The 72,089-nt window shown below is 41.4% G+C and overlaps 2 protein-coding genes and 1 long non-coding RNA gene across 3 annotated transcripts; 1 reads left to right on the top strand and 2 right to left on the bottom strand.

The window, feature by feature from the left end:
- Positions 1-3,294: 3,294 nt before the first annotated feature.
- Positions 3,295-5,106, bottom strand: hoxb13a (homeobox B13a). The gene is made up of 2 exons (XM_010874653.4): positions 4,425-5,106; positions 3,295-3,953 (listed from the first exon to the last, which is right to left on the bottom strand). The coding sequence occupies exons 1-2, from the start codon at positions 5,089-5,091 to the stop codon at positions 3,706-3,708; spliced, it is 915 nt and encodes a 304-aa protein (XP_010872955.1). The 5' UTR covers positions 5,092-5,106; the 3' UTR covers positions 3,295-3,705.
- A 20,945-nt stretch (positions 5,107-26,051) lies between these two features.
- On the top strand, positions 26,052-28,313 carry eve1 (even-skipped-like1). Its single transcript, XM_010874732.3, has 3 exons — positions 26,052-26,152; positions 26,466-26,698; positions 27,870-28,313. Exons 1-3 carry the CDS (start codon positions 26,149-26,151, stop codon positions 28,311-28,313), a joined length of 681 nt encoding a protein of 226 aa, XP_010873034.1. The 5' UTR covers positions 26,052-26,148.
- A 3,487-nt stretch (positions 28,314-31,800) lies between these two features.
- LOC114840418 lies at positions 31,801-37,607 on the bottom strand. Its single transcript, XR_003782620.2, has 4 exons — positions 37,469-37,607; positions 37,019-37,224; positions 35,771-35,938; positions 31,801-33,048 (listed from the first exon to the last, which is right to left on the bottom strand). It is a non-coding gene; the product is annotated as an uncharacterized LOC114840418 (long non-coding RNA).
- Between the last annotated feature and the right edge of the window lie 34,482 nt (positions 37,608-72,089).

Below are 72,089 nucleotides of genomic sequence, written 5' to 3' on the forward strand. Positions count from 1 at the left end.
GGGAAAGAGGATAGTAAAAGGGGGTGGGTGAGTGTGGGTATGGGGGCGCTGGACGTGAACTTGAGAGAGACAAGTCTGGCATTCTTGTAATGAGGCATAGTTTTGAAAAGGCCAGCTGGAAGGATATCGACATGGATGTCGTCGTGTGACACTAAAGCCTCGCCTCTCCTGGTCTTGAATTAACCTACATTTTAATATTTTAACAGGCGTCATCGAAAGATGCAATAATTAACTGCCATTCCAATGAACTTAATAGAAATGTAGTTGTTCACACTCAGATGAAAATATCAGACTGAGCAGCAGAATGTCTCAAATATTAAGTAACTATAAATAACTACTGAGAATCTTTTAGTAAAGAAACCTTGTTTCAATGGACTAATAATTGTCACATTTAACGTTGGTTTACTTTCTAATCACAGTAAATCATTTTATTTTCAGTGACAATGCCGAAACTAAAACATATACCAAATACAGATGTTAGTTCTTACACGAACTGTTAACTTCCACAGTATACAAATAATCCTTGTCAAATCAATAAAATAAAATACAATAAAGAAGACCTAGCTATGATATTAAAAAATATAGGTCTCCCTCACAGGCTACATATGACCTGTTGGGCAGTATCTGTGAAATATCCCTAATCATATCAACACAAAACAATGTTTGCGCCATGTTTTAAATCGCCAATTTATTCAGATTTTGAATGACTGGCAGTTCCGGGGGAAAACAACGTTCTGACTGGTCTGGAGACTGAGTAGAGGATTGGGAACCACTGTGACAATAGCGATGTTACGTGTATAGGCCTACTTTAAGATTTGAGAATGTCACAAAGAAGACTTTCCACAGAAGCCAAAATGTTGTCACTAATCCGGAACTACAGACGATAAGGTAGGCTTTAAACGTGAACCTCGTCGAATGGAGTCTATAAAGGCCATATTAAATAGCTATGTGTGTGTTTGTGTGTGTATATATATATATATATAGGCTATATATAGGATATATATAGGCTATATATAGGATATATATATATATATATATATATATATATATATATATATATATATATATATATATATAGATGGATAGATAAATAGATAAATAGATAAATAGATAAATAGATAGATAGATAGATAGATAGATAGATAGATAGATAGATAGATAGATAGATAGATAGATAGATAGATAGGCTATGTATATGACAAATTGTACTGCTAAATGTTGAGCCTCTGGTATTTCAACTAAAGTAAAATGGCAGCGTTATTTTATAGGCCTTTTGCTGGTGGACAGCTACTTCCGTGCTTGATGCTCATATTGTACGTTTTCTAAAGGAGAAGCAACTACCATCACACCGCAATGTAAACACAGGGCAGACGGGCCGTTTGTTAGAATGCCTTTGTCAAGTTCAATGTTAACCAGTGGTGGAAGGAAAGCCATTCTATGTTTATGGCTTTGCACAGTTGGGCGAAAGACACGTCTAGCCTACACTTGGACTGAAAAGCAACACCGGGCACACCGTGGAAAACTTGACGGTGAAATTAGTACTTTCAAAATCACAATACATTGGCAACAAGACATGTTTATTCTGTAATAATAAAGTCTATTCACCAAATGTAATCAATACGATTTTTTTTCCATTTAAAAAAATGGATCTGAGATATTACTAATTTGGTGATTGTTGAGGTTTAGATTAACATAAATACTATATGTTACCTGGTGCTAAATGCGCCCCATACATTTGAGCATGTTATCCTGGTGTGTTGAGGCCAAACTAAAGTTTATCATGTAATTATTTAGTTATTTTTTGTAGTTTTTGTATGAATCCACGGTAAATGCAAATAGTCTGAAAATGAACACTGTTCGTTACATGCCAGTATTAGTGTTTCTTAGTGTTTTCTTAAATGTGTTTCATAAATGTCGCCCGGAATAATTTGTCCAACCGCAACACTGCGCAAAGGAATTGATATTTTCATATAAAAGCGTTTATGTTTCACTAACAAGATAAAAGCATGGCTGACTTCAAAACAGTGTGAGGCAGAAAGAAAGCAACAGGACTACGCAAAGGTGGTGATGTAAGCCTTTGAATAACGACGCACCTTTTACACCCTGACTAATCTAGACCGGCGTTAAGTGCATTATGCAGCCGGAGCGCTCCGTAGCTCTGCTCACTGTCCAACAATAAACGGTTAGGAACCGGACAGATACGTAAATCACGTCCCAAAAGACTATAAAACAGATTACAGCGCGTAAATCTGCTTAGCCGAACCCGCGAACATTCGGAGAATAATATTTCAGATGGTTAAGCATGGGTGAGGACCTCTTGTCGTGGAGACTGATTTCCAATTTCATGACGAGAGTCACACACGTAGTGTTGGCTTTGTTAGAAATTAATAACTGAGTGTAATTAGACGTAGGCCTACCTAACGCTTTACAACAACTCCTGAGTATGAATGATTGAGCATGAGATTTTTTTTGTTACTGATCTGGTGAGCCCAAGGTCAAGGTCAGGGATTGATTTAAGAAATCTCTCGTCGCGTTCTTCTTCTTGAACATCAAAACATTCACATATATACGAAATAAAACCTAAAAACCAACTCGGAGAATATGCAGTCTAACTAATTTATTGACCCTTTAAGTACATTTTACTTGTTTTATTTACATATATATGCTTACATCAATAACGCAAAATTACATAAATTTGCGTTATTTCGACTTGCATTTATTTATATCAGTGAATAATGAATAACAAAATCTAATAACAATTATTACTATTTTACTTAAACTTCTAAGAGTTTCCAGAGTATTAGCAATGAGAAAATCAATCGAATGATAACAAGGCTGACCAATTTCTATTTAATAATGCATATTCCTCATTGAAAGTATGGCCAATTTGTAAATGCATAATTCAGTTAAAATGAATAGTTAATTAATGAACATAGTTCATACCTGTATTTCAAACGGTTTTAATGTTACCAGAGCTCGCAAACCATATCCAAAGAGTTAAAGATCTAACGTATAGGGTTATCACTCCCAACTATTTAATCTCATAATCCCTTGATCTACTTCAGTCGATTCTATTGATAACAATAATGAGGTAAATTATAACTGGGATTTGAGTAAAAATATACAGGAGGGCAACTCTCCACCAACAGTGTACCAGGGACCTGGTCTCAGCTATCCCTTTTTAATATATTTTCAATCAAGGGATTCTGGAAGAAAACACATAGGCTCAGTATATAATACATATATTCCATACATTAAAATAAAATGTATACAATTTACGGGGATTAAACAATTTATTAAGCATTGCGCTATATTTTTATAAGTACTGTTTTACAAGCATTATAAACAGTATAGATTGGGAATATGATTGCATAATACGTTTCCTATTCTACTGCAGTAACAACATTGACATACCTAACAGGTAAATATATTGTAAAATACGTGTATAGCACGAGTTAAACAGACAGACTTTTGTGTTACGAATAAAGCAGGCAACTGTATGTACAGAACCCTAAAACATTGTCTTTAGAGAGCTTGGTTTTTAAGTTCTTATTTAACCAGATGAATTCACGATGAAATTGCGCAGGCAAAATAGCATACAGAATCCCAATCCAAAAATGACCACGTGGATGTTTTCTGTCCTCTTTCGTTCACACGCCAAAAAAAATCAATGTCCCTTGTCCAAATCGTCCAGCGCCGAGCGGGCTACGGCGCACTAGTCTTGACTTTAGCTACAAACTTCTTCTCTTTAACTCTCCTGTTTTGAAACCAGATCGTGATCTGCCTTTCCGACAAGTTGGTCACTGCTGAAATCTTTCTTCTCTTGTCTTTCGTGATGAATTTGTTGGCAGCGTACTCTTTTTCCAGTTCCTTTAGTTGCACCTTGGTGTACGGTATCCTTTTCTTTCTACCGCGACGAAAGGAGTTGCCGTCGTGTTGGTGGGCCACTACATCTGTAACGGACAACAAAGAGAAACTGAATTCTGGAGAACGTGTATTTAATCCGAATATAACTCAGTCCTTCTCAGCACAAGGAAAACCTCACGCTGTTTTATGAGAAACGACAGTGACTATCTGACTACACGTTGACGCATTAACACTATGATGATGTAGGCCTATTTATAATCTCCGAGAACGATTAATATGACAACAACCAAAATGGTCGCTGTAATATGAACTTGTGTGCCTATACCAAGATGCATATTCAAATACTATAATCTAAAGAAAAGCCGATTCAAGATCGTGGTGTTGCGTTGTGAATGGCTTGTGTGTAATGGCTTGTGGTGAATGCACCAAACCAAGGGTACTTACATTCCGCATTAAAGCATTAAAACAATAACGGATTTCAATTAACTAATATATCCAACCCAACCAATGTTTCCAATTACAAATGCGATGAGGCCGCGTAAGACAAGCGTTTTTACCTGCCAACGCAGATTTCCAAAGTTGTCCAGCTTGACTCTGGTCCTTGGAGCAGTACATCTGGCCGCCCCAGCCATTCGTAAGCGCCCACGGCTGATAGCTGTCCATCGGTAGCAGCGTATCATGACGGGGCTCTCCTGCCCCGAGAGTCTGCACGACCGACACATCCAAGTAGCTCGCCATGGACTGATAGGGGCTCGGGTAACCGTGGTAAAAAGCAAATTCTTTTGCCCGGCTCGGGTACTCTTCAGACGTGACCGGGGTGTCCATGTATTTTTCCGCAGAGTAGCTGAGTGCGCTGGGCTGTGTGCATGACTTCAGCGAACCCCGCCCCATTCTGCAGGGATAATAACCGTTGCCAAAATACCCGTAGGGTAAAGGAGCTGTGGAGGAGCCCTGAGGGACCGCGGGGCATGGTGTGCACTGTTTGCCTAGTTCTCCGGAGCTTGAGCCCGATACATCCACAGAGGAGTAGCCGGAGCTGTGCACCAAGCTAGATGGGTGACCCCCGAGAGCGGAATGGGCCATTAGATTCCTGCACTGGTTGGCTGCGAAATTGCCACTACCAACCAGACCCTCCATGTTCTTATTCAGCTCATCCAAGTTGTTTTCATACACAAACATAACCGTGTCCGCCCAGCGAGGATTCAGGACTAAGGAGGTGGTCATATCACGCTCACCATTCGGACGGAAAATTCTGTTACAAAGACCCAAGTCCACTGTAGGACACCCGGTTACATTCACTGCTGCATTGACGCAAGACATGGAATGGCACGTCTCCATTGGATGCAACGCTTACCACGTGATAAATTAAACGAACCCTTATCCGGAATGTCAGTCAAAGATATCTTTTTTATTGCTTTGGAAAAATGACACGAGATGCGTTTCAGCTTTTTTTGTGCAATTTTCGATTAAACATATGTTATGTTTCCTGCAGTTTCCTTAGACAGATTTCCGTAAAATAGCATTACGTTTCAATCTTAATGTAATTTACTTTAAAACATGATAAGGATCAACGCATTTGGGACATTAACTGTATTATAGACGTGAAGACTGGATAAACCTCGCCAAATATGCTTACGCTTTTCCAAAGGATCCAAAATAACAGTTATAGCCCCCTAAAAAAATAAAATAAAAAAAAGTATCTTAAAAATCAATAACTCTTAAAGTTAAATTAATGCAGAAGTTAGATTAAGTCCAACAAAAACGGCAAAGGGACCATTTAACTAACATGACATCTACTTAAATCGCAGCCAAATCAGGAAATTATGCACCTTCAAAATACGTAAAGTAAAAGTAAAAGCCTAGTTTTAATATAAGCTACTTAATAAAATAAAATAAAATATTGTTGACGACTGAATACAATCCGTTAAGCGTAACGTCGGGAAATAGTGATTTAAAATAAACATTCACTACAAAATAACTAATTTATCTTTTACCACACAACCGAACATATTATGTTACGACTTTTTCCTTTTTTGGTTCAGCTTTAATTAGACAATGTAAAATACTAAATATTTCCCAATGGTTATGGTCACATTTAAAGACTTGTAATAGTCCTTGCCAAATGCATGAAAAAAGTTTATCGTTGTCATAAAAGTATTAAAAATCATAACATGCAGGCCAATATAACACATTTTCAAAAAGTTTATTTATAAAATAACTGTGCTTTGGACATTTAAGAGTAATTTATGTGCGCTTTCAGAATATAATGTTCAACGTTCATGGCTAAAAATATTAGCAAAGAAAGTTAGAAATACATTTATAGATGTTATTTGTGGTTAAGACTTCTCAAATACGTCTGTAGTTCAAAGGCAATTTGTTGGGGTTTGAGGCACTTCAGGGTCATATTTAACGTGTAATTACAATTTCTGGGTTTAGCTGTAAAGGTATTCTACTAAAATGCGTATTTTCATTACTCAACAGTAAGCAAAAAGTAAACAGATAATGCAAAGGCGCATTATATAACAAACGAGTCAAACTTGCATGGTAAGATTTTGTTTTATATTTGGAGAAACAAAAGACAATGAACAAGAACATGTGAGGTCTTTCTCAAAGTTATCCCATGTTTACAAATTATGCGTTGAATGACTGATCGAATACCTATGTAAGTGATGTTTTATCTGAAATATAGCCGTGTATACTTCTTTCCCGCTCTAACTCAGCCATTTTGAACTAGGCCTGGTTTTATTGTTTCACGAAACCCAATGACAATCCTTGTTTCACTAAACCCAATTTCAATCTGCTTCGTGAATTGCTATCTCAGGTCGATGGGCATAATGAAATCTAAATTGTTTCTAAACTGTGCAGTTACACATCTGATATTCCAATTGATTACACATGTAACAGACTCATAGTGCCACAGATATGGACGATGTTGAAATCAATGGATGGAAAAGTTGAGACAATATAACTACGCTATATTAATATCCTCTAACAACGTTCATTATTTCTACTTCACGTTGAAATTATATTGGCATACTCTCCAACTTTCCAGCAAAAACAGCCTCCTCCTCCCCTTACTCAGTAGAGACAAACACACAAATACACACCACACAACCCCCAGACAGTCGTCTTTACATAGGGGTCAGTCTAGACCCTGAAGGTCAAGGCCAAGTTTAAAGTGAAGTCTGGCCCTCCCTGAAGGCTGTTCTGAATGCCTGCAGACCAGACAAGCCTTGTCACTCCCTTAGCAAATGCTCAAGTTCAAGGCTGCCTCTTTCACAAACAAACAAACACACCCACAAGGCGCACAGACAACACTTTTAATGAGCACCTTCTATTTCACAAATAAATACAGTCGACAGGGAATGTGACCGCTGTGTTTTAATGTAAAATATGCATACCAAATATAAAACGTTAATGTTAAACTTATGGAGAGAGTATTGCCTTCTATAAACGCGTAATAGTGCTTATGTATACCAGGACAAGATTCTCAATATGGTTAGTCTGTCTGCTCGTGCAAACGGCGTCCTGGCCACGCGCGGTTGCCCCCGGAGGTGCAAAGCCTCAGCCTGGTGGCACATGCTGTAGTTGCGCACTGGAGCTACTGTACCTTAAGCCTTACTGTCAAACTTGCAGCTCACTTTTGGTGTCTCATAACGCACGTTACGGTTCTCTATAAGAAAAGGAACGGCTTTCTCTTGCCCGAATTTAGGATAACTGAATGGTAAGTTTGGGCACAGATCTTTTAAGGGCAATGATTTTAACGATGCGTAACTGCAATCTGTAAGAGTTGTTTGCTGGATAGGCAATGCGTGTTGTGGTTGGGTGGATAATGTGCAGTGGTGCTGGGAAAAAAAATCGATATATCCAAATGACTTCATAACACCTATTCAAACGAAAAACTGGTATAGACAAAGCCACTAATATCTGGTGTATGATGCATTGGAATGCATTTCGAGGAAAATAATGAAGTCTACGTAATACGTTTTTCGCGTGGACCTATATAGACTATAGAGACAAACATATTTATAATCCTTCACCAAAAATGAATAAGATTCACCAGGTATTTAAAGTTAATGTATGGTAAAAACAAGGTAACATATCTGAGTGGATGTTAAGACCATTAGACTATCTACTTCAACCGTTCACACAACGTGAGAATGATAAGGCATTAAGTGCAAAGAAAGTCCGAGACATGCGTGTTTCCTTGCACTCTTCAGTTTTGCTACAATACATTAGGCCTATTCACAATAAATGTTCCATCCAAGATTGTTCAAACTACTGAATGTATTGATAAAACACAAATATGCCAATTAATCAACCTCAAATCTTTGCAAAGTTCTTGTCATTTCTCATTGTGCCTGTGAGCTCTTGGCAAAGATGAGTGCAGACATTGATGTTAATATAGGCTTTACATTTTGGCTCCAGAGCCATTTGGCTTGACTCCAATATATTTCCTAAAATCTAGTGTATGAAGATAACCTTTCCTCATTATGAATGTTTCCTAAAAACTTACAAACGCAACCCTTGCAATATATGTAAAATATATACATCCCGACATCAATTGGAAAACACGCCTCATTCGTTCCAAAAACGTTTTTTTTCTTCTCCAAATTGCTTGCTAACTAGACGTCAAAGCATCTTTTTGCAGTATCGGCTACCTCTAAAGCACCACTATATCCTGCAGGGAAAGGGTCTGATATATTTCCCTTGTTAAAAATAAAATGCAATTATCAAATATTTGTATATGTGTTACTGTCAATCGTTATATATACTATTGAATGAGGTGACTGCAGGCGATACAACCTGTGCACGTTACGGTCACCATATTCAGCTACCGCACAAGAACAAACCAAAACCATCCAAACACTACTCTGAACCTCCTATTGTTCATTGACAATATTGTGCTCCATTTCTAAATTCTGTCCATTCCTTTCAAACACTCAGTAAGTGATTTTGACAGCTGAGTAGAAAACAGAGACAAGGTGTAGCTGAAGACAGTCACCTTGCATGCTGAAAAAGCAGGCAGACAAAAAATGTAACCGTAACATATCTGCCAGTGACGTACAAAAATAAGGTTCATCACCATACCTGAATAATTGATTGATTATAAAAATAAATTATATTTTTATGCTTTTAGGCTAAAGACAAACTTGCACGCATCCTCAATAACTACGGCGAAAATACGTTGGGCTTAATTTTAAGTCTCAAAGAACTGTGCAAGAAGTTGGTCTTATTGGTCTTATTTAAAATACGGTATACTTAGACTACAGCTATGCACTCGGTTATAAAAAATATTATCATAGGCTACTTAATGATTGCTTTTAATAGGAATAAACACAACTTAAACCAGTTTTGCAATACCCTCAGAAACAATGTTAAGGAACATGTGATTCATTTATACATCATTTTCATAACTTCCGGCTACATTTGTTGCTCAGAATAATGCAATCTCAAATATTATCACCTCCTCTTGTGGCAATACATTTATCATTAGGTAGTATATTTAACCATTAAAACCACGTCGACAACCACCGCAAACTATTATCAGAGGAAACACCTCCAGCATCAACAGTATTGTCCACTAAGTTTAGCGACTGTTACACGTGTGGGAACAGTGTAAGGAACAAACTTCAATAAATAAACTGTTAGTCCTGTCGACAAGCAGCTTAACTAGTAGTCAATGATCTTCATCGCAATCATCGACAAGAAACCAATAAACAACAACTTACAGTGTCATCATCGCCACAATGTGTTAAAAAGAAGACTCAATCTAAGGTACATAATTACTGCTATTGAGCTTGTTAATTTGCGTGAGCAAACTTTGGCGGTCTGTGACCGCTAGTCGTGAAATATTAATGTAGTCCGATGGCCGGTTCATTCCAAATGTACTTTATGTCCTCCAGAATGCATTTAAAAAAAAAAAATAGTGTTAAACCATTTTAGTATGCGAGGTTGGCAATTGCGCGGTTTCATAAATGCCTCTAACTGCTTTCAAAGGCACTGCCATTAAATGACTGATATAACAGTAAACAAGTGCATGTTCTCTTTAGGCTGGGATTAATTAAAACCTGCCATAGCAACGGTTACGAACTTTATTTACAATACTCCCGTGCCCGCACACTTCTTATTCTGTAAAGTGAAAACAGAACTACAACCTATAGTCACCTTTAAAACGATTGGCACTTGATACCGATGAACACCACAGCCTGTTCAAACAACACAGGTACTGAGCGATACAGACACTATCCTACTAGTGACATATAGTAGGCCTACATTGAAGCAATGCAATCAACCAAAATAAAAATTTCTCAACTCGGAAATGCAGTGTCGAAATTATTGGCGTCCATTTCAATTAGGCCTACTTTGTGCGCCATCCCATTGCGAGGATAACGGCACTGAAACATTTCCAACATTTTTCGGTGAGACCGGAAAAAACGTACACCATTTCACAGAGAGTCTTTCCAATTCTTGAAAAACGTAAAAAAACAGACTGCTCTTTTCAATTCAAACAATAGGTTTTCAACAGTATTCAGAGACACGTTTTCGATTTGGCATCAAAGTGAGAACGCTGGAGCAGGAAAGAGCCTCATGATCTACTGTAGCATATGGTTGTGGATCTGATGTCATATGTCTGGCTGGTCGCACGACCCATTTTATGGTCAACCCATTATGAAAGTTTCTCAGTAGCTGGTTATTTTGGACAAAAAACAGGTTGCCTCTGCTAGGAAGCTGAAACTTGTTCGAAAGGGTATCTAACTACAGAATCAATGACCCCAAACACATGTTGATTTCGCACACTTTAATTTTGGTAGATTTCCTTGAACTATGAATAAGGTATAATTTATTCAGTGTGATGGAAAACGTAAAAATATAGTGCCTTCAGAAAGTATTTAGACCCCTTTACTTCCTCCAATTGTTTTTTGTTTTATGGACTACATTTCTAAATGACAAAATGGTATATTTTTCTCATCAAGCTACACATCCCATAATGACAAATGAAAAAAAATCTTACGTGTATACACTACCGTTCCAAAGTTTGGGGTCACTTAGAAATTTGTCTATTAAAATATCATCAAACTGATCAGAAATACAGTGTAGACGTTGTTGTAAGTGACTATTGTAGCTGGAAACGGATGATTTGTATTGAAATATCTACCAAGGCGTACAGAGGCCTATAATCAGCAACAATCCAATGGCATGTTATGTTTGCTTATCCAAGTTTATCATGTTAAAAAGCTAATTGATCATTATAAATCCCTTTTGAAATAATGTTAGCACAGCTGAAAGCTATTGTGCTGATTAAAGAAGCAATAAAATTGGACTTCTTTAGACTAGTTTAGTATCTGGAGCCTCAGCAATTGTGCTTTTGATTACAGGCTCAAAAAGGCCAGAAACAAAGTTTCTTCCATTTGTCAGTCTATTATTGTTGTGAGAAATGAAGGCAAGAAATTGCCAAGAAACTGGTGTGTACTACTCCCTTCAAGGAACAGCACAAACTGACTCTAACCAGAATATAAAGAGGAATTTGAGGCCCTAGTGCACAACTGAGCAAGAGGACAAACACATTAGTTTGTAGTTTGAGAAACAGATGCCTCACAGGTCCTCAACTGGCAGCTTCATTAAATCATACCCTCAAAAAACAGTCTCAATGTCAACAGAGAAGAGGCGACTCCGGGATGAGTTACAAAGGAAATGCCATAGCTCAAACTGGCTAATAAAAAGAAAGGATTAAAACAGGTAAATGATCACGGACACTGGACAGAGAAAGATTGGAAAAAAGTGTCATGGACAGATTAATCTAAGTTTGAGGTGTTCAAATCACAAAGAAGAACATTTGTGGAATTCAGACAAAATGAAAAGATGCTGGAAGAGTCCTTGATGCCACCTATCAAGCATGGTAGAGGTACTGTGATGGTCTGGGGGTGCTTTGGTGGTGGTGAAATCAGAGATTTGTACAGGGGAAAAAAGACATCTTGAGGAAAGCTATCCATTCTGCAACACCACACCATACCCTGTGGGTGATGCTTGATTGGAGCCAATGTCTTCCTACAACAGGATAATGACCCAAAGCCCACCTCCAAACTATGCAACTATTTAGGGAAGAAGTAGTCAGCAGGCCAGCACAGTCACCACATTTCAACCCTATTGGGGGAGCAGCTTGACCATACTGTATAGTGTGTAAGAAGTGTACATCAAGCCAATCCAAAGTATTGGAGGTGCTTCAAGAAGCATTGGGTGAAATCTCAAAAACATATTGACAACTTGATTGCCAAAGGTCTGCAAGGCTGTAATTGTTGCAAATGGAAGAATAAATTATGAAAGCAAAGTTAGAAGAATACAATGTATATTTCAATTAAAAAAAATAATTTCTAACCTTGTCAATGACTATATTTAATGTATGTTTTCATGGATAACAAGAACATTTCTAAGTGACCCCAAACTTTTGAAAGGTAGTGTACAGTGGGGAGAACAAGTATTTGATACACTGCCGATTTTACAGGTTTTCCTACTTACAAAGCATGTAGAGGTCTGTAATTGTTATCATATGTACACTTCAACTGTGAGAGACGGAAAATAAAACAAAAATCCAGAATATCACATTGTATGATTTTTAAATAATTAATTTGCATTTTATTGCATGACATAAGTATTTGATCACCTACCAACCTGTAAGAATTCCGGCTCTCACAGACCTGTTAGTTTTTCTTTAAGAAGCCCTCCTGTTCTCCACTCATTACCTGTATTAACTGCACCTGTTTGAACTCGTTACCAGTATAAAAGACACCTGTCCACACACTCAATCAAACAGACTCCAACCTCTCCACAATGGCCAAGACCAGAGAGCTGTGTAAGGACATCAGGGATAAAATTGTAGACCTGCACAAGGCTGGGATGGGCTACAGGACAATAGGCAAGCAGCTTGGTGAGAAGGCAACAACTGTTGGCGCAATTATTAGAAAATGGAAAAAAGTTCAAGATGACGGTCAATCTCCCTCGGTCTGGGGCTCCATGCAAGATCTCACCTCGTGGGGCATCAATGATCATGAGGAAGGTGAGGGATCAGCCCAGAACTACACAGCAGGACCTGGTCAATGACCTGAAGAGAGCTGGAACCACATTCTCAAAGAAAACCATTAGTAACACACTACGCCGTCATGGATTAAAATCCTGCAGCGCACGCAAGGTCCCCCTGCTCAAGCCAGTGCATGTCCAGGCCCGTCTGAAGTTTGCCAATGACCATCTGGATGATCCAGAGGAGGAATGGGAGAAGGTCATGTGGTCTGATGAGACAAAAATAGAGCTTTTTGGTCTAAACTCCACTCCCCATGTTTGGAGGAAGAAGAAGGATGAGTACAACCCCAAGAACACCATCCCAACTGTGAAGCATGGAGGTGGAAACATAATTCTTTGGGGATGCTTTTCTGCAAAGGGGACAGGACGACTGCACCGTATTGCGGGGAGGATGGATGGGGCCATATATCCCGAGGTCTTGGCCAACAACATCCTTCTCTCAGTAAAAGCATTGAAGATGGGTGGTGGCTGGGTCTGCGAGCATGACTACAACCCAAAACACACAGCCAGGGCAACTAAGGAGTGGCTCCGTAAGAAGCATCTCAAGGTCCTGGAGTGGCCTAGCCAGTCACCAGACCTGAACCCAATAGAAAATCTTTGGAGGGAGCTGAATTTCCGTATTGCCCAGCGACAACGCCGAAACTTAAAGGATCTGGAGAAGGTCTGTATGGAGGAGTGGGCCAAAATCCCTGCTGCAGTGTGTGCAAACCTGGTGAAGAACTACAGGAAACATATGATCTCTGTAATTGCAAACAAAGGTTTCTGTACCAAATATTAAATATCAAATACTTATGTCATGCAATAAAATTAGTTACTTAAAAATCATACAATGTGAATTTCTGGATTTATTTTTTAGATTCCGTCATTCACAGTTGAAGAGTACATATGATACAAATTAAAGACTTTTACATGCTTTGTAAGTGGGAAAACCTGCAATATCGGCAGTGTATCAAATACTTGTTCTCCCCACTGTATGTCTATATAATTTCCCACACTTTACAGTGCAAGTCAGAGCGAAAAACAAGCTATGAAGTCCAAGGAAATCTCTACAGACCTCAGATAAATAATTGTGTTGAGACATAGATCTAGATAAGGTTATAAAAATATGTATAACACATTGAAAGTTCCCGGGAGCATAGTGAGCTCCATCATTGGGCCACTCTAACAGAGCTTCAGTTTTCTCAGCAGTGATCAGAGAACATGCCGAAAGGACAAAAATCTCTGCAGGACATTATGGTAAAATGTCTAGATGGAATCCCTTCCTGAATACAAAGCGTATTAGGAAAAAGACTCTCTGACAACAACCCAAAAGCACACAGCAAAGACAATGCTGGAGTGGCTTTAGGTCAAGACTGTGAATGTTCTTGAGTGGCCCAAGATCGAAGTTAACCAATGCTCCCCATACAATCTGATAGATCTTGATGCTATATATTTCTATAGCTTCAAAAACACAGTCCGTGAGTAAATCTTACCAATGGAAAATGAATAACATGAAGACTGAAATCTGTGTTCGATTCAATTGACCCCTAGCTCCTATTCAAATTTAAATAACTCTCAAATTCCTTATAAAATGTTGTGTAACTATTTGAAGAACTTTCAAATTTCTTACATCCTAAATGTAATTAAAATCAAGTTTTCGTTGGGGTATACAGCTCCATAAAAATTAAGAGACCACTAATCAATAATTATCCAAAAGAATAGTGCGTGTGACATTTTACAGACGGTCACTGAATTTACATAAAGCTGTCATGACAATCACCATACTAATTTGAAAGTAGTCAAAACAGATCCTTGGAACCAACATAACCAGAGGTGTAAGTACGAATTAAAAGTACTCAGCTGTGTTCACCAGTTTTAGGAAGTTCCAAATTAAGACCTAAATTATCAGGTAAAGTGGTAAATGTCCCCAAACTGAAGAACACAGCAAAACCTAGCCAGGTACTTCTCCTGTGATTATAACTCAGAAGAATATCATAAAGCCTTTAATACATGTACATCATTTGAACGTCTACTTGTCAGTGCTGGAAATAAATATATGTTACGGTGGTTGTAATCTCCATTTCACATAATTGTGAAAAATATTATTGCCTTCTTGCTATTTGTAAAAGAACAGTGTAAATAGACAGCAACACTATTAGTATAACATCCTGTAAGAACAGAATGCTAGACAATAAACCAACCACTGGAAAAGGTTCACCCATTTTGAAAGTCGCTAGGGCACAACATGGAGTAAAAGTTATTTTCAGAGACCATTGATCAGACAAAGAAGAAGCATACCCAGAACAGGACACTACCCTAAAAGCACATGTTTAGAGTTAAGACAAGGCTTAGGCACGTCATGAATGTCTTTTACTTTGTCAGGGAATTGCAACCCAAAACAAGGCTATGTTGTTGGTTTAGCATGTCATACTGGGGCAGCAGTCAGCCCAGCGGTTAGCGCAGTTGACTGGCAACTGAAAGATTCCCTGAGCATGACAATTAACCCTAATAGCTGCCAGTATGTTCCTGTAAATGAGAATGTGTTCTGAGGCAAGTTACCTGACATTTTAAAAGTCTGTGGGAGAGTTACGTTAAGTTAGAACTTTGCCCTTGTGTTTCTGTGTATGTGTGTTGTCACACATGTACAGTATAACCCTGTTTCCAAAAAAGTTGGGATGCTGAGTAAAATGTAAATAAAAAGAGAATGCAATGATGTGCGAATCATTTAAACCCTATATTCAATAGAAAATAGTAGAACCACAACATATCAAATGTTGAAACTGAGACATTTTATTGATTCCTGAAAAATATATGCCCACTTTGAAGTAATGTTAAAAAGCTAAACCTGTTGGAAGAAGAAACCAGATATGAACAAGATCCAGAACCGCCGCCGCGTTCTCTGGGCCCAATCTTGTTTATGATGGAATGAGGCGAAGTGGAAAACTATCATGTGGTCTGACAAATTAAAATGTGAAATAATTTTTGGGAATCATGGATGCCACTGTCCGCTGGACTAAAGACGAGAGGGACCATCCGGCTCCTTATCAGTGCACAGTTCAAAAGCCAGCATCCGTGATGGTATGGGGGTGCATTAGTGCAAATAGCATTGGTGACTTGCACATCTGTGAAGGCACCATTAATGCTGAACAATCCTTGCTTATCTCAGCAAGACAATACCAAACTACATTCTGCACTTAATACGACTGCATGGCTCCATAGTAAAAGAGTATGGGTGCTAAACTGGCCTGCATGCATTCCAGACCTGTCACCCATTGAAAACATTTGGTGCATTATGAAACAAAAAATATGACAAAAGAGACCCCGAACTGTTAAGCAGCTGAAATCCTATAATAAGCAAGAATGGTAATACATTCCACTTTCTCCTCAGTCTCCTCTGTCTACTCAGTTCCCAAACGCTTACAGAGAATTGTTAAAAGAAGAGGCGATGCAACACAATGATTAAAATGCCCCTGTCCCAACTTATTTTGAAATTAGTTACTGGCATCAAATTTAAAAAGTACATGTATTTTCCAAAAACAACACAATTTCTAAATTTTAGCATTTGATATGTTGTCTTTGTACGTTTTTCAATTAAATACAGGGATAAATGATTTGCACATCATTACATTCTGTTTTTATTTGCATTCCCAACTTATTTGGAAACAGGGTTGTATTTGTAAGAATCATGTGGTGGTGTAAGGTGTAGCCCAATCTTGGAAAATAGATCTGGCAATCTGGCACTATATGTCTTTCAGAAAACTCAGGATCAATCTTTAGCTGTGCTGTTGCTCTTTACCTTTAGCATAGCCTTCCACATGAAGTAAGTAATATGTTACTACAAAAGGTAAATATATTTAACCTCAAACCCAGGTTGCCATTTGATTCATAATTTGAATCCAGTTGAGTCTCATGGAGACTTTTGTGTTAATGGGGCACAGTGTAGAATCCTACCAAGAATGTAACATTTAAAAGACTGAATTTAAATTACAACCTGACCTATCACGTCCTCCTCTTCCCTCACCAAATGAGACTGGAATAGTATTAAGTTCTGGACATGCTTTGTCGTTATGTGGATTACCACACCATTTCCTGGTAAATTGGGTCATTTCTTCTTTTAAACTCTTCCCGTTACTGTTTGTTGAAGCAAATCGAAGTCTAGGGACCGAAGTCTATGACCTTTTATCAGTAATTGGTCAACTTTGGTAATGACTTGATTTCCTGTATTGTTGTTACTTGTTTAGCGCGATTTGGTGTGTCAATTTCCTGTTTGGTTCCTACTAGCTCTTCTTCTTTGGGAGTGGGTTGGTATATCACATCACAGGTCATCACCCTCTACTGTCCCCTAGTAATATTGCTGTTTTATTCCCTTTTTTTGACTGAAAGCAATGTGAGGAGGGGTGAACTCAAACACATTTGTTTTCACACGTTCTAAACAAATTCAGTAACGAAAACGGCTAAACTAGACCAGGGTGGTTTAGGGTGTGTGTGTGTGGGGGGGGTTAGTACTGTCAAAAGAGAGTATGAGATCACCGCAAGTAGATGCAAACTAACAGATGGAACGGTAGGAAGATTGGGATGCATGCATTGGTCTTATTCAGCACATTCATTGCCATGGTTAAACTTCATAAAGACATACCTGTTGAGGATACAAGACATGGTTTCAAAAGATAGTGATGCACTGCCCATTAAATCTTTATGTTACCGTCAATTACCGGACACTTATACAGATACACTTAGAGTAGTTAGAGAGTAGACGGGGAGTAGTTAGAACATATAGTTTCAGACGTGCTCCACAAGGGAATCGAACTCTCAACTCCTGGCGTTGCAAGTAGCATACTTGGTCAAGGACTTGGCAGAGAAGTGAAAGGGACAACTTCAGACTGGTAAGGCTTGACACTGACAGGGGCTGGTAGTCCAGTGGTTAAAGCAGCACACCAGTAACCAAAATATTTGCAGGTTAAATCTCTGAGGTGGCAAGGTGAAAAATCAGTTGTTCTTATCCATAGTCTATGCGTGTGAGAGTGAGAGAGTTGCTGTCTTATCAAATGTGACATTTAGCTGGACAAAGGCATGAGTGCCGGTTTTGTGGTCAGAAGGAACATCTGCTACAGTAGATATTGACGTGTAGATACAGAGCACTCTACAATGTTTGGCCCTTGTGACAAAGATGACAAAAGCCTATAAAAATTCAACTTGAGCTTACATTTAAAATATCAGATAAATGTAACTTTTATTTCAGGTAAAACTGTTTTAAGGAAAACTCAGTGTTAATCCAAATAATAGTTATTCATCAAAAACGTGTGTTACAATTCTTGACAACCCTCAGAGGTGAACCGTCCATGAGTGTGATGAATATTTGGCAGCCATGACATCCAATGTGAGGGACCCACGTAGATATTCTTCACATCATTGAAAAATAAAAAAAATCATAGGTAGGTTATAAATAGATTGAAATCTATTATAATTTTATTGGATTACATAGTGCATTTTTAAACCAATTCTGTGTTCACATGGATGTAATTTCAAACTAAGGAGTATCTTCTCATTGAGTTTTTTCCAAATTCCTCTGCATCATTAGGAACTCTTTACTGGTCATGCAGGATTTCCTGTTTCATTGGGGCTTGAATATAAGACGACTCCCAAACCAACCAGACAGCTTTACACCCTCAGCTAATTAATTAATTTTTGCATTGTCACACTCGAAGGTACTTGCAATTGCACTTGCCCATGACAGGGATGGTAATGATCGGAGTGAGCTAACGCATTACAGAGAACAAGTTATGCACCTCACAAGGAGGCTGAGGAATTAGGTTTGTGTCTGACACAAGAATGTAGGCTTGTTGAATACATTTGTGAATTTCCTGCCACTGGTGTGATACACGGACAGAAAGAGGTGACGGCAAATGCTTAAGGGCTGTCTACTCTGTGATCATAGTCTGGTTCCTTTGTTATTAATCTACATGAGGAAGGTCACAGAATACAAAGGAAATTAGAATAACAGTTGTTAACCTTCATAAATTAGGCAATGGATATAGATGATTAGACAACTAAAATTACCCTTCTCCACTAATAGGGTGATAATTAAGAAGTTTAAGTCAACGGAAGTTATGATAAACCTGCCTTGAAGATGACCTAAGTGTGATCTATTAATTACTGTACCACATGCACAATAATTAATGGATCACAGTTGGAAAATTGCACAGGTTGATTGAATTTTAGGGTGACGAAATCTCCGAAACTACAATTAGACTTCAAAACTACAATTAAAATCCATGCCAACAGGCTATTTAGAAGACTTGCTAGAAAGAAACTTTGACTTTTATCAAGACAGAGATATCAGTACCTGGAGTAAGCTAAATGTCAGTAGAACTTTGATTAAAAGCAGATTCTATGATCAGATGAGAAAAATACATGAAAAAACGGGTGAGCTGAAGAGAAGAGTCCACAAACGAGAACCAAGGACTCTGAATAAAACTTTAAAGATTTTGCAGATTCTGTCAACAAGAGGGTGCATGAAGACGTGCAGCTGTGTCCATAATCCTGACATGTTTTTTTAGAAAATTATTAAAAACTTTATTAAAAACTAAGAGTTTTTTCTTTAACCTCCTGAGACCCTGGGTCTGAATATGAGGACATGTTTCAACCTTCCATCACCATGTACTTCATTCTGCTTAATTTAAACCTATTGTCCTTATTACAGGACAGTTGTCTGTGCCATGCTTAGATATTATACTTATCAGGTCCTACTAAACCCAGATAGCTAAGAGAAATAAAAAATGCATACATTATCAAAGCTCATGTCTTTAACCATTTAAAACATATTTTGAACCATTTTACCTGAATAAAAGGTTATATTTCTCTAAAATGTTTTGTATAATATCAAGCTGATTAAACAACAGTTAAATTTTTATGATATCTTTAACAAGGGGCCTAGTTGCAACTAAGAAAAATCGAAATTACTGAAAGCCATTAACTTTTCTATAAATTGATCAAACATATTTGCGCAGATATGGGTCATTTTAGATACCATGTAGTACTAATTCGCCTTTATATATATATATATATAAATATTCCAGACAGAAAGTATAGCAACTGAGCCAATGTATTTGATATAGTCAGCGGGCTGTTCTTATGCTGTTCGAACGCAATCCAGTGCAATTAGAACACTAAAAATATATATTTTTGTCATACCAGTGGTGTAAGGTCAGGTCCAGTCATATCTCAGGTTTCAAACCAACCATTATTTTTATGGAATATAAATCCCCGATCCGATATAACAATACGGTCACCATATCACGCCACCGCCAAACTAAATAGCTGCAATTATGCAGCGCTCTACACAGCGAGTCTCCACGCTTCAGGATGGCACTTACGCTGAAAATAATATCCAACTGAAAATCCTCTAAAGGCCTACAATATGTTGGCCGTTCATAGCCAATTATCTTGTATGCTTACCACCGCAATGAATATAATTATACGTCAACTATGTAGATTCTGTGTACTGCTGTCTACTACAATTTTGAATATTGTTGTCAGGCCTTGATCTGGGGGGCGGGGGAATAAATGGAATAAAGCAACCATTTTGATTAGCCCAGTCGAGAATGCTCTATATGTACACGTATGCTGTTTATGCTCTTATATGTACACGTTTACAGACTGAACTCGTGTACAAAACATCCTTCAAATTATATATTTTGGTTTTGGTATCAGCATCATAAAACCTGCAACAGAATGGACAATTTCCATTTCCATTAATGACACTGGAACCCGACACATATGAGCCAGGGGCCCATGGAATTTTATTTTTGCTAGTGTTAACTATTTTATGTAGGCCTAATTGAAAATGACATTAGCAAACAACATTACGGCCAATTGGACTCAGTGGTCCCAGCGCTAATGCTACTTGTGAAAAAAATATTTTATGCCATTGAGGAAATCAATTAGTACTGAGGTGCACCTTTCCTTTCCATAGCCTAGATCGGATTTTAAAAAGTTTACAATACATTATAATAGATTTAACATGAGAGTACAAAACACTATTTAAGCTATGTTCAAGTTTTGATTTGAATGACGAACAGACTTGTATCTGTATAATGACCATTGCCCATAATGACCGGGAAGCAAAAGACACTAACGTCCTTGTCAGATAATTATGACTGGCGTTTAGATTTTAGTCGGACAAACAGGACGTTGGGGAATAAATTAGTTTATGATGGAGAATTCGCCATCGCCTGCCTCTCAGTGTTTCAGCTTGGGCACTATAAATATCCAGCTCGAATCATTACACACGTTCATCTTCGTTTTATAATGTCAGCATGGATTAAGTCTTTCTATAACTTTCGGCACCACAAAATATGCAGTCGTTCAACCAACCTGGAGTAGGTGAAGAGACCCTTACCTGTACAGACCTTCGTGGGAGACTTCACATTTTACACCAAGCCGTTCTCTAGAGCTGAATTGATCATATACAGTAGGCCTACTGGAGGACTAAAATTTTGTTTCCCGAAGCTCCTGTCAATATTGTAACGAAAGTGCCTACCTACACCAAAACTAAATAAAATATGAAATATTAACTACCTGAACAGGTCATAATAGATTTCCAGGTAATTGTAATAGTTTGCAAGACATTTAAGAATTTCAAATATGAAAACAAATACATGCTGTGTTAATCACGTTTAAATTGTAATAATGTATATTCTGTTTTGAATAATAAAGGGGTATGCTTTCGTTTAAATGACACATAAGCCTACAAGTAATTATTTCGATTGAACTCTGATGGTTTAACAATAGCTGTAGGCCACTAAATATCGAATGGTCAAATCCGATGCAGTATAGCCTATAACCTCTCTATATGAGCGACAGTATGTAGCCTATATTACAATTTCAGTAAACAATTTCATGAAAAATATTATTTGACATTTTTATACAATTCAGAGGTAAATTATAAACTATCCATCGGAATCAACATACATTAATAATTTAGGCAAGGTCATTTTCGCTCCTCAAAAGAAAATAAGCGGCTGTTCAAAACTGATCGATTGAAGCGTAATAATAACGAAATAAATTGTTCCAACTCATAATAAAATGAAATATGACTAAATGCAAAAAATGACCCTACCCCAATATCAACTGCACTAAAATAGTAAAAGTGAATGCCCAAAACATGGTGGGTGACACCTTATCGAATATTTAGACTAGAAGGCTATTCGTTCTTGACTCGATTTAGCCGAGGATCTCTACTTCACAAGGTATGATTTACGCGCAGATTTGGACACATGCAAAAACGAGGAAAAGTCGCCAATTTCACGTTTACATATAGCCTGGCCTACGTGCTCCAATGAATAGAAAGGCCGAAGCAATATGCTACCTTAACGTTATTCGACGTTTCATTAACTGAGGAAGTACGCACGACCCTTGAAAGAGGAATGCGGGTGACATTGCGATTGTCATTTTAAAAGAAGAGCAGTAATTGAGGCTTCAAATGTCGTTGATGAAATGCATTTCCTTATCATGAGTAACAGTGAGGGTTGACACGACTCTTGATATTACCGACCCCACAAGACACTAAGATGGGCAGAGCAGTAGCAGACACCAATAGAACGACTAACTACTACTTTATGTGCGTGCCAAGGACATTTTGTGCGCCTACCAAAGAAGTGTCAGGTTAGGTCCGTCCCTTCTGTTATACACAGATACAGCTGTTCCAGTATGAAAGAGATTGAATGTGGCCTGGCCAAAAGTTGTTAAATTAACAAACTCCGGTTTCAGTCAAGGGAGCAGAATTGGCACGGACTCAAGAATTTTGTTCGACTCACACCGACAGTGGTGGTTGGTTTATTTTGGTCTCGTCACGCTGAGGCACAATGAAACGCAAAGAACCGACTCGAATAGCTTGGTGGTTCATTCTGTACATTCAATATGGCAAACCAAATGTTAACAACACTGCAATAGAAGAAACATGACATCATCAATACCGTCACGGGGTTGCTTAACATGCATGAATGAGTATATATATATATATATTTTAGGTATACTTTATGCTTTATTAGACTGCAAATTGGTAACAGATAGAGGAAAGTCCCCCCCCTCGAAAGATCCGTTGGCTGGATTCAAACGCATGCCTCAGCATTGCAGGTGCACCAGAAGCAGTGGATTACAGAACTGGACCACTTGATCTGATGGTACGATTTTCACTGGATGATGACTTACTGGTAACCATCGCTTGATAAATTGGAATTGATAAAAACCCGTTGACTGGTATTTTCTGAAACTGGCAATGAACACGAAAGGCCACTAAAAATAATGTTTTAAAAAAATGTAAGAATAATACACAACCCGATTGAAAGTAAAGTTATTTTAAGTCGCGAAAACCTAAATACCTTTAAACTCTTTCTAAATGAGAGATCTAGTTTAGTTGCTGAAACGAAAATAACTGTGAATAGTTTTTCAGAAGAAAATAATAAAAAAATAGCAAATGATAAATAATTGTCAATTCCACACGTTCCTCTGATTGCATAAACTGACAATAGGCCAAGACATTATTTGAAAATATACATTTTATGGGCTACGTTTTATTCTTAGGAGAAATGAACAGGCCTCATGTCACTTGTTTTAATTGATAACGGGACATCTAAGGAAACATCAAAGCAAAATACTCATTCTTAATGCTTCTATGATCCTCCGTTCTAATGGTCATCCTTAACTCGGTGATCCACCATGCAAGGCAGGTAGGAAACACTACATCCTCCTTCAGTGACAACGCTTAGAACGTTGCCAGTGGTGCTCGGGACCCATGCCCTCAATCGGCCCCTAAAAAGGGAGGGTCCATATGGTCAGCTCTGAGGGTAGGATATATTTAAGCAATAAGGCACGGGGGTGTGGTACAAAGCCAATAACATAGCCAAGAACGATTCAGTCATGACATAGCGGAGTCCCCTGACACAGAGCTTAGAAATGCTATACTGACAACATACAACAAAACCCAGAGATGACTAATTGCTTTTATTAACGCAATTACAACAGTTAAAAGGTACGTGGTGTCATACCTGTGGTAGAAATAATTGTATAAACCGATGGTTAAATCCTGAATGCAGATTGGCTGATAGCGGTGGGATATAAGACCGTGTGGGGCATGGAATCAGATCACCTTTCACTGTTCTAATTGCACTGGTAACTGGTTTATAAGAACAACAAAAAGTCTCGTGACAAATTGGCTTTGTGACATTTTGGCATGATGCATCGCGCCTAAGAACAGCTCTTAGTTAGAGGGCCTATAATAGCCCTCTAACTTTCCAAGGCTGGTAATCCAGGATAAATGGTAGGTTAATATGCAAAAGAAAGCTTGCTGACAACAAACTTCTACTTTATTTAGATTAGTCCTTTTAAAAACAATGAATGTGTAGCTCCTTTTAAAAGCATGACGATTGGAACGCCAGCTTTTACTCCCACTGCGAAAACATTTACTCACTACAGTAAATCTCTCTTAACAGGAGCGTCTGTTCAATTACTTAAATATTCTACATAATTAAAAAAAATAAACCAAAAAATACAATTAAGTCCTTTAATATTCTAGCCATCTATACTGCAAGGCCAATTGACTTGGTTTGCCCTCAGGTGGAATGCAGTCAGCCAACGTGGAGCCTCTCAGCCATTTGTGATCAAAGCGTCATCATGTATAACAATACAAACATCAGCTAGAGTGATAGCGGTAGTCCGAGCCATGCGTCAGACTGTTCCCTCTAACCAACCACTGACCGCGCACCCGCGCTGCGACCGTCTCCCCCTGTTGGTCCGGTTTCTATTATCACTTCGCTGGGGCAATACAGAGTTTATTGGGGCAAGGCTACGTTTATACGTAGGTAAGCGAGATAAAACGAACAGTGACCCATACAGAAATCTTATACCCTGCCCAGAGGCTTAACCAACACTTTGGTTAAAAACACATTTGCCGAGCTGTGACACTGCTTCTTCATGTTGCCAATTTAAACGAAAATTACGTTCCCATTCCTTTCCTTGTTGGAGATGCATCGATACACAAATATCCACACAAACGTTTTTCCCTACATCGGAGACAAGAACAGCCATGTGCGATCAAGACGATGAAACCGATATGAACTTTAAGCATTTAGCAATTCCTGCGATTTACCTTTCAAATACATAATTACAAATGAATTAATAAAGGATTAGGCTGTGTCAGTGTATGTTTAATTGTTTTATATAAAAAAATCTGCTTAACAGAATAAATAATTGATCCTCTCAATGAAAAAACAGTGGTAAGTGTGAAACATTCATTTGGGGATCAGGAGGATAAAGCATTGTAATAGTGTTCTGATTAAACAAAATCCAAGTGAACATTCTAGCACCCCATTTACACACTCCCTGAGCACGCCTTTATTGACACATATCAGATATTTCTTGATTTTATTCATCACATAATACGTATTTCAATGCGGTATTATTTGAGAGATGCTGGAATAATATTTTAAATGTACGTAGTTACCTTAACACGTCTGCTTCAGCCGTTATTTAAAATATATTTTTAAGGGTTGTAGATTCAATGTATTGTATAGGTGTTTCTGAGCGTTGTTAATCATATTTACGTATAACAACGTTAAACATATTTTTTATTTCGATCTAAATCATCGTACAAGAACATTTAAAATGCACACCTTTTTTGCCTTCGTACCCCACCTTATGCATTTTTCGAACATTAGAGTTCTAATGATTGACTTCCAAAAATACAAACATCAAACGCCACAGAACAATGAGGATTGGTCTATCTCGACAGGGAAGCTTCTGTCACTGTAAAGAAGGGAGGTCGATCTTAATTCTCCATAACAAAAGTACAAAGACAGGTTGGAGACCAAAGACAATTTAACACCTCCTTCCCACCGTGCGCCCAGGCGGCGCCTTGGCGGATAGACCACGTCTCTCATTAGCAGAAGATGGCTCGACCAGCGAGATATAAAAGACAGAAAAGAGAGAGGAGGGTGGGGGGGTGGGGGTGGTTCAAAAGGGGCGACAAAAACAACTCATCCTCTCTGTAAACGAACTTGGCTCGAGCCTGCAGACAGTGCGTCAACAAGGCAGGGAAGAAGAGACACAAAGTTCAGTGTTTGAGTGGCGCACGCTTTGGGAAATACTTTAATTCTAAAGGCGAAGTATTCTACAGGAGTACACTTGGTTTACATTTGAAACCAGGAAAGATACCGGAATACTAATTTCATTATGCGTAAGTAACCCTAAATAATTCTAAATAATCATACATTTTTTTGTTTGTTCTGGCAGTCAGTTGCCGAGGCGTGCAAACGTGCCAGGTTGTTTTCATTATGCTGTAGAAATGAAGACCTCCTTCACGTTTAGGCCCAGTCTGCCTTTGGACATTTGGCCTAGGTTTCATTAGAGATGGCTGCGTAATTACGCATGGAAAATAAGCGTAGTGTTCTCTTTTTCCCCTGTAGACTTGTTAATGAATCTATGAATCGTAACACACAATACTATTTCTAAATCCCGGTTAATTTCAACTTTATTTTTCTTCTTTTCAGTTGCTGAGGGAAGAGAGACGCCTGTCGCCACTTTGGCACATACAAATAGCGGACATCGCGAGGAGCCCTGCCAACGCATTAACGCAATTGACCACAGTCGTAGACACCGAACTGCATTCACCCGGGAACAACTGTCCCGCCTGGAGCAAGAATACCTAAAAGAGAGCTACGTTTCTCGACCGAGGAGATGCGAGCTTTCGACAGCACTCAACCTCCCTGAGACCACAATTAAGGTAGCTTGAAGTACTAGCTATACTACACAAATGGAAATCTATAAATTAGATTAGTTCTCTCATTCTCTTTCATGTTCAGAGTTAAACATTGGCGTGGTGACAGCCAATCAATCTGCCAAACCTAGGGGCCCTGACCACGTCACTTTTAATATGCATATAAACGACTTAAACGAGGGACTTTAGAAACAGTTTCCATTACTTTCTCTTTTAGTTATTCAGCTCAATCGCCCGAACTAGCAGCTGAACAGTGATGGTTCTACCTACTTGTAACATAAATGTAAATGAAGCATGAACAAAGCACGTTTGTGATGCATTGTAGTGGTAGTTTAACCTACATGCCATTCCCTGTAATCCATGTTCATGTAATGTACAAAGTCTTGCCTTTCTTCCAGATCCAAATAATTACGTTACTTGATTAACGACCTCAAGAACTGCGAATTTAATGCTGATTGGCTAGTCCAGGCAGCTAGCCCCCAATTAAAACGATTATGCAAATATTGGAACTGTACATTTTCTCTTTATACATAATACATTTGTATTTGATTGCTAAGCAACCGTTTGTTTGAATAAATTAGTTAATTAAAAGTTGCTAGCTCTGGTGGATATTCAGAAACAATATAATAAGGCAATTCTAAACACAAAACATTTAGCTTTCACTTTAAAGTAAATGCCCAGTACACACACGTGTGTATTTTAAAGTTTCAATAACTTATTGTGTTATTCTCAGAAGGGTTAAAAAGCCATCTAGAGAAGGATGATCTGACCAGTCAGTGATCTACTGACATGCATTTAACCCAACAACCATCCTAAAAGCTGCTTTTTAACAAACTGAATAGCCATCCATGTTTGTTTAAAAAAAAAACATATATATAATTATGATTTTTTTTTTGAGGCCGCACATGTCTTGAAAAATATTGGGAACAACGAATGTGCAACTCTGATAAATCCGTCTGTGAATTAAACATTGAGATTGGCTAAAGGCCAGTCTCTTTAGTAGCAGAAGACTAAGAGTGGGAAGTATTGGAATGTTAGCTAAAGAGACTGTAGCTTAGATCAGCATTACGGTGAGGGTCCACTGTAATCTGTAATTGGAAACGTAGAGCAGCCTAGGATAAGTGTGAATCTCCTCCCTTCTCATTTCATCCCAATGTCTCCAAACCCCCACCCCCAGGTGTGGTTCCAAAACAGGCGGATGAAGGACAAGAGGCAACGTCACTCACTCAGCTGGCCACACCCCCTGGACCCCAACCTCTGCGCCCTGATGGTGAGCCAGGCGGCGACAGGCCTACCGTACCCCTTCCTATCCCACCTGCCCCTACACCTCTACTCCCATCTTGGGGTTGGGGCGGCTGCCCCTCTCAGGCCACTGGATCCCCTGCGCCTCTCCCATACCCCCTACCCCAGGATCGGTGGTCTAACGCCGACCACCCTCTACCCTCATTCGAATGTGATGCACCACCCCGCCACCTGCCCGTGTCCAGTGTGCCTCCACTGGGGATCAGACCCACTGCTCAAAGCCAGGGGAGAGTGTGCTGTCGGCCTGAGTCGGGCTTGCAGTCCCAAAACCATGGCTGCCGGTATGGACAGGAGGGAAGAGGTGGCTTTGCCCAGATGAAGCTGGTAGCCACTGGGGCAATGTTGATATGGTGGTCAGTGGCGGCGTGGGCCAGCACACTGAACACAAGCTGGCCTCCACAGAGGACGGCAATTTGACCCGACTTGTCATGCTGTTGGCGCCAGACATTTACATGTGTCTGCCTGCAATAACACACCCCTGGTTGTTAATGCTGTTTCTACTACTGTAAAAAAGAAAAAAAAAAAAAAAAACACGTGACAACTTTCCAGACGGATGATGTTGAAACCATCCAGCATTCACATGTAGGATAGTTCACACTGTGGAGGACCTCTTGAGACAATAATACACTTCACTTTTGTTGTAACTGCACGTCAAAATGTTCAATTAGAGATTCAGGTAAAACACATCCTTTTTTTTTTTATATACTAAATTGTCTCGGTCACAGAAATTCACATATACTGTTCTGATAATCAAGTATGAATCACGAGAACTAGCTTTAGAGAAGCTACCGTTGTCCAATGTTTGCACTATTGTATGTCATTAAATGATTTTTGTAATTGAAGAGAATGCATACAGTACCAGAATATGTGAAGGCACAAAGTGTACATAGGATTTTCTTTTCCATGTTTTGGAATAACTTTTTTGGGTTAATAAATATTTATGAGAAATTAGATGTTTTCTATAACAAATGGTGATTGAGTGGACTCATTTGTGTCAACAATAAAAAATATTATTTTATAAGGCATACACTTATAAAGTCAATGAAATACATAACAAATAAACTCAACACTACTAAAATCTATTTACATTTTGATTGTACTCTGTTTAATTTCATATGTTAAATCTACATTTCAAGGATATAACCCTTGTGAAATTAAAGCTCCTTCTGGACCAGGGCAACAAAACCAGTTAGACTTGTGTTGTTTAGATTAGCGTCACTGGATCTTTGTCTGAACCAGTTAGACTTGTGTTGTTTAGATTACCATCACTGGATCTTTGTCTGATTCAGCAGTGATCCCAGACAGACTGTACACATAGAGGCTATCAATTAGATTATTGCTATTTATTGCCATTCAGAGGTACCCTGTTATTAAAGACTGTATTACACCAGGCTAACTTACCAGGCTAAAAAAAGACCAATTATAGCACAGGGCAAAACATCAACAGATGGACTGGGAGGTCTAGGATGGACGCACAGCTTTAAAGACAGGGCAGAACACGTGAGTGAATAGTTAAGTTGACTAATAGAAGCCCTCACCCATGCATGCAATGCTCAAACCAATATTTTACTAGATGTCAGGGGGATTAAAACAATATCAAAGTAGCCACTTCTCATTGAAGCAGAAAACAAATGAAAAGCGCACTGCTGGACATGGCTGCATCTGTGTTCCATTAGAGGGATTTGCAAATCACAACATCCCTTTACATATACAGTAAATGCTTAGTGGAGTTGTCGTAAAATGAAAATCCCAGAAGTCCCGGTTACAATGTTTGTAAGTAAATACTTGTTAATGTTTTAAAACAAAAACACTGACAGAAGAATTTGTCCTCCCCTGTGAGAGACACAAACCCAATGGACTACAACACAGTCCTGATAATTAGACTGGAGGTCCACCTTACCAGGTTTACGAGCAAGACTGCACACTGTTTCCCAACTCAACCAGTTCCGTTATCATGTCCGACAGAACAGAAACCTGGGTCCCTTTCTGCACTGTGGTGTCTGACACAACATGCAGAAATACATTTTATCCAGCAAATCTCTCATCTCTAGATAGGTGACAAAGAGGGCTACTGGGAAGCTAAAGACAATTCTACTCTGCAGGACTCAGAAATTGGCGTGGTTCCCATTCTCAAGTGTAGATCAAATGGAATATAGCAATGCTTTACCTATAAGACCAGCAGTATAGAATATATCCCCATACCGGTATGAATGCTTTACTGGGCGTCTTTTAGGGAGCAATAACTTAAACAGTAGTATGGATATAGTTCACTGAGAAGTCAATACGGCTCTTAAAAGAACAAAAACAAACCAATAACTGCTGTGCTCTGTACCAGATGGAACATTTTAGGCTGCATTAACGTAGCCGAATTGAGTTCCTCAGACATTTTTACCTTTGACTTTTTCAGATTTAATCAGTCTAGATTGATTGCTTTTAAATAAGCCCACATAATGACTGGGCATAATGGCTGCCAGCGGTGGCTTAGACTACCCTGCACTCTCCTCACCTGCACAGGTGCATAACAAAGTATAGGGATTGATGAGTCTGTCTGAATGCGGCGTCTGTTGGCAGGACACCAAGGGGCAGGGCAGCCATTGGTGAAGGCTCTCCTGTCTAAGGTTAATCTCCACAGCTCTGCTATAATCACGTGACCTCCTGTCAAAATTACCATGGCTGGCTATCCAGACCACTGAGGCTAGATTACATGAAACAATGGTATCAGCATTGGGTAGGGAGCAGGAGGAAAGGTGTTGCAACAACAAACACTGAATTAGATTGCGTAATTTTCAGTGGCCTTTGTGTCCTCGGGAATAAATAACCGCGTGTTTTGTTAAAAATGTATCGACGCATAAATTAGTAAGCAATTTACCTTCAGTCAAATTGCTAGTGAAAGGCATAAACAGCATGAATTAGGTCAACTTTCACAGGGCCCAAAGTGGTTTGGAGAATTTAATTCCTGTTGGAGACCTCGTAGTCCTTGTCAGTCATAATAGCAGTGATGCGCGAGGTCTCTCAATCAGCAGTCCAGACTATTGTAATTACGGCCAGGCTGTCCTCTGAAATGTGCCTGTTGTCTGATAAAAGTCAGAGCACTCATAAAGCTCTGGTGTCTGAACCACAGTCCCCCGCTTTTTTCCGGACCGACACCACCACCTCTTACAAGAAAGGTCCATTCAAAAGAACAGTCTGTGGGCTCCTAGCGGTCTGGGGTCCTTCTCGTGCGTGCTGAGGACTGGGGAGTGCAGGTACAGGTAATGCCCTCTGTGTGACTGCCATGGAAACACTATGGAAATAGATAATCTGCCATGGAAACACTATGGAAACAGAGAATCTCTTTTCCTCTTGAAGTCTGCATGGGTAATAAGATCAGACACAGAAGAAAAGCTCTCTAACCAGGGACTATAGACAAGCCTAGCAGAGAGAGCGGTGCCGACAGTAAAAGCTCTGCTTCCCGCCCAGCGATTCTGCCTGTCTGGGGAACGCCACTGTGTGATATTTACTACATCCTGCCGGTGGACAAGTTAGCGTAGTCTCTGTCTCTCACTTGTCCTGTTGATGGCATCCACAGTAACAATGCACTGCGGAAACACTTTCAGACAATTTGATTTACACTCTCCACAGCCCAAAAGAGAACATTTTGTGGATAATGGTTTGGGATGATTCAAGGACAAGTCTTTACATTATGTTTACATTTCATTGAGAGTTTGTAATACACTTTGTAACCTACACACACGTAATATGACCACACAGCACTTTCAGACATCAGGAGAAATACAACTACACAATTAGACATAGAGGAATTCCACTAAATCTGCTTTTGTTTTAATCTTGGGTTTCCAAACAGAAAGAGAGGACAAACTATTATGCTTCTGGCTACCAGCTGTTGCAGTCTAAAATGCTTATAAACATCAGATGATGAAGAAAGCAGCCAAAGCTGGCTACACATTAGGGGATTCCCCTGGATTCCCACTAATCCTCATTGCCAACCAGCCAGCCCGCCAGTTCCTCAAATGGGAAATATATGTTGTGGTGCCTAACCTTGAGTGATTCAATCCAGCCTGAACATACACACCTGCTAGTTCAAGTTGAAATGACGTAGGCTACCTAGTAGCATAATACAAAACACAAACAGAAACATATAGAGGTTAGATGTTCTAAAATGTTAGTTGGAGGAAAATTACAACAAGAGAAAAAATTGTAGTGTCTCATGGTCGAATTGGCACCATTGTGGGTAATAACTCCTGAAGATGTAACAGAGGTCCAACCCCCTCCTCATCTGAACCAAATCATCTTGGTTTGAACGGGAAAGCCACAGGAATGACATATGACCAGTAAAGCCTATGGAGACTGGACCAATGTCTCAGGACGGCTGGTTTGGCTGGTTAATGGGACGACCAGCAGCCTGGCAGGTTTCCACAGCCGCAGGTTTTTCCTTGAGTGGTTCCCTGGAGGGATTCCGGTCGATTACCTTTTTCCATATCAGACGATTCCTGGTCTGGTGTTCTGCCACATCACATGTGTTGACCAGGGACTGGTCTGTGGCCCGGTACATTTCCAACAGCCAGTCTGACGGCACAGAGACCGGGCTGGAGACCAGCTGTAGGCGGTGGGTTGCCAGGGTAAAAGAGTTGCATCGACACATGGTCATGGCCGTGGACAGCGAGACATCTGCCATGGTGTCACCAGCTAGTGAAGTAACATTTTATTCCACCTACCGTGCGTTTCCTGGTGTTGCACTATTTCTGCCCAAATTGTCATGAGAGCCAACTTCACTCACAGGTGCCAGCTGAACCACAGGTTTGACAGCCGCTGATCTCTTACCTGGCGTTCTGGGTCAGCGGCACAAAGCGGTCCGAGTGGTCGGGTCTGAAGGGGGTTGGCCGGGGGTTCAGGGGAGGCGTTCCAGAGATTATATAGAGGCCTGGAGGTTCTTCACATAGCTGAGAGAGGGGTTGCTGCGGCCAGTGGGCCTCAGGGTGACGGATGGATCTCCTCAAAGGGCCAGTTGAAGCAGCTGTTGCTGTGGTTACCCAGTTAACCCAGTGAGGCATTGACTAGAGGTGAGGAAGAGAGGGAGTTAAGAAAATTTAAGGAGTATGTCTTGCTTAGGAGAGGGTGCGGTTCCCTTTTGGTCGGTCAATCTGTAACAACAGGGATTAAATTGGGCAGAGCAGATGAGACCGGGCACGTTGGGGCACAGATGCATGGTCAAATTTTTATTTTCCTGTGCCAACAACATGACTAACCCACTGCAAAACCACCCAACATCAGCCTGGCCCTTTCATTGGTCAACTCATCGCAGTCTATATTAAAAAACAACACTCCTCACAAGCACTTTCTAACTGTGAGTTTCACAGGGTGACAGACATGAATGCCCAGTCACTGTACAGTGCAAATATCTTTACAGGTTGAAAAATACAACTTTATTTTTTATCAGTTGATTGAGGATCAGCTTTCTTATGATACTCAATTGTTTTCTAAACTCCTAATTAACTGGTGAACAGCACCATTTTACAAGCAGTTTTTGCACTTGACAATGACAACGATATCAAAATGGGAGAACTATGAACAGTGCTATAATGATTAACAGTTTATCGATGTAAACACCCTCAAATTAAAGTTGACAGTCTACATTTTAAATAAATATTTGTAAATAGGTGCAGTGGTTCCCAAAAATGTTTGGTTATTGTACCATAAGTTGACCTTGAATTTTCATTTCACCAGTAACCTTATGGTGTCATGAGTGTTTTCAAGTACTCTCTGTGGAGAGGCCAAGTACCCCCAGGGGGCCTAGTACCCCTGGTTGGGAAGCACTGGGCTAGAGTACAAAGCCAAAACGTGTGTCACTGTCTAAATACTTATGGACTTCACTGTATCTCTCTGGTTTCCACTTCATGGATCCACTTCATGTTATCCTCCAGATATGGGAGATGTTTGGTCAAGGTCTATGGAAATCTATAAGTAGTGTTGTAGTAAAGACCAGATGAAGCAAGACCGATTCAAGACCAAGACCATAGCAAATCGAGTTCAGGTCAAGACCAAGACAGTGGGGGGTTGAGACCGAGTCAAGACCAAGACAATGGGGGGTCGAGACCGAGTCAAGACCAAGACAATGGGGGGTCGAGACCGAGTCAAGACCAAGACAATGGGGGGTTGAGACCGAGTCAAGACCAAGACAGTGGGGGGTTGAGACCAAGTCAAAACCAAGACAGTGGGGGGTTGAGACCGAGTCAAGACCAAGACAGTGGGGGGTCGAGACCGAGTCAAAACCAAGACCAGGGTAATGCGAGTCCGATTCAGTCAGTTTCCCCACTATACTGACACTACAATGTTAATTGTTCACAAAAACATAATGGGTTCTTTAGATATGTTTTGGGTTAGGATCAGAAACATATTAAGCCGGTACTAAACTAAAATGCACTCTCAATCTCCATATGGTCTGCTTTTTAATCTACGATTTTCTTTCATCAGTGTCTTAAAATCCAAACATAAATTCTGTGGTATTCACAATGTACTTGATAAGTGGTACTAAAAAATACAGTTTATTTTGTATGAATTATTGATAGGCTTACAGAGCAGTAAAAATATGTTTCTTATAGGGAGGAGGTTGACGCAAAAAAAAATTACACATCACTATTAGGTTTTTAATACAGTATCTCTGAAAAGACCCTAAAAATTGTGTACTGTCTGATTTCAAATCCAATATGTTAGATAAAATTAAATAGAACCAAATTAAATGTTTGGCTGCACTGTCATAATTATTAGAGAGGTGCTGCACACTGGATGTACAACAAGGAAGTCGGATAGATTAAAAACACAGTGCACATTCAACACATTCAAGTGCGTTGTGGCAAAAATGTGAGTCTTTGGTAGAAGAAAATCCTCAATGTCCTCATTGGTGCACCGGCGGCTTCCCGAGCATCCCCCAAGAATGAAATTTGGGACTCAAACATAGGGAGCCATGTACTTTTATTGAATAAGTACAAAATGTTTCTGCAAAACATAGCTTTCATAATTATTGGCAGCCCCTACAATAAATATTTCGTGAAGCCTTGTCGAGAGTGGATAACAGCATTTAGCCTCTTCCTGTAAGGTCTGACAAGGTTGGCGCACACTTCTGGGGGGATCTTGGACCACTCCTCCATGCAGCACATTTCAAGGTCCTTGATCGTCCGGCATTTGTGGACTTCCCATTTAAATTCAGACCCCAGGTATTCACTACATTTAAGCCAGGGAGAGACTGAGAATTCTTACTGAAATGTCCATACACGGCCACGTCTCAATCTCATGGCAGAGGCAACCAGGTTTTGGGCTAAAATATCCTGGTACTCAGTGGAACTAATTAAACCATCGATCTCAAAAAGAGCCCCTGGTCCACTAGTAGCAAAATAGCTCCAGTATCAGGAGCTTTTACTAGTATGTAATCCTCTTTAGTAAAGGCTTCTTCTGGGCATCCTTTCCACAGAGCTTGTTGACATGGAGGTGGCATCTAATAAAAGTTTCTGAGACTTGATAACCCCAAGATTCCATTAGACTATGCAGTTCTGAAACAGTGATACTTGTTTTCTCCTTTGCCTCAATATGCAATAATGTTAATTACAAATTTGTTAAAGCGATATAATTCACTAAAATGACAAACACACTATACCCTGTGGAGAAATAGCATCATTGCTATGTCTTGTTGACCCATCATAACAAAATAATTCATAAACAGTTGTGACTTTCTATACCCACTGTGTATGACCCCTCTAAGTGTTCATACACATAATTGTTCACCTTGGCTGCCATGTTGCTTATGAATTGGCATGAATCTGCCTTCCCACTAGGGGGCATTGTGTTGTCTTTCCCCAGGAGCTGGTATACATGGTCCACAATGCCCAGCTCTTTGAGCAGGTTGGTCCTCTGCTGTAGACCCCTGAGATGCTCCTCTTCCTCTCCTCGACCCTGGTAGGAAGTGAGGGGCACACTCTAGAAGCTACCGGGCACTTGCTTTTTAGAAGCAAGCATCAACAGTCTGTAGGGGTCCCTGGTGTGTGGTTGAGGTATGCGTGATGTGCAGGTGTGATTGAGGAATGAGTGAGGTGTAGGTATGGTTTAGGTATGGGTGATGTGTAGGTATGATTGAGGCAAGGGTTATGTATAGGTGTGGTTGAGGTATGGGTGGTGTGTAAGTGTGATTGAAGTATGGGTGATGTGTAGGTATGGTTGAGGTATAGGAGATGTACAGCTCCGGAAAAAATGTAGAGACCACGTCACCTTTTTCTTTCCTTTCCAAAAACGTTTAAAAGGAATGTTATGAGTGAGAAACAGAAGCGCTCTTAATTTTAACCCTTGACGTGTAGGTGTGGACCAATTACAGTGCATATTTGTTACTGTTTTTTCATCTAGTCTTTATTTAATAAGATAACTTTAAGATAAAGTGTACCAAGAGAGAACTCTGAGCTGCCAGTAGACTATGACTTGGAGCAGAAGATTTTATAATGAGTCAGTGCTATGACTCCCTAACTATTTTGTAGGGTAGGGCTGTAATCAGATCTCCATACCTTCATATTGTCCCTACCATATTGGTTAATACTGTAAAACAGACAGTGCTAATTCTTTGCTAAAAAATCCCCATAGTGTACACTAGCTAAATAATAACAAGCGCAAGCAAACAGTGATTTAGCTATTATCCTGCACAACATACAGTTATGTGCATTAGTCTAAACCTTTCAGGGTGGGACAGTCTCAGGTCCATTCAATTCAGAGCGGCAGATGATTATGACTCAGTCTTGACTCTGCTATGACTCCAAGCAGCAGACTGCTATGACTTAGTCGTGACAGACTCTGCTATGACTCAAAATAGTAGGCCCATGACTCAGTCAAACAAGACTCTGCTATGACTCAGACCAGCAGACTATTATGGCCCAGTTAAGGCAGACTACTAGGATTGAGTCTAGGCAGACTCATTTATGACTTAGAGCAGCAGATTCTGTTGTGAGTCAAAGCTATGACACCATACATTCATACAGTTCCTGTACATACCGGATTATAGAACACTATGCAACACACCGATGTGTCGCCAACACACCTCTCCTTAGAGCAGACATGCGGCAGCCGTTCTCTGATCCTGCGTCTCTCGTCCTCGGGCGGCTTTGCGTCGGTTGCAGGTCTGCAGGTTTATGAGCTCCGCCGTGTCATAAAGCAGCCAGTCCTTTACCTCTCTGTCCAGCTGGGAGTCTGTAGTGAAGCTGAAAAAAAAGTTGGAAAGGAAAGTTTTAAGTGAGGAACAGAAGCATTCAATTTGCAGTGGTCTCTTAATTTTTTTACCCTTCTGTTCCTCACTCAAAACCTTCATTTTTTGACTTTTTTTGGAAAGGAAAGAATAAGGTGCAGTGGTCCTCTTAATTTTTTCCGGAGCTGTACATACTAGTACACAGCTCTCTGAATACAGGAGATAGCATGTGTGTTTGTCACATGTGTGTGTTGTCTCACCTCTAGCAGCCAGAGTCTTGATCACCACGTCCTCGATGTTGGCCCACAGCTTCTCAGTGTCACAGTGCATTGCTTCCAGTTAATGGATTAGAGTGGACAGCTTCCTGACAGACAGAGGGATTAAACAGCTTTTAAACACCTTTAATGGGCAACAATAGTCTTAAATGATCAACGGTGACCATTTAAGGCACATCAGCTGTGTCAAATCCTGGTCTAAAAACCCCCAGGCAGTGAAAATTATGTCCTGCAGAGGACTTCCTTGGTGAGCAAGCAGTGTGATTAAGAAGATGCTTGGTTAAATTTGCTTCAGAGGACACGTCTCAAGACTCTACCAGGAGTTGCTGCAATGAGGCCCCGTGCCAGCAAGGTGAAAAATCTGTGGATCTGACCCCAACTGGGCTGTTGAAATAATGGTAATTAACTAAATTGGGGAGGTTAAATAAAATGGGGCACAACAAAGTATTTTTATAAAAGAAAAACATACAACAAAGATAAACACAAAATAATAATGATATAGTAAGATGCAAAAAACATAAAATGTTGCCTGTTTTGTAGTCCATTATGTTTAAAAATTGTGTCCAGAGAGCACAGACACACTTAGGTCCGGAAATATCTGGACACTGACACAATATTCCTAATTTGGCCTTGTAGGCCACCACTATGGATTTAAAATGAAACAACCAAGATGCAATTGAAGTGCAGACTTTCAGCTTTAGTTCAAGGGGTTGGACAAATTAACACAATCATGAACACAATGTTCATTTTTAATACTTTGTCAAGAATCCTTTGCAGACAATGACTGCCTGAAGTCTGGAACACATGGAAATCACCAAACACTGGGTTTCCTCCTTTGTGATACTTTGCCAGGCCTTAACTGCAGCTATCTTGAGTTGCTGTTTGTTTGTGGGTCTTTCTACCTTAGGTTTTGTCTTCAGCAGATGAAATGCATGCTCGATAAGTTTGAGATCAGGACTGACTCGGCCATTGCAGAATATTCCACTACTTTGCCTTAAAAAACTCCTGGGTGGCTTTCGCAGTATGTTTTAGGTCAATGTCCATCTGTAAGGTTTAGCGCCATCCAATCAACTTTGCTGAATTTGGCTGAATCTGAGCAGACAATATATCCCTATACATTCCAGAATTAATCCGGCTGCTTCTGTCACATCATCAGTAAAACACTAGTAACCCAGTGCCATTGGAAGCCATGCATACCCATGCCATCACACTGCCTCCACCGTGATTTACAGATGATGTGGTATGCATTGGATCATGAGCCATCCTAAGCCTTCTCCATACCCCCCCCCCCCATCTTTCTGGTACAGGTTGATCTTAATTTCATCTGACCAAAGAATGCTGGTCCAAAAATAGGCTGGCTTTTTTAGATTTCTTTTGGCAATGTCTAATCTGGCCTTTCTATTCTTGAGGCTTATAAATGGTTTGGACATGGCTCTTGTGAAATGTTCTCTTTATGGAAGACTTGGATAATGATATGCCTACCTCCTGGAGAGTGTTCTTCACTTGGCTGGGTGCTGTGAAGGGGTTTTTCTTTACCATGGAAAGGATCCTACGATCATCCACCACTATTGTCTTCCGTGGACATCCATCCTTTTTGTGTTGCAGAGCTCACCAGTGCGTCCTTTTTTCTCAGAACTGTTGATTTGGCCACTCATAATGCTCCTGCTCTCTCTCTGATGGATTTTTTTTGCAGCCTAAGTGAGGCCTGTTTCAGCTCCCTTGACCGCAATGTTATGTGTTCACAGCAACAGCTTGTGAACCCAAAGGCGAATGCCACACCTGGAATCAACTCCAGACCTTTCACCTGCTTAATTGATGAAGAAATAATGAAGGAATAGCCCAAATCTGTCCATGAAACAGCTTTTGAGTCAATTGTACAATTACTTTTGGTCCCTTAAAAAAGAGGGGGCTACATATTAAAGAACTGTAATTCTTAAAACCCTTCCTCCAATTTGGATGTGAACTCCCTCAAATTAAGGCTGAGAGACGGCACTCTAAGCCTGTATTCATTATTTAACTGTAACTTGAATATATTTTGGTAAACTGCCAAAATAACAAAACTTGTGTCGGTGTCCAATTATTTCCGGACCCAACTGTAATCTAAAATTTTGCAGGTTGCTTGCAAAGGTATGAACTATAAAACCACACAAAAAAATAATAATAAATTTTTTAACACTATGTAAATTATAGGAATATGTGGTTTTGGAAAGTGATTTTTGCTGGACCGTTTACATGGACACGGCCAAGAAGAGCGAATGTCTCTTACTGAGTGAGTGACCAACTGACCTTGTTAAAGAGCGTAGTGGTTAGAGAAGCGTACCTGCAAGCTATAGGTCCCACGATCGAATCACCACAGTCAAAACAAAGTATGTATTTGGATTTGTCCTGGATAGACAAAAACTTTGCAGACTATAACCTTCCATATCTACATTATAGTAAATAAAACTGTTTACGTTTATATTGCGACTATTTCTGTTAGATTTTCGAAGTACGCATCCGTGCATGCTTTTTGGGTCAGGACAGACAAAAACTTAGCTGGCTACAACATTCAGTATCTATGTTATAGTAAGCCTAAACAAAAACAGTTTACTGTTATACAGTATTGCAACTATTTCTGAGGGATTTTCGAAATACGAATTTGTGCATACTTTTTGGGTCAGGATAGACAAAAAAGTAGCTGGCTACATACAACATTCAATAGCTACGTTATAGTAAACCTAAACTAAAACTATTTACGGTTACATTGCAACTTTTTCTGGTGGATTTTCAAAGGTACGTATCTGTGCATGCTTTTGGGGGTAATAACATAGGCTTTATCAAAACCCCTTGGGCAGAAAAAGAGTTGGGGTTTCCACGATTCTCTCGTCTTTTCACTTGACGAGAAAGTCAGTTATCGTCACCAATAGTTATGGTATCAATGTCATTCACTAATGAAAGAAAAACAAATGTTTTTGTACTATGAAGTGAAATAGCTTTAGCAGGGAAAAGTTCATCTTCAGTCTCGCTAGAAAATGCTCAATTCTTATGACTATTCCTAGCAAGTTAGTAGATACTTGTAAGCCTATTACTGGATAATAAGCTGTTAAAACAGCCAGTGTCAAAAGCCATACAGTTCATAGACACTATTTGTGGTGGAGGTAAACTTAATAAGAAACGTTAGTCAGTTCAACACAGTGCTTAATGCTGTCAAGGCACTGGCTAAATGAGCAGGGCCATGGCATTGTGATTAAAGGCAGTGCCTCACATGTGGAAGACCATAGTTCGAATCCAGTGAGGGCAACAAAGTGTATTAATTTTAATTGTGGGCCGGGTGAACTAGGCTTGCTTGGTTCCTTTCATGGTTTTAAAATACTAAGGAAGTGATTCAATATGAGTGGCAATGACAGCCTTTGGTTGACCCACTACCTGAGTTATGTTGTGAATAATGATTGGTTGTGGGGCTTGCTGACATGACCGGCTTCACCTCAGGCATACTGATGGCAGTATATTGTATATGGGGGCAAGAGATCTGAGCTGTTCGTCTCAGAGCTGGATATGACCGCTCTGAGTCATTGGCTTTGAAATGACATCATCTATTTTATCTGCTTCCTTACGACACCTGTAAAGTTGGCCTTGATTATGTTCGATGGTTGACTGGTGTTTCTGAAGTAGACAAAGGCCTCATAACAATGTTTCCCTCCTGGAACCAAGTAATAGCACAGGGGGTTCCAAACTCCAGGTCTAGAGTATCTCAAAAGTAGACATTTGAGTTTTAACCTTGGGCTAGCACACCTGATTCCACCTGTCAACTAATCATCAGACCTTCAATTATATGAATTGGCTACGTTTGTCCGGGGCAACAACCAAAATGTGTTCTGTTAGGGGTACTGGAGGAGTTGAGAACCTCTGTACTGGCACATAACCACACTAGAACAGGGGCATTGTGGAGAAATTTAATGGCTTTAGAAAGGTCAGTCCATTATCAGAGATAAGCCCGGAGCCGCCAAGTCAATACATCACCATTTGCTGCCAGCATTCTCATCCCGGATGAAGTTCTCACTGTGTTTGTTAATGGAATAATTGGTCAGGTGCATGCAGACATCTTCCTAAGGGTGGACAGTGAGTGAGACACATTAACTTTTCAGTGTGTGGAAGAACTGTGAGATGGGAGTATCTATGCAATTTCTGCATGTTGGGCATGTTGCTAAGCGTTTTATGACAGAGCTAGTAAAGCCAAAGCTTGATTCATCTACACGGCCGTATCACTAGTAAACAAAGAAGAGATTGAGAGGAGCAGTAATGGAAAAATCCACATAGTCCGCACCCAATGTAGGTCAAGGACAAATGTCTTTCTTATCTTAGTCTGTGTGCCTACCTGTCTGTCTTCGTTTTACTCTGGTACTGTCTGTCCCTGTAGTCCTGACTACGTTCATAAAATACAGTACGTCAACCGGGACAGGAACCCCACCAAACGTAAGCCCTTACAGATGCTGTGTCGTAATTTGAGACAGTTTGCTATGGCATGAAAATAATCCCGGAGCAAGACAACATTTGAATTGGCCTGTAAAAGTCGACATGTCAAACTTAAGAAGCCTTTTACATCTCGACTACACTGTGGTTGAATTTCCTGCCATTCATGACGGTTCAGTATTTACTGTACTATACAGTATATAAAGACGACCTATGAAAACTAAATACACACAAAGTGCACACTTAAAATCCCACCCCCAGAAAAAACCCATGGTGGCATGCCTCACCGGGTTGGTGGATATGGGGAAGGTGTAGCGGGAGGTGCAGAATTGGGTCAGCCCCTCTTCAAACAGGAAGACACGGATGGATTTGCAGGACATAACCAATACATAGAGGCAGAGGTCAACATTGATTAGTGGTGTAAGAGAGGGGAGGAGTATGAACAGAAAGGACAGAATACAGGTGATATCACAGGTGATACCACAGGTAATACCACAGGTGACAGCTGGGGAAACCGACCATAAGACATTGTCACAGAGAAATCAGATTGAATATGAGGTGATATTGCACCAAACATTACCTCATATTCAAAAGAATATCCCCCTTCTTTTTCATTCTGGGGACCACCAAATCTCTTCAAAACCTCTTGAGAACCATTCGCGGAGATGCCAAATTATTTTGAATAACACAGAATAGCTTAACAGATCCAATTTAGATAATCGGAAAACTGACTTCTCTTCTTTAAAATAGCGTATGATGCATCAATATGAGACTGCCTAATCCAAAATGGAGATTTGGAGAAGACTCATGTTCTTTGGGCATGATTTATCCCAACCATATCCACACATGTACCCACAGCTGGCATCAAGCCAATAACCACCCATTCGTAGCTGCACCGATTGAATTGCCAGGTGGTTCATTTGGTTTCACTTTAGACATTTCAATGGGGCTAGTTAGTCGGGCACCATCAGTAAATTACAAGTGCAGGCTATGCAAAGTCAAAGCGACTTCGCCACGGTCGCACACTACTAAGCCAAAGCAAATCGACTAAATCATTTGGCTAACTCCACCCAATTGCAAACACACCCACACCAAACCACACCCCGAAAACAGGAGCTCTGACATGCATCAGACAACAACAGTCGAAGGCTTGAACAACTCGGCACCACGTGAGAGCGCCACCTGGGTGTGAATGAAAACAAATCCCACATCACATGCAGAACCTGCACCGGCCACCGGCGGGAAACCAGTGCTCTTTTCGGGCACCGCCAGACATTCCATGTGTTAGATGCATTCCAGAGCCGGCCACACTTGAATCTACTTGTCTACTAATTATCAAGGCCTTGACTGCTTGATTCAGGTGCGCTAGTTCTTGGCAGGTTTCAGGGCCCCTGCTCATCCCGGCACAGGGCCCATATTTAGTCCGCATTCACAAGTGCTCTCAGAGAGGGATGTCTATGGTGGACTGGGCGAGGTAGATGCCCAATGCCCTGGCTGCTCGTGTCCGGCTTGCAGATGTAGGTCTGGTGCCTCATGGCCCTGCAGTAAGCCCACAAGACACTGCAGCTGTGGGGGGCCGACAGGAGAAACACAACAAAGACGTCAGACCACATGGGAGAAGGTGAAGCATGGAGGTGGAAACATCATTCTTTGGGGATGCTTTTCTGCAAAGGGGACAGGACGACTGCACCGTATTGCGGGGAGGATGGATGGGGCCATGTATCGCAAGATCTTGGCCAACAACCTCCTTCCCTCAGTAAGAGCATTGAAGATGGGCGTGGCTGGGTCTTCCAGCATGACAACGACCCGAAACACACAGCCAGGGCAACTAAGGAGTGGCTCCGTAAGAAGGATCTCAAGGTCCTGGAGTGGCCTAGCCAGTCTCAAGAGCTGAACCCAATAGAAAATCTTTGGAGGGAGCTGAAAGTCTGCATTGCCCAGTGACAGCCCCGAAACCTGAAGGATCTGGTCTGTATGGAGGAGTGGGACAAAATCCCTGCGAGTGTGTGCAAACCTGGTCAAGAACTACAGGAAACGTATGATCTCTGTAACTGCAAACAAAGGTATCTGTACCAAATATTAAGTTCTGTTTTTCTGATGTATCAAATAATTATGTCATGCAATAAAATGCAAATTCATTTCTTAAAAATCATACAATTAGATTTTCTGGATTTTTGTTTTAGATTCCATCACTCACAGTTGAAGAGTACATGCTTTGTAAGTGGGAAAACCTGCAAAATCGGCAGTGTATCAAATACTTGTTCTCCCCACTGTATAACCTTAAAGGGCTAATTCAACCAAATAATTTGTGGAGTTCTAATGCTGTTATCGGTATCAGGACTTTGATAGGATATACCAAAAATGCTAAATTGTTAGCATTTGGAAACAGTGCCAGGGGAAGTAAATCAAGGCATTGATCTCTGTCACATCTTGACCGACTGTTTGCAGGGCATGAAAACGGATATGTCTCTTCTTAATCTGACTGCATATTTCTTTAATCATATCAAACTGTCCATGTGTTCTCCATAACAAACAAAAAAAAGTGATCGAGCAAAATAATATTTCGTCATGAAAACACTTAATATGTATTTCATAAATTGTCAGTCCAACAAATCAGACACACGTTTTGGTTCAATGTGGTTTGGTCCATGAGTGTGTATGTGGTTTGGTCGTGTGGGTGTATGCGGTTTGGTCCGTGTGTGTGTATGCGGTTTGGTCCGTGTGTGTGTATGCGGTTTGGTGTGTATGTGGTTAGGTCTGTGTGTGTATGTGGTTTGGTCCATGATTGTTTATGCAGTTTGGTCCATGAGTGGGTATGCGGTTTGGTCCGTGTGTGTGTATGCGGTTTGGTGTGTATGTGGTTAGGTCTGTGTGTGTATGTGGTTTGGTCCATGATTGTTTATGCAGTTTGGTCCATGAGTGGGTATGCGTTTTGGTCCGTGTGTGTGTATGCGTTTTGGTCCGTGTGTGTGTATGCGTTTTGGTCCGTGTGTGTGTGTATGTGGTTAGGTCCGTGTCTGTATGTGGTTTGGTCCATAATTGTTAATGCAGTTTGGTCCATGAGTGTGTATGTGTTTTTTCCATGAGTGTGTATGTGTTTTTTTCCATGAGTGTGTATGTGTTTTTTTCCATGAGTGTGTATGTGGTTTTTTCCATGAGTGTGTATGTGGTTTTTTCCGTGAGTGTGTATGTGTTTTTTTCCATGAGTGTGTATGTGGTTTTTTCCATGAGTGTGTATGTGGTTTTTTCCGTGAGTGTGTATGTGTTTTTTTCCATGAGTGAGTACGTGTGTGTTCTTGGATGCCTATCGTTGGTGTTGCTATGCCGTTGTGTGCAGGTTGTGAGTGTGTAGATCTGTGGCTGTTTATTTGATTATATTAATGCATCTACTCTAGTTCTGGCATTAGTCAGGGTTAGGGTTGGAGTTCGAGTAAGTGGTACATTTAGGGTTAAGGGCTAGGATGGAGGGAAAATATTTTTTTGAAGGGAGCTACATTTGTGGTCCTCACTTCAAAACTCTGAGTGTGTGTGTGTGTGCATAAGTTGTAAGAGTCCAGAGTCCCAGATTGTGAGAAACCTCAAAGTGAACGGAGGGAGGCCCAGCTGTCGTCTCATCATCACACGCGCTTGAATGCAGAGCTCTGCCAACAAAGCATGCCACACTTTAATGGGCTTGTATGTGCGTGCCATGATCCTACAGCCTGTCTCTAACGTTCCTTTCCCTCACTCCCACAGGAAGGGGTCCTACAGCACGCCCAAACACACCATGCCATGAGTCCTCTCTAAGATAATGTTTAAATCAGGCAATGCTGAGTGGTTGGCTGTGTGAAAACCACTTCACAGGAGTCAGTAAATACCTGGCATGTCCGGGTGAATACCGTCCATGATGGGGCAGGACCAGTGACTATCTCCAAGGTGTGTGTGTGTTAACACAGTACGGCAGGTCAAATAGTGTGATACACAGTATGTATCTGACACCACACTGTTGTACCACCAGACTGTCCTGGACACATTCAACACTTATTTATTTTAGCGCTGATGACCGCGATAAACAATATGACACTCACTGCTATTGTACTAGATAAGCAGTCGATCAATAATTCCATGACTGCGATGAGAAAAAGCCTGCCAGTCACTTTTGCTTTCAATTAAAGAATCTGACAGCCGGGTCCACGGGTGTTGGAAGCCAAATAGGTCGAGGTTAATGAGCCCGATTGATGACATTTTAATGACACACAATCAATGGCTATACATCTTGGAGACAGTGCCGTTGATTGAGCAGCTCTATCGGGATTTTAAGCCCCAGCCATTATCATCAGTCATTACAGTATTCACTGGTTCACTTGGTGTGTAAATCTCTGCTAATCGTCAGGCTTTATCGTCCGCGGTAACGGGGAGGGACTTACCACTCTAAAACTTGCACTTGGTCAGGTTGATCCACAGGCATCTGAAAGAGAAGATAGACAAAGGGAAAGATAGATGCCTCCTAACCATCCCCGACCAAACAGCACTTGTTAAAAGTAAATATTATTTCACTAGTTGGAATACATTTTCTCTGTTCGTCAGACGGTAGCGCAATGTACTGCTCTGACTGCAAATCTTTTTTTAATTTAAGTCAAAATATCATCATGGTTTTCATTGGGACGCCATATGACATGTATTGAACATTTGGCTTCAAGTCAAACACATTGTAATCTGAGCTTTTACAGAAAGGCCCAGCAGGAAACACAAAGCAAAATTTTTTTAAAATCCTCCCATTAGGCCATTGTGAGAAGAGCTCTGTAAATCCAACTCTCTGTGTCAGCATCATGTCATTTCCTTTAAGGCCTACGTTCCCCAGTGTCGACTAACAGGAAGCACCGCACACCAACGGCCCCTCCCCCACTCCTCCCCATCGCCCGGGGTTACGGACCCATCTATGTCTACTAAAAAAGTCTGATTCAAACTAGTGTCACTACCGCCACCTAGTGGCTGCTGGTCAATGGATAAGTGTGTTCAACCCCCTGCCAGAACACATGCCTAGAGAGATGTGCTCCAGGCTGCTAAACGACAGAAGCCACATCAATCTTTTCAGCACTTTTCGCTAGCCCAAAATCTCAGACAAAAAATATGAATAAAAAAAATCTATAAACATCGACAAAGGCAACGCCACATTTCCAACTGCTCTCACTTAATAAGCGCCGAAGTAAACCCGTAGAGTGCATCTCATTATGAATAAGCCTAGTAAAAATCTGCTGCAGCACAATAATTAAGAGTAGGGCAATTGGACTTTTCGCCATTGGAGGAGACAGACTCTTAAAACGCAGTGGTCTTGTAAACAGCATCAGAGAGAGACCATTTTAAAGACCTGTATAGTTCACATGGAGCTTATTACTACTTTCAGAACTGTTAAGCCTCCTCTCACAGTTAAAAAGGTGCGCACCACACCGAGCAGTGGAGAGGTCTGCCCTGAACTGCCCTTCACGGAGAATACACAGGAGTCCTTCCTCGGCTCCTGGATGTCACGTGGCACGCAAGATATTTTAACAAGGAGATTGACTGGGTTGGTGGCCAGTTGGGTGCAGTGTTTGACACACAGGGTCTGCCCAAGGAAAATACGGTTATAACTATTAGTAACAATCCATTCTTTATGTATTATTTATGTATTTACTTAACACTATCATCAACATGCATGGAAATACTAGATATTGAAATCAGTATTTGGTATGTGGTAGAAAGCCCGAACCATTGCATCTTGGCAATTGCTTTAAGTAGCACTGCTCAGTGTGGGGTCTCTCCATTAGCCACCTACCCCCCAGCCCAGCCACTCAGCAGCACCCCAACATAACTCTCTGCCCAGCCACCCAGTAGCATGCCAACCTACCCCCCAGCCCAGCCACTCAGCAGCACCCCAACCTAACCCTCTGCCCAGCCACACAGCAGCATGCCAACCTACACCCCTGCCCAGCCACCCAGCAGCACCCCAGGCTTATTTGGCTCTCTGACCCCCCCCCCCCCCCCCAAAACCTTGTGCCAAGAAGACATCAAAAAGATCCCTGTAAATGTGCCTCTTTACCTCTTGTTTGTGGGGCTCTGGCCTCCTAGCCACAGCTTTCATCGCCTGTGCGGTTTGTGGGTACGCTGAGGGACCTTTGGGGCCTGTGTAGGAATAGGGGGGAGTTGGGGCCCGCTTTTATGGACAGGTACTGTAACCGGAGAGCTGTGCTCCTGGCTGCTGCAGAATCACCCACTGTCTTTACAGACAGGCAGCTGCTCATAACCCAGCCAACACTGCCTGCAGGTACCACCTACATCCCTGCCTCTCCCACCCTCTTCCTCTCTCTCCCTTTCTCTCTCTCTTTGTCCCTCCCTCTCTCCCTTTCTCTCTCTCTCTCTCCCTCTCCCTACCTCCCACACCCTCCCTATCTCTCTTTCTCTGTCCCTCCCTCTTTCCCTAGCTTTCTCTTTCTGTCTTTCCCTCCCTGCCTCCCTCTGTCTCACTTTCCTTCTCTTGCCCTCTCTCTCTCCCTCCCTCCCACTCTCTCGCGATCTCCCTCCCCTTAACACATTCCTCCCAGCATCCCCTAAGCCCAGACAGCCTACTCCTCAGGATCCAAATTGGACTGGCAGAACTCCTATGTTACCTTAGTCTCAGAGGAGGCTGGTCCATAGAGGCAGAGGAGGTTGCTCCTCCTCTATTGTTGAGAAGCAAGAGAGAGATCAAAATATGAAAAAGAGTAATTGTTTGAAATAAACCATGACCAAATAATCAAAGTATCATTTATAAAATAATTACTCTCTTCTTTGGAAAAAATCCATTATTAAAATTCTGATTAAAATCATCCAATAACGACACCTGCAGGCAGAGGGGAAAGGGCAGGCTGTGTGAAGTGGTGGTGGGGGCAGACACCCGATTAGCCATGAATCCGCTATCTGCATATAGTGGAAATTATCTTACATATCACACCATTACTAAGGTGATACGTGGAACCATTCTATTTGTCAGGATGTATTTTTTTATTTAAAAAAATCTCAGCGTCCTTTCTGGCAAAGGCGTTGCTAGGATCACAATACATTCCGGGCTTAGTATGTAAAGGCGTGCCTTAAAAATTCTTGTTTTTATAAATGGGGTTCATAAACGTTTGAGAACGACTGAGCTAGAAGAGCTAGCTAACTAGTCCTCTTCACCAACCTGAGCTTGTAACTTCAGAGGAGGAAGTGGCACATCTTGACTCATCTTCTGCTAATACTTCTACTGCTACAGGAGACAACTTGTCCTTTTTCTTTTCGAAAAATGATCGTATATAGCGGCCGCCCACATTCAGATGGAGACAATGACAAGCCCGTAACCTGTGCAGCGCGCTCTCTTTCTCTCCGCGGGCTCACACAAAATGCGCGGTTGTCAAGTAGTGCGAAGATATGCTGCTTGAGTGACACACCGAGTACCTAAAACATTTCCTTTTTTTAATCAATGCAATATTATTTTTGAGGGCTTTAATGCAAGATCGGAAATACAGATGAATAGATCATGGGACATTTTGTATTTATTTATTTTGTAAAAAAAATATTTAAATAATTTGAGATCCTGGTTATTCCAGAAAGGTAACTGCGTAACGACGCCCCACCTTTCCCGCCCGCCGCTGGCTAGTTGTGATACAACTCTCTCGAGCTTCTGTCACCTCCCTCTCCAGTCTCCACCTCGTCGGTTGGCGGCGATACAGCACTGATGTACGAGGAAAATGGGTAGGGAAAAACGAAATGTTTAGCTAGCTGACGTTAACATCGTGATGCAGAAAGGTTAGCTAGCTAGCGCAGCTAATTTTACAATTTTTAGTCAACTACTGTAATGTTGGAGAGGCCATACATAAAACACAGATACAGTTCTAATTTAAATTACCAATGTGTTCACTTATTTCAAGCTTGCTGTTACAAGAGTTGCGATTGATGTTTCACACCGTTAGTGTAGAGCAGCAAGCCTTTGGGTAGGGAGAGAGGCGCCAACTATGTCGGATGTTGAGGCGTGGGAGACTGATAAAGCGTGATTACGTAGATCCTTTGTGTAATTACGTCGATCCTAAGCCTTCATGTAACATTGTAGTGAACTAATTCAATTTATTTTGTAAATGTTCAGTAGATTTGAAATCGAGCGATGCGCACATTCATGTGCTAACAAAACCATATGTATGGTCTAAGTCATTGCTTAGCTGCTGGTACTAATTTTTTGATCTGAAGCCGTTGCCGTTATTAGCAATTATATACACTGACTGACTGGGTGTGAAGCACCTGTTATGATGGTGGTATTTCTTAATGTTGCTTTTAGGGAGGGGATTAGGGCTCATTACTAGCAAGAACAGTGACATTCGGGAATGTGTTTTATCTATAGAAAAGTTTTATATTTAAATTAATAACTCTCCAGGGCTGCTTTTTGTTAACGGCAAAGATTTTGGCATGACAAATAAGCAAATCAGCAACTACTACGTCCGTTGTCCACTTAAGGCTAGTTAAACTAAATCGACCTACACATTATGTGTTTTGCAGACTTTCCCCTCAACCGCGGAAAGAATTGTTAGGAGGGGGGTAGAGCGATGCACTCTTCATTGAAAAACTCATATGTATACTAAAATTTAAAGGTACAGAAAAGAGCACGCCGGGTGGGAATATTTGTTTGAGGGTGGGAGCAGTGGTGCAAAAAGTGGGTATGCGCTATATGCGGCGCATAGGGGCGCCGCACCATGGGGGGCGCCAAAGTGAATTTTTTTTGAAATAATAAAAGTTATATAAGTTATTATATATATATAAAGTTATATACATTTTAGAGGACTAACAGGCTAGGCACCGGTGCCCTCATAAGATTCCATCATATAATTTATTTAGACATAGAAGGGTAATATCGCGAGTGGGCAGGGGCGCTGTGAGCGCTGAGTGAGCAGCAGTAACATTAGTGAGTTGTCGTTGAAATTAGAATTTGAAAAAGATGGATAAACCAAAAAAGCTGTCGGGGGCTAAAAATAGAAAAAGAAAGAGGGAAAATGAGATGGCCTGTCAAGGGATGCAACAGCAGCTAAATAAGTGAATGGTGAAAGGCAACAGGTAGGATTTAAAATGTGACGTCTATGCTTGCAAATACAATATTCATGTTAACAGACTAGCTAGCGTTTGCTAACACTGGGAATGTAGCAGCCAGAATATGTAGCTAGCTTAGAATATACAAAACCGAGGTTGCTGAGCTGAAAACTGAAAAATATAAGGTAGCATGTACAATAAATGACAAGAATCTGGAAAACGACTATAATATCTCTGGTTTACCATGGAATCATGCATAGATTTATTACCAAACTTGGAGGCTTGCAAATATAAATGTTGACTGGCAAGTGTTTGCTAACTTAATTCAAAATAATGTTGCTGCTGATATCTACATTTAGATTTTGGTTAAACCCTATTGTACCAATGCCATGCATGACATATCTCAATTGTATTAAAGTAAAATAACTAATATAACTGGTAAATATTAGGTAGCATGCACAATAAATGACTAGAAGCTGGAAAACATTACTTATGCAATAAGGCAGGTTAAATATCCTCCTACAGGAGAAACTTGATTTGGTTTTTCCAAATGTAACAGTAGAGAGCTTTCCTGACAATGCCTTTGACAGTTGCTTCTGCGGAGAGATCATTCAGCAAGCTAAAGCTGAAAAAGACATACCTTCGTTCCAACATGAGTAATGATCGCTTAACCCAATTAAAAACAGTGCGACACGAACCATTTCATTCGATGCAAAACTAGATAAATGGGCAAGTGAAAAGGCACACCATGTTACAATTTAGTAGGAACTAAAGAGCGCTTCTGTGCTTTTGAATGTTTGGTAGCAACATTGTTACTATATTGGGCATCGAGAACCGGTGACTGACTAGTTCTAACTGTTTAATCTGTTTATAACTGTTTATTCTGTTTGTAACTGTTTATTCTGTTTGTAACTTTTTATTATTTGTTAACATTGTTAATAATATGTATATATTTGCGTACATATACCATATAATTATGGTAGGCTTACAGTGGCTGTCTGATATGCTTTTAAAATAAACCTTTATTATTTCAAGCCCATACATGATGATGTCCGGCACACTTTTTTATTTAGGGGGGAGGGGGGGGGCGCCAAAATTGTTTCTGCATACCCCCCTAACACTGGGTAGTTGGTGGGAGGGAGGTGGTTATGTGGATGTAAACGAAAATGCTACCCAGCAATGTTCTTGGTATGCTCACTTATTTCTTTGTAAGCATTTCAATATCCCGGCTACCCCCCAGCCTCACAAGGGTCTCTCTGTACTACACCAACAGATTACATAATCGGTATGAAAAAGTCAGGATTTTGTCTCCGTCGTCCTTATGCTGCCCTCTCGGATGTATATAGCACCTTAATTTGGAAAAAAAATCTACAATGTCACCAGGTTTATGGAAATCCTTACTAAATTGCTAATTAGAATTGTCCTATAACATCTAATATTAGCCTCCACAATTTCGGAAACACACATTACTTTCCAAACACTGATCCTGCCTATGGAAAAATGCTATTCATGCGGGCGATGACGCTGTCTAGTTTAGATCTCTCTAATGTATATTTTCTGTTTTAATCTGGAGAACCTCTTCAAAATTACAGTACAATTTCCAAATAAAGGGAAAAAACAATACATTTACAGACATTTTCATAAAAGGTTTTGATGAGAAACTTATTTTAGCAGATTCTTCCTAAATTATTACAAGCAAACTCCTTCATTATAGTGTTAACATGCTCAAGATTGTAAAATAATTTTGGAAGACAAAATTGAAATCATCTCAAACTTTAACTTGCATTGACTGTTTTTAGATTTAATCTTTAAATATATCAAGTAATGTTAAAAATGTGCAAACTAAAATACAATAATGAATCCGGTTTCGTAGAATAAACAGTACAAACCTTAAATTAATTGAATATTTAAAATACTGTACTGGTTAACAGTAGACATTTCTTAAAATTCCCATAAAATATAAGCTTTAAGATTACTGTGTAATATCCTCAACTGAAAACATACTGAAGAAATACAAAATAAATTGATACATCTACAAGAGTTTCACAGTTTCAATTAAAGTGCAATTGGAAACTTAATTACAAATAAAGTAAAATCAAAACATAGCACAAAGGGTCACTGAATCTGTACCAGAAGTGACAGTGCAATGTAGCAGATAAAGAACAATCCTCCTCCAAATTGCCAGTAATCAGCTGGATCCATTCCTGTTGTAGCTAGGGGGAAAAAACAGAAAATAAGGACACACTAAGATTAACCCTTTGACTTGTAAGATCACACTAGTGTGATCAGGCTACAGTGGTCCCTGAAGCGTACGATCACACTGGTGTGATTAGAATGTATTGTTTAGAGCGCACCATTAGCATGCCTAGCTACAAGTAACGTAACAATGGCTGGTCAGACCGCGCTGTTATTTACTCACATTTATCTCAAACCGTATTTATAACTTTATTTTCTTGATTGCAATTATTTCAAGACCACACTATGATATTAACCAGGCAGAAAGCATTCAAATCGGGACAAGAAGTGTTACTTACGTGATCACCTTTCCCTTATTGAATCTCCTTTCGACCTCTTCCAGCGTCCCCAACACCACTCGCTCACAGGGATTATAGAAATTCACTATCCCTATATTCTCTTTATGTCCTACAATTTCTATACCCACACACTCTGACACAATTACCTCCACCCTTCTGTAGTTCACACCAACTTTAACAAATGTAGCACAGCCCCCACCCACACCCTCCACTCTGTCACACCTAACTGACCTGAAGCCCGAGATCACAAATTCCAACATGGGCTTAAGCCACGTTTCTTGTACACAGACCACATCAGGTACCACGTCCATACTATAGAAAATGTTCTTAAACTCCTGCCCATTAGCCACCAAACTCCTTGCATTCCATTGAAGCACCACCAACACCATCCTAAGCCTGCCCATCCCCCCCCCCCCTTCACTTCTCTTCCCTTTCAACACCTCATGAATCATTGCCCCGGTAACTTCAGAAATACAAAGAAACTCCCTAGCAGCACGTACCACTAGATCTATTCGCACAGACTTTTTCCTAACCTGCTCACTAACATTTATTACACTACAGATGAACCCCAAGAAGCCAATCCTGTCCACTACCAACGTATCTTTACCCACCAGACATTCATGCTTACACGTCTCTGACAACACTACCTGACGCCTCTCCACCATCGCTTCTGACACCAACCCTGCACCGTGTTCCTTCTCCCCACTCTCACCTGACCCCATCCCAGCCACTCTCCGGACTGCTTCGGCAAACGTGACTTTGTTTATGATTCTATACCGTTGAGCCTCTGCTGCCTGCATCTGCACCCTACACCCACCAAATGCAGCTCTGTGTTCCCCACCACAGTTACAGCACTACAATTTAACCCCTTTACACTTGCCATACTCATGCGGACCCCCGCATCTTGCACACCTACCTTTCCCTCTACACACAGCTGCTACATGTCCCATACGCTGACACTTGAAACACTGCAGCGGCCGTATATATTCCCTTACATAGTAACTTATAAACCCCACCTGCACCCTACTCGGTAACAGACCTCCAAATTCCAACAACACCGTCGGGCTCACTTGCTCGCTCCCCCCATCTCTTCTGTTCATCCGCCTCGCGTTCACCACTATACCTCCTGACACCACACTCTGAAGTTCTTCCATTGTCAGTTCTTCAGGCACTCCCGTAACACCTGCCCAACCTCCACCTTAATCGCTTTGGTCAAAGTTACAGGGTTCATCATCTTTCACCCCCTTCTACACATCCCCCTCCCTCCCATCTCACATCCTTACTTACCTCCCCACCTGAGTTTGATTCCCCATCCTCCTTCCCCCGAACTCATTTCCTAATCTTTTTCCTGGCACCCCATAAGACCATCCCTCCTGTCTCCCATCCACATCAACGGTGTCTACTCCACTCCGGTCTGAACTCCCTGCCATGCCGGCCTCATTCACGGTACAGCTGTCCCCGCTTTCGCTCGTTGTGGTTGGAACTGTTGCTAAAAATCTCCCGCCGAAACGTTCCACTTCCGTCTCCTACCAGCAGCATTCCCACTCAAACAGACATATTTTCAAACTTGACCGGTGAGAGGCATGCACAGTTGTCATTGGCCAGATTCCTGGATGGCAGTCAGATTAACCAATCATGCTTAAAGCAATACAGTGAGACAACCAATCTAAATATTTTCAACGTCAAAACATTCCAACTATAGGAAAAGATTACTTGTTTTAAAAAAAAGAAAAGAATAGCGTGTTTTAGTTTTATTTGTTTTCATTGCGGTGTATGAATAAAAATGTTAACGTTTTGTTAATACCAATAAGCAAACACACACACAATATACATACAGTGGGGAGAACAAGTATTTGATACACAGCCAATTTTGCAGGTTTTCCTACTTACAAAGCATGTGGAAGTCTGTAATTTTTATCATAGGTACACAACTGCGAGAGACGGAATCTAAAACAAAAATCCAGAAAATCACATTGTATGATTTTTAAATAATTAATTTGTATTTTATTGAATGACATAAGTACTTGATCACCTACCAACCAGTAAGAATTCTGGCTCTCACAGATCTGTTAGTTTTTCTTTAAGAAGCCCTCCTGTTCTCCACTCATTACCTGTATTAACTGCACCTGTTTGAACTCGTTACCTGTATAAAAGACACCTGTCCACACACTCAATCAAACAGACTCCAAACTCTCCACAATGGCCAAGACCAGAGAGCTGTGTAAGGACATCAGGGATAAAATTGTAGACCTGCACAAGACTGGGATGGGCTACAGGACAATAGGCAAGCAGCTTGGTGAGAAGGCAACAACTGTTGGCGCAATTATTAGAAAATGGAAGAAGTTCAAGTTGACGGTCAATCTCCCTCAGTCTGGGGCTCCATGCAAGATCTCACCTCGTGGGTGAGGGATCAGCCCAGAACTACACGGCAGGACCTGGTCAAGGCCCCAAAGAGAGCTGGGACCACATTCTCAAAGAAAACCATTAGTAACACACTACGCCGTCATGGATTAAAATCCTGCAGCGCACGCAAGGTTCCCCTGCTCAAGCCAGTGCATGTCCAGGCCCGTCTGAAGTTTGCCAATTACCATCTGGATGATGCAGAGGAGGAATGGGAGAAGGTCATGTGGTCTGATGAGACAAAAATAGAGCTTTTTGGTCTAAACTCCACTCGCCGTGTTTGGAGGAAGAAGAGGGATGAGTACAACCCCAAGAACACCATCCCAACCTTGAAGCATGGAGGTGGAAACATCATTCTTTGGGGATGCTTTTCTGCAAAGGGGACAGGACGACTGCACCGTATTGCGGGGAGGATGGATGGGGCCATGTATCGCAAGATCTTGGCCAACAACCTCCTTCCCTCAGTAAGAGCATTGAAGATGGGCGTGGCTGGGTCTTCCAGCATGACAATGACCCGAAACACACAGCCAGGGCAACTAAGGAGTGGCTCCGTAAGAAGCATCTCAAGGTCCTGGAGTGGCCTAGCCAGTCTCCAGACCTGAACCCAATAGAAAATCTTTGGAGGGAGCTGAAAGTCAGTATTGCCCAGCAACAGCCCCGAAACGTGAAGGATCTGGAGAAGGTCTGTATGGAGGAGTGGGCCAAAATCCCTGCTGCAGTTTGTGCAAACCTGGTCAAGAACTACAGAAAACGTATGACCTCTGTAATTGCAAACAAAGGTTTCTGTACCAAATATTAAGTTCTGCTTTTCTGATGTATCAAATACTTATGTCATGCAATAAAATGCTAATTAATTACTTAAAAATCATACAATGGGATTTTCTGGATTTTTGTTTTAGATTCCGTCACTCACAGTTGAAATGTACCTATGATAGACTTCTACATGCTTTGTAAGTGGGAAAACCTGCAAAATCGGCAGTGTATCAAATCCACTCGCCGTGTTTGGAGGAAGAAGAGGGATGAGTACAACCCCAAGAACACCATCCCAACCTTGAAGCATGGAGGTGGAAACATCATTCTTTGGGGATGCTTTTCTGCAAAGGGGACAGGACGACTGCACCGTATTGCGGGGAGGATGGATGGGGCCATGTATCGCAAGATCTTGGCCAACAACCTCCTTCCCTCAGTAAGAGCATTGAAGATGGGCGTGGCTGGGTCTTCCAGCATGACAATGACCCGAAACACACAGCCAGGGCAACTAAGGAGTGGTCAATTCAACATGGTCAATTCAACAGCCACTGTCCAGTTTGACAATGATTGCATGATCATTCATTTCAGCACTATAGTAATGTGGTGCTTGCAGTGGCATGATGGCTCAGTGGTTAGCACTGTCACCTCACAGCAAGAAGGACCTGGGTTAAACTTCAACCCTGGTCCTTTCTGGGTGTTGCTTGCATGTTCTCCTTGTGTTTGTTCCAGGGACTCTGATTTCCATAATATCAAGGCACGCACATTTCGATAAATTAAGTGTGTTAGCTCTGTGATGCGGCTTTCCACCCAGTGCATACGGGGATACGTTCCAGTACTTTCAAAACCTTTTCTCCATGTACTGCTTTTTCTTGTTTCAATAGTGTCCGTATGCCTCAGTGTGACTTGCCTCACTGTATTTTTCACTCACATGCTCTTCCTCAGGGCACTGATACGAACATGAGATTACTATGTACATAACACATTCACATTTTAGTTAGATAACATAATTACAAATACTTTAAGCTGTTAGTATGCTATATGAGTGCATGTGTAATGATGTGCTTTTCTCATTTCTGGTTACCATTTTCTCTGTAAAGCACTTTGGATAAACTGTGTTGTGTTTAAAACGCTACATAAAAAGAAGTTGACTTGACTTAACTGCATTTAGTCAAAATATCAAAAGTATCATTAATATTCTTTACTATACCCCTCCCCCCCCCACTGGCTAGATAACTATACATTGTTTGATGTAATTTTAAAAAGTTTGCTAAATTTATACCTAGAATTACAGTGTTTGAACGTATAAGTAGGCTACACGTAAATATAAAACGAATAAGATTTACCTTAAAATGACAAAGTAAATTGTTAGTATGGACATGAACCTTTGTATAATGTGCTACATATTTAATTGCAGATAAGTATTGCCATTTTACATGCATTTATCTGTCATTTCAGAAAACAGAAATAATACTGTATAAATTATATAGTCATTGTTCTGTAAAAAAGGCGGAATATATGTAATTTGTCATTATTGGCATATTACTTAAAATAACAGTTAATCTACAGATAATGTCTGTAAATTTACAGAGTTTTGTATACAATTGGAAAAAACTGAAAACCACTCTAAAAACATGAGCGTTATTTTCTGTAAAATGTTGATATTTTTTTATATTGTAATCTAATTTTTTGCAGCCTAAATACGTAAATACGTTCACGATGTTTTAATTAGTGCATTTTTCATGTCATTTGCAAATGTTTTTGACCTGCTTCTTCAAGAGGGAAGATCTGCTTTTGTGAATGTTTATAGCTAGTAGGCAACGTTTTTCTAAAGGATCATTTAGAATTTTCTTCTGCATTCTATATACTATTTTTCCACTTTTGCTATAGACATATACATAAAAAATGACCTGTGGTTTATCAATTCATCATATATTGGTATGCGTATGCACATTTAGAGTTAAATTACGTCGCTACTAATATAAACATTAAAATAGGAAGTCCCGCGTCATAAAACATTTCCGCCACCCCTGATTATTGATGGTTGTTTGGCTGTTCTGGGCTGGGTTTGCGATGTATTTATGATTTTGTTAAGATACTTCTTTGCCACGCTCAACGCCGCATTTTGCAGTTTCTGATTGGTTAGAATTTGCTGTTCATCATTTCCCTGACCCGCGCATTTTATTACTTTGGTGGGGTTGTGGCTATTACTTTCGTTATAAGGTCATCATGGAATTGGGATATTTTAAGAATTTCACCTTTAATAAATTGGGGCGAGTGAGAGGCGTGATCAGAACAATATTGTATTATTTGATTGACCGATACGAGGCATACAGCTGGACATTTGAATTGTAAACATTTATTGTCTTAAAATAGCAAATGTTAGGGGAAGACGTGTTGTAAGAGCGCTTACAGATATGTTTTGCCTGACACGATCGTGAAGTTCGCTTGCCAGGCTACAACTTTTATAATAATAATCTGAATATTTTTAAGTAGGCAAACGGATCCTAAAATCAACTCCTAATAAATTGTTTACAAATACGAATATGATTACAGCGAAGATGGCACACCGGTAAAAAATATTATTTTGATTGGTAAAAATAAAAATCCCAAATAGCATCTTTCTGCGGTTTAGAAATCGCGCATGTTCAAATCGCAATTTCAATATGGTTTTGATTAATCGTGCAGCCCTTTGCGCTAGCGTTCCAGCTCAGCCAGCGTTCTTTTGCCGTTTTAGAGGCATGGGTGAATTTATATGGGTTCTATTGTACAGCCTATTGACAGGAAGGAAGAAAACGCACCTGTAGGCTTAACTTCCAATAAAACCAACCAGTATGCCTAGATCAGAAATGGTAGAGAAGTTGCCAAGAGATATGGCCATGTCTTTAGCAATTAATTGTCCAGAATCACCCTTTTTGGAATGTGTGCATTTACAATTTTGACATCAGCCACCAAGGAGCATCAGGTATATGCCTATGAAATGAAAGTTAAATATTTAAAATGTTGAATTATTGAAAATAAAGATAGTACTTGATATTATAAAGTAGATGCTATATGTACACCGATTAACCATAACATTATGACCAACTGCTTAATATTGACCCCTTTTGCTGCCAAATCAGCTCTGACCCATCGAGGCATGGGCTCCACTAGACCTCTGAAGGTGTGCTGTGGTATCTGGCAACAAGGCGTTAGCAGCAGATCCTTCAAGTCCTGTAAGTTGCGAGGTGGGGCCTCCAAGGATCGGACCTGTTTGTCCAGCACCTCCCACTGACGCTCGATGGGATTTTGAATGCCAAGTCAACACCTTGAACTTGTTGTGTTCCTCAAACCATTCCTGAACCATTTTTGCTTTGTCGCAGGGTGCATTAACCTGCTGAAAGAGGCCAATGCCATCAGGGAATACCGATGCCATGAAAGGGTTCACATGGTCTGCAACAATGCTCAGGTAGGTGCTACATGTCAAAGTAACATCCACATGAATGGCAGGACCCAAGGTTTCCTAGTAGAACATTGGCCAAAGCATCACACTGCCTCAGCCGGCTTGCCTCCTTCCAATAGTGCATCCTCGTGCCATGTGTTCTCCAAGGAAGCAACACACATACTCCTGGCCATCCACGTGATGTAAAAGAAAACGTGATTCATCAGACCAGACCACCTTCTTCCATTGCTCCGTGGTCCAGTTCTGATGCTCACATGCCCATTGTAGGCTCTTTCGGCAGTGGACATGGGTCAGCATGGGCACCCTGACTGGTCTGCGGCTACGCAGCCCCATACGCAACAAACTGCGATGCACTGTGTGTTCTGACACCTTTCTATCAGAACCAGCATTAACTTTTTCAGCAGTTTCAGCTACAGTAGTTCGTCTGTTGGATCGGCCCACACAAGCCAGCCTTTGCTCCCCACGTGCATCAATAAGCATTGGCCGCCCATGACCCTGTTGCCAGTTCACCGCTTTTCCTTCCTTGGACCACTTTTGATAGGTACTGAACACTCCAGACCGGGAACATCCCACAAGAGCTGCAGTTTTGAAGATGCTCTGACCCAATCGTCTAACCATAACAATTTGGCTCTTGTCAAAGTCACTCAGATCCTTATGCTTGCCCATTTTTCCTGCTTCTAACACATCAACTTTGAGGACAGAATGTTCACCTGCTGCCTAATATATCCCACCCACTGACAGGTGCCATGATAAATAGATTATCAGTGTTATTCACTTCACCTGTCAGTGGTCATAATGTTATGGCTGATCGGAGTATACAATATTTCAGTCTTCATTAATGGAAACTGTACACTCACCTAAAGGATTATTAGGAACACCATACTAATACTGTGTTTGACCCCCTTTCGCCTTCAGAACTGCCTTAATTCTATGTGGCATTGATTCAACAAGGTGCTGAAAGCATTCTTTAGAAATGTTGGCCCATATTGATAGGATAGCATCTTGCAGTTGATGGAGATTTGTGGGATGCACATCCAGGGCACGAGGCTCCCGTTCCACCACATCCCAAAGATGCTCTATTGGGTTGAGATCTGGTGACTGTGGGGGCAATTTCAGTACAGTGAACTCATTGTCATGTTCAAGAAACCAATTTGAAATTATTCGAGCTTTGTGACATGGTGCATTATCCTGCTGGAAGTAGCCATCAGAGGATGGGTACATGGTGGTCATAAAGGGATGGACATGGTCAGAAACAATGCTCAGGTAGGCCGTGGCATTTAAACGATGCCCAATTGGCACTAAGGGGCCTAAAGTGTGCCAAGAAAACATCGCCCACACCATTGCACCACCACCACCAGCCTGCACAGTGGTAACAAGGCATGATGGATCCATGTTCTCATTATGTTTACGCCAAATTCTGACTCTACCATCTGAATGTCTCAACAGAAATCGAGACTCATCAGACCAGGCAACATTCTTCCAGGCTTCAACTGTCCAATTTTGGTGAGCTTGTGCAAATTTTAGCCTCTTTTTCCTATTTGTAGTGGAGATGAGTGGTACCCGGTGGGGTCTTCTGCTGTTGTAGCCCATCCGCCTCAAGGTTGTGCGTGTTGTGGCTTCACAAATGCTTTGCTGCATACCTCGGTTGTAACGAGTGGTTATTTCAGTCAAAGTTGCTCTTCTATCAGCTTGAATCAGTCGGCCCATTCTCCTCTGACCTCTAGCATCAACAAGGCATTTTCGCCCACAGGACTGCCGCACACTGGATGTTTTTCCCTTTTCACACCATTCTCTGTAAACCCTAGAAATGGTTGTGCGTGAAAACCCAGTAACTGAGCAGATTGTGAAATACTCAGACCGGCCCGTCTGTCACCAACAACCATGCCACGCTCAAAATTGCTTAAATCCCCTTTCTTTCCCATTCTGACATTCAGTTTGGAGTTCAGGAGATTGTCTTGACCAGGACCACACTCCTAAATGCATTGAAGCAATTGCTATGTGATTGGTTGATTAGATAATTGCATTAATGAGAAATTGAACAGGTGTTCCTAATAATCCTTTAGGTGAGTGTATGTATACTATGAAATAAGAAAATGCAGGTGTTTGAGGCATGGATGCAGAGAGTGGGATATGGAAGAACCACTTGTGGATTATTTGTTGGCACAGCCATTTCACAATATAGACTACACAGTACAGGTAAAGGTCAAGACTGCTGAATGACCAACTCCACAGATAATGATGATAAAAAATGCTAGACCAGGTCACAAGAAAGATTCGAAGCTGAATGAGGCCTAGTATGAGAGATAGTCTTGGCTGACGGGCAGTCCCACAACTAATCGACTGTATGCCTTCTGATGGGGAATCCTAGAGCTCAATTTAACACTTGGTCTTTTCAAGGATTCTGTGCTGTTAGGAATTTAGATAGGGCTACGAAAAGGCATAATAAGTGTTTTGACCACAGGCTGAAACGTTTTGGTTGGGTGCCCATCAATGAGTTGACTGACGAGGGAGCACGTTTGCTGAGAGCAAATTACAATGTTAAAGTGAGACAAAACAGAGATGTGTTAATCCGTGTCATTGATGCAATGGCTTATTTAGGAATGCACAAGCAATCATTTAGAGGGCATGACGAAAGGCAGGTGTCCCAATAAGGTATATCTGCAGAGTCGGGGGGCGTTACTTAATATGGGGGTTCCTGCATATTAAGTTACGTCCTCTGATGTTTGCTATTGGTCAGTTTAAATGGGGGTTCCTGAATATTAAGTTTCACCTACTGATGTTCGCCATTGGTCAGTTTGGGGACATCCTGGTTTGACACATGTTCCAACGCTAGGTGTCATCTATGGGTATGACATCATTACGTTGAGTGTACTAATGGAGGAAGAGTAAACTAAACTTACAACTTTATCTCAGAGTCCATGTGATTTTATTCAATATCATTTGTCAAGATATTACACTAGGTTCAAGCGGTTCAAGCACTGATATAGAAAACAAAAGTGTATTTGCTTTGACTACATGTTGAAAAAGCACTCAAGTCTGATTGTGCTTGTACCAATTATGTAAAATAAAATGGTATTTTCCAATAACATTTAATTGTATTTTGTTACAGGATTAAAATTGTTTGATAACATACAACTGAAATATATTAATTTGAAGACTGAAGTGCCTCTAAAAATGTAAAAATGTTTTGGTTACTGTCAAGAATGAGACACTGGTGGTTTAGAAAGCTGCTGAATGCAGTTATAATACAGACACATGCATACATACACATGCACAGTCATACTCACTATGCCTGCCATGGTCAGTTTTTCTTTGAGTAGCCATTGCTTGGTTATATGTGAAACAGTAGAAGGCCATCATTAGGAGGTTGATGGTTGAGAAGCTGCAGTTTAAATATAGTTGATCTGAGCTCTTCATGTTACAAAGTGAAACAGGCCTCCCTTTTGCACAAGTTTATACAGTATTACCATTTATGTATTTTCCATAGATTCAACATATTAGACAAATGTGAACATGCTGTGTAAGGTACATTGTGCGGTGGACCAGTGAGCAACAACTTCAGTGACAGCTAAATTTTTCTGAAGGTCCTTTGCCGAGACCTGTGGGTTCTGCTGTGTAGATCTGACCAGTTTTCATACAAACCATTGTAATGGTTTCTCCTTCCTCTGACTTGAACTGTTCAATTTAACAGCAATCTTCTAGAAAGTTTAAATTGGTCACTGGAAGTGTGTAATTTTCTATAGCCTGTTGCAGAAAGGTGGAAAGTTTCAATTTGCATCATGTAGAGGTCAGGTCAACATCTGTTTACAGAACAATAAATGTTTCCAGGGTGCCTGGAACAAGCACGTTTTTTATTATATAGTAATGACGTGTTTATGGACTTAAAACATTGTTGGGAGGAATATAAGTGTTACATCTTATTTAACCCTTATTCTAAAAGTTGATTCAATAGCATAAATTACAAGTAGAACAGGTCCAAAAGAGCACAACATACATTATTGAAAGTCAATTAATATAGCCCAAAATCTTAAAGTTAATGGCATAACCTAAAAATACAAAATTAAATGATATGCCAGTTAGACAATTAAACATTTAATTACCCCATTAAATATTCAAAGCATTACATTCCAACACTGTCAAAACTAAACTGTTTATTTATGTACTGTGTATTCAGCTTTGCCCAGATTCTGTAGGCTTTGGATTCATCCTATCATGTTGTATGGCCAGGTGAACACTTCCAAAACACTGTCCAGTTTACTCTTGCTAAATAAATGATGTTCCTTATCTCTTTGTCTTGTCAAATTGTATTGTGTTTTCTGGATCTTTTAATTGTTGTTGTGTGGAAACCAGCATTAGATGATGATTTAAAGACAGCTAATAGGTATCCTCATAAACAAAAATAATTAACAGAGAAGCCCAAAATTATCACTACGTCCTCTTTTGTCTATTTTGTCCATGAATGTTTCAGTGTCTTCAAAATTATTAAACAAAAACATGAATGGGGAGAGAGCTTCTTGTTCTTCCTTTAGAGTTGAGGCCTCTCTGAGCATCTGCACAGCAACCTGTATTTCCTCATCCTTCAGGGGTGAGGACTTGTACCCAGTCTCAGAAGAGGCCCATGTTGGCATTTACCCAGGCAACAACATCCCCCAGGTCAACAACACATCTTCGGAACTGAAATGAAAGATCACAACAATCACATAGAAGTAGAGGTGTACAAAGTAAAAGTACTACTGGGTTCGGCTGTGTTCACAACTTTAGGGAAGTATCTAATTAGGATCTAAGTAACCAGGTAAAGCAAGCAAGTTTATTTATATAGCATAATTCAATGTGCTTTACAAAGAAAAAAAGAAATACACACACACACATATATATATATATATATATTGCTGGTCATAAAATTAGAATATCATCAAAAAGTTGATTTATTTCAGTAATTCCATTCAAAAAGTGAAACTTGTATATTATATTCATTCATTACACACAGACTGATATATTTCAAATGATTATTTCTTTTAATTGTGATGATTATAACTGACAACTAATGAAAATCACAAATTCAGTATCTCAGAAAATTAGAATATTACTTAAGACCAATACAAAAAAAAGATTTTTAGAAATGTTGGCCAACTGAAAAGTATGAACATGAAAGGTATGAGCATGTACAGCACTCAATACTTAGTTGGGGCTCCTTTTGCCTGAATTACTGCAGCAATGCGGCGTGGCATGGAGTCGATCAGTCTGTGGCACTGCTCAGGTGTTATGAGAGCCCAGGTTGCTCTGATAGTGGCCTTCAGCTCTTCTGCATTGTTGGGTCTGGCGTATTGCATCTTCCTCTTCACAATACCCCATAGATTTTCTATAGGGTTAAGGTCAGGCGAGTTTGCTGGCCAATTAAGAACAGGGACACCATGGTCCTTAAACCAGGTACTGGTAGCTTTGGCCCTGTGTGCAGGTGCCAAGTCCTGTTGGAAAATGAAACCCGTGATCCCGACTACCTCTAATCGGAACCTCTCAACCTCACGCACGATCTCAGGCTCCTTCCCCGCCAGCGAGGTGACATTCCACGTCCCTAGAGCTAGTTTCCTTGTCCAGAGATCGGGTTGTCTAGGCCCCTGCCTTAGACTGCCGCCCGATCCACTTCGCACCGGCCCCTTATGGTCCCTCCCGTGGGTGGTGAGCCCACGGGAAGGCGGCCCCACGTCGCCCGTTCGGGCTGAGCCCGGCCGGGCCCCATGGGGAAAGGCCCGGCCACCAGGCGCTCGCTTACGAGCCCCAACCCCGGGCCTGGCTCCAGGGTGGGGCCCCGGCTGCGCCATACCGTGCGAATTTAGAATGTAGCAAAGAAAATTGCTGCAGTGAACTGGTTAGGTGCAGAGCATCTGAAGCCATTGGCTGGGTCCTGAGGACCTACCTAATCGCTGGGTCAAGTGTACTAGTGTAGTTTTAGAACATCTAGGATTAATTTGCAAGTTGCAATCAATCTTGTTGCAAATCATTGATCTTTAGATGTATCTTTGTTGTTCTGAATATTTACATTCAGAATTCATTATTTTGCAATCTAATGTAACAGGTGTTCTCAAGATGTTTTTGGGGAGAGGCAAGGAAGATACTGCTGCCACTGAAGGGGAACTATCATCAACACAATGAATCCCCTCTGAGACTGATTAGCTTATTTACTTTTTGATGAAGATGTTCTTTTCTTATAATTGTGCCTGTCACCAATAATTTTATGGCGATATTTTTTTGTCCAATGTTTTTTCATATGTGATCAAATGTATAGGTCAAGACACATCCACACCCGACTCAACAGTTTTGCCTACTTATCAGCCAGATTCAGGCAAATTGTACCAGATCTAGGCAAGTTTCTTTTGCAACATCTTTATTGTAGGGCAGCATATGAAATTATTTCCCTCGTTTTGAGTGTTAAAACTTACAAATGCATTCTTTCTGTTTGCCTGTGCTGGTGTACCTGAAATTATAACCTGAATTATTCAGAACTTTGTTGTAAGATATTATTAGTATTAATTATTTTAAATAAAGTGTTATTTACCTTGAAGCTGTCATTTTTCTTTTGGGGGGCACATTTAGAGATCTCGCCTAGGGAGCCAGATTGGCCAGAAATGCCCCTGGATATCAGCAATTTCATCAACAATTTTAAGTGAGATCAAAGGAGAGGTGGATGCAGCTCCCTTTTTTGCATGGCAGATTGACAAAACCAACTGAACTGACTCTCAATTGTCTGTTTTTGTCTGTTTTATAGATGATAATGGCACAATTCAGGAGTTCTTTTGGGGCTGTTTTACTTGTGTCCAGTGGACGGAATGCTCCGTCAATTTTTTTATTACTGCAGTCAGAGATGTATGGTTTGAACTTTGTGGAGAAGCTCATTGTACAAACTTATGACGGCACTGCTTTATGGTCTCAAATCCTAACGGCTTACAGGCTAAAGCGCGAATGGTTGCCTGCAGTGCAGTCTCGCCTTAATCTTGTCCTCTGCACAGACTGAAAAGCATCCCCAAGACCAAGATTTTTTTTGCTACTCTTTGTGGGTTCAGCTGTTATTTTTTCAAATCAACCAAAAGAGTATTCATGCTGGAAGAATCTGTGTGTTCCAAAGTGCCAAGAAATGCAGCCACACTTTGGAATTTCACCTCTTGTATTGTCAACACAGTGGCTCTTAATAGAGAAAGCCTGATGGACACATTCACTCACATCATAGATCATCACTCCGTGGATGATGAGTCTATAAGAACAGCAGATGAGCTGATGACAAAGTTAGAAGACTTTGAATTCATGTTTTTGCTTTTTACATGTGAGCAGATTTTTTCCCAGACAGAGGTTGTGTTTGACGTGTCGCAGACAAATGCAATGGATGTTTAATTTTGCAATGGATCTTTAATTTTGTAAAAGGAGTGTCGAGAGGCCCATGGACACTATTGAGGAGTTGTAGTCAGCAGAGACTTTTGAGAGGATTTTCAATAAAGCAGCAGATGTTACAGTGGACCCGAAGCTCATGCACAGAAGAAAACCTAGACAAGGTAATGAGCATTCCAGACAAGTTTATAGGCGACTGTATGACTCCATCTATGCAAGGGTTAAAAGTCTGACTGGTCCGTGGTATCAAAACCTTAAATGTTTGGGATTCATGGAGCTTCTAGATTTCTACAAATTTCCCATTATTCAGAAGAGACTTTCCTTTTGATGCATTCTGAAGTCTGACAGATAACTATGGCCATTTCTTTGACCTGGCAAAACTATAGTCAGAGTTGCAGGTGTTTTACAGGGACAAGGAGCTTTGCGATTCATTTCAAGCTTTGTGATTCATCACAAGCTTTGTGATTCATTACAGTCAATGAAAGCCAGTGGACTGAATGATGTACCAACTTATGTCTCTCATTGCCACAACCGGGGTGACATCTGCTGGGGTTGAGAGGAGTTTCTCTTCACTGAAAAGACTGAAAAGGAACACAATGGGACAGGAACAACTGAGGAACACAATGGGACAGGAACGATTAAGGAACACAGTGGGACAGGAACAACTGAAGATAAAGAACAATGGGACAGGAACAACTGAGGAACAAGAACGATGGGACAAGAACGACTGAGAAACAAAAACAATGGGACAGGAACCACTGAGGAACAAGCATGATGGGACATGAACGACTGAGGAACAAGAACAATGGGACATGAACGACTGAGGAACAAGAACAATGGGACATGAACGACTGAGGAACAAGAACAATGGGACATGAACGGCTGAGGAACAAGAACAATGGGACAGGAACCACTGAGGAACAAGAACAATAGGACAGGAACCACTGAGGAACTTGTCAATCCTTGCAATTGAAAGGAAGATTCTAAAATCTCTTAGAAATCCTGACTGGTATGTGAAGACCATAGACATCTTTGTCGCACAGACTTCTAGAAGAGTGGATTTCTCTTTTAACAAACTATGATGCTGAACAGTGAACAGCCACGCCTCCACTACGGTTGTTAAATGCTGCAATGGGTCAGTGTCTGGCTTGCGACGGCCCAGCAGCAGTTTAGCAGCAGTTTAGCAGCAGTTTAGCAGCAGTTTAGCAGCAGTTTAGCACGTTCTCGTCAGGCAGTACATTAGTAACCGATGGCCCCTGTCAGTGTCAACCATAAGGTGTGTCCACACAGCTAACCAAAGCTAAGTAGGGCAGACTTTAAATATATTACATATGTGGGCACATCAAAGCCCTGAGGCTAACCAACAGAATATTTTCTCTGGTCACCGCAGCATGGCAAAAAAGTTCTTCTTCCCCACCATGAAGTCCCCACACACCAGGCCCAGGTGGTCAGCATTCCAGGTGAACACTATCTTCATGGGGTGGCAAAGACTGATGTCCAGTGGCTGTGTCACATGGGTGGAATGCGCTGGCAGCAACACCACCTCCCTTATGTTTTTCCTGCAGTACCTGACCAGCTCCTTAGATGCATGGGTCTCATGCTACAGTAGCTAACATACAAGAAATAAAAACTAACAACAATGAAAGGACAAAAATATCTGGCCTTATTTAAAAAACAACTGTATCATACGCTGAATGGGTGTCAATTGACGAGACATCTGCCATGGCGTCACCAGCTGGTGAAGGAACATTGTATTCCACCTATTGCACTATTTGCACTATTTCTGCCCAAAATGTCATGAGAGCCAACTTCACTCACAGGTGCCAGCTGAACCACAGGTTTGACAGCCGCTGATCTCTTACCTGGCGTTCTGGGTCAGCAGCACAAAGCGGTCTGAGTGGTGGGGTCTGAAGCGGGTTGGCCGGGGGTTCAGGGGAGGCGAAAACTAAGAATTAAAATAGGTTGCGTACCACTTATTGGGGTTTTTACTATAAAACAGACAGTGCTAATTCTTTGCAAAAAAATCCCAACAGCGTACACTAGCCAAATTATAACAAGCGCAAGCAAACAGTGATTTAGCTATTATCCAGCGCAACTTACAGTTATGTGCATTTGTCTAAACCTTGCAGGGTGAGACAGTCTCAGGTCTATTAAATTCAGAGTGGAAGATTATTATGACTCAGTCACGACTCTGCTTGGACTCAGAGAAGCAGACTCTGCTATTACTTAGTCTAGACTGATACCCCTCCAAGAACTGCCACCTTAACGTGGTGGAGGGGTTTGAGTACCCGAGTGACCCTAGGAGCTATGTTGTCTGGGGCTATATGCCCCTGGTAGGGTCTCCCAAGGCAAACAGGTCTTAGGCGACGGGTCAGACTAAGAGCGGTTCAAAACCCCTTAATGAAGAATAAAATTTTGAGTACCGTGACGTCGCCCGGTATGGCGCAGCCGGGGCCCCACCCCGGAGCCAGGCCCGGGGTTGGGGCTCGAATGCGAGCGCCTGGTGGCCGGGCCTTCCCCCATGGGGCCCGGCCGGGCTCAGCCCGAACGGGTGACGTGGGGCCGCCCTCCCGTGGGCTCACCACCCACAGGAGGGACCATAAGGGGCCGGTGCAAAGAGGATCGGGCGGCAGTCGAAGGCAGGGGCCTAGACAACCCGATCTCTGGACACAGAAACTGGCTCTAGGGACGTGGAATGTCACCTCGCTGGCGGGGAAGGAGCCTGAGTTAGTGCGTGAGGTTGAGAGGTTCCGATTAGAGGTAGTCGGGATCACCTCTACGCACGGCTTGGGCTCTGGAACCACACTCCTTGAGAGAGGATGGACTCTTCACCACTCTGGAGTTGCCCATGGTGAGAGGCGGCGGGCTGGTGTGGGTTTGCTCATAGCTCCCCAGCTCTGCCGCCATGTGTTGGAGTTTACCCCGGTGAACGAGAGGGTCGTTTCCCTGCGCCTACGGGTCGGGGATAGGTCTCTCACTGTTGTTTGTGCCTACGGGCCGAACCGCAGTGCAGAGTACCCGACCTTCTTGGAGTCTCTGGGAGGGGTGCTGGAAAGTGCTCCGACTGGGGACTCTATTGTTCTACTGGGGGACTTCAACGCCCACGTGGGCAACGACAGTGACACCTGGAGGGGCGTGATTGGGAGGAACGGCCCCCCTGATCTGAACCCGAGTGGTGTTCAGTTATTGGACTTCTGTGCTAGTCACAGTTTGTCCATAACGAACACCATGTTCAAGCATAAGGGTGTCCATCAGTGCACGTGGCACCAGGACACCCTAGGCCGCAGGTCGATGATCGACTTTGTTGTCGTCTCATCTGACCTGCGGCCGTATGTCTTGGACACTCGGGTGAAGAGAGGGGCGGAGCTGTCAACTGATCACCACCTGGTGGTGAGTTGGATCCGATGGTGGGGGAGGAAGCTGGACAGACTCGGCAGGCCCAAGCGTACTGTAAGGGTCTGCTGGGAACGTCTGGCCGAGTCTCCTGTCAGAGAGATCTTTAACTCCCACCTCCGGCAGAGCTTCGACTGGATCCCGAGGGAGGTTGGAGATATTGAGTCCGAGTGGACCATGTTCTCCACCGCCATTGTCGAAGCGGCCGCTCGGAGCTGTGGCCGTAAGGTCTCCGGTGCCTGTCGAGGCGGCAATCCCCGAACCCGGTGGTGGACACCGGAAGTAAGGGATGCCGTCAAGCTGAAGAAGGAGTCCTATCAGGCCTGGTTGGCTTGTGGGACTCCTGAGGCAGCTGACGGGTACCGACAGGCCAAGCGGGCTGCAGCCCGGGTGGTTGTGGAGGCAAAAACTCGGGCCTGGGAGGAGTTCGGTGAGGCCATGGAGAAGGACTATCGGCTGGCCTCGAAGAGATTCTGGCAAACCATCCGGCGCCTCAGGAGAGGGAAACAGTGCCCTACCAACGCTGTTTACAGTAGAGGTGGGCAGCTGTTGACCTCAACTGAGGATGTCGTCGGGCGGTGGAAGGAGTACTTCGAGGATCTCCTCAATCCCGCTGACATGTCTTCCATTGAGGAAGCAGAGGATGAGGGCTCAGTGGTGGACTCGTCCATCACCCGGGCTGAAGTCACAGAGGTGGTCAAGAAACTCCTCGGTGGCAAGGCACCGGGGGTGGATGAGATCCGCCCTGAGTACCTCAAGTCTCTGGATGTTGTGGGGCTGTCTTGGTTGACACGCCTGTGCAACATCGCGTGGCGGTCGGGGACAGTGCCTCTGGGATGGCAGACCGGGGTGGTGGTCCCTCTTTTTAAGAAGGGGGACCGGAGGGTGTGTTCCAACTATAGGGGGATCACACTTCTCAGCCTCCCCGGGAAAGTCTATGCCAGGGTTCTGGAGAGGAGAATACGGCCGATAGTAGAACCTCGGATTCAGGAGGAACAGTGTGGTTTTCGTCCGGGCCGTGGAACACTGGACCAGCTCTATACCCTCTACGGGGTGTTGGAGGGTTCATGGGAGTTTGCCCAACCAATCCACATGTGTTTTGTGGATTTGGAGAAGGCATTCGACTGTGTCCCTCGCGGCATCTTGTGGAGGGTGCTTGGGGAATATGGGGTCCTGGGTCCTTTGCTAAGGGCTGTCAGGTCCCTATACAACCGAAGCAGGA

This window comes from Esox lucius, chromosome 11 (genome assembly GCF_011004845.1).
Source record: "Esox lucius isolate fEsoLuc1 chromosome 11, fEsoLuc1.pri, whole genome shotgun sequence".
NCBI classification, from domain to species: domain Eukaryota; kingdom Metazoa; phylum Chordata; class Actinopteri; order Esociformes; family Esocidae; genus Esox; species Esox lucius.

Excerpts from the sequence above, each read along its gene's own strand:
- hoxb13a (XM_010874653.4), bottom strand. The coding sequence starts at position 5,091 with ATGACCACCTCCTTAGTCCTGAATCCTCGCTGGGCGGACACGGTTATG. Across the intron at positions 3,954-4,424 it reads TTGGAAATCTGCGTTGGCAG|ATGTAGTGGCCCACCAACAC; the intron begins GTAAAAACGCTT and ends TGTCCGTTACAG.
- eve1 (XM_010874732.3), top strand. Across the intron at positions 26,699-27,869 it reads TCCCTGAGACCACAATTAAG|GTGTGGTTCCAAAACAGGCG; the intron begins GTAGCTTGAAGT and ends CCCCACCCCCAG.